A 72,089-nucleotide genomic window follows, 5' to 3' on the forward strand; every position below is an offset into this window, starting at 1 on the left:
GGTCAGGGAGGATTCTTTCTCGTGGCAAATCTGCCATTTTCTGTTCCTCTGTTTTGCCTCTCCTACGTCGACACACGACACACTTTGAGGTTACGCTTCTGGCTGCTGAGTTTCCTTTCACAATCCAGTATCTCCTCCGGAGCTCAGAAAGCATGTGGTTCCTACCACTGTGTCCAGAACGTTCGTGGATGTGTCTGAGCAGGAGAGCTGAAATGTGAGCATCTTTGGGAAGGATACAGGGGTGTTTGGTCTCATATGGCATTGCGGATCTATGTAGCCTGCCGCCTACTCTCAGGATGCCCTCATCTAGCATAGGATCTAGCCTGCTGATCTTACTGCTCCTCCGTACACTAGACGGGGCTGTTTCCAATGTGGCCATTTCAAGAGAGAATGATTGTCTCTGAACATAAATGATGATGGACCTTTCTGCCTGTGAAATGTCTTTCACTGTGAGGCGCTGTCCACCAAGTGTGGTCCTGAAGGTTTTGAGCTCCGCGCTCACCTTTTGGCTGTGTGAGCGGGTAGCAGCGTGACCCAAGGAAAGTTCCTTTTTCCTTTTGGTAAGCAACATCAGAGTGCTCTTTAGCTTAAGGTACCATGCCACTGCTCTAAGGAGCCTTGTCCAGACCGAGAAGTAGGAAAGAAGCTGGTCGGTGGGGGTTTCAGTGTTCTTCACCATTGTGGTGAACACGATAGTGTTTCTTCTGACCTCTGGATCATCCTGTGACACTGACTTAGAGCCCAATACTTCCTCCACGGGCCAACTTTCTTCTGCTTTCCTCAAGAAGTCAGGGGCATGTATCCATCTCCTTTGTTGCATGAACTTGCTAGCACTTAGCCCTCTTGAGGCATCGTCGGCAGGGTTGTCCTTGCTGCCCACATATCTCCACTGAGACAGGTCTGTGTTGTCACGGATGAGTGAGACTCTGTTGGCTACATATGTTTTAAACCTTGTTTGGTCATTCCGGATGTATTTCAAAACTGTTTGGCTGTCTGTCCAGAAGACTGAGGGCTGCAGGTCGAGGTGTAACTCCTTTCTGAGCATTCTGTCCACTTTCACAGAGAGAGCTGCTGCTGCTAGCTCTAGTCGTGGGATTGTGATCTGCTTTATTGGGAGGACTCTGGACTTTCCTACGAGAAAGGTAACATGCACAACTCCCTCAGAGGTGACCTGCCTGATGTAGCTCACTGTCCCATAGCCACCTTCGCTGGCGTCTGCAAAGTGATGCAGTTGGGTACATTTTGTGGCTCCATAGCCCTCAGGCTTCAAGCAACGTGCAACACTGAAATGCTCGAGGCTTGCAAGACTGTTTGTCCAGTCCGTCCACTGGCCCAAGAGACCTTGGGGTAAGGGCTCATCCCACCCGAAACTTCTTTGGCAGAGCTCCTGTAGCAGCTGCTTGGCTGGGAGGATTAGAGGGGCCAGAAAGCCAAGTGGGTCAAAGATCGAGCTCACAACAGCAAGGATGCCTCTGCGGGTGTGTGGCTTCTGCATGAGCTTGATGTTGAACTGGAAGGTGTCAGAGTCGACACACCACTGTAGCCCCAAAGCTCTTTCAATGGGGAGGCTATCCTTGTCAAGATCTAAAGTTTTAACTCCCTTTGCCTTCTGCTCTTGCGGGATGGAGGCTAGAACAGCCCGGCTATTGCTAACCCACTGAGTGAGCTGAAAACCTCCTTTACTGCATAGGGCACGGAGGTCTTTCACTAGCTGGCTAGCTTCTAGTTCTGTGGCCACTGACGTTACACAGTCATCTACATAGAAGTTGTGTCTGATTGTCTGAGCTACGTGAGGGAGGAAACCACATTGATGGTCGTCGGCGGTTTTTCTTAAGGCGTAGCTTGCACAACTTGGGGAGGACACTGCACCAAATATGTGCACTAGCATACGATACTCCCTTGGGCGCTGACTGATATCTCCTTGTGGAGGGTTAGGGTTAGCGAGCCATTCTTTCGGTTTTCAAATACGTGGTCTGTAGCCTCTGTAATATGATCTTTACACTGGCTATGCTCCCTCACATTCTCTGCGCTACGATCGGATTGTTGCTGACGAATGACGACGACAATCTTCTCGGCACCAACTACGATCGTAGCGCAGAGAATGTGAGCCGGAGAATAGCAGGCTGCGCGCTGGCCTGTGCGCATGCGTGCTGGAGCAAGTGGGGGAGAGGCTTGTAAAGATCATATTACAGAGGCTACAGACCACGTATTTGAAAACCGAAAGAATGGCTCGCGTAGAGGAATATCAACTGTCGATTCATGCAATGTGATTGATGAAAACAACCGTTTAGCGGCCGAAAATGGATTTTGAGAAACTGCATTCCCTATGCCCCGTGCGCCGCCATTACATGGATATACTGGCTCGCGCTGGATTTTAAATTTCTTCTACAGGCCTCCGAACAACACAAAAGTGATCTGGGTGAGTCAAACTTCTTATAATATGTCGTAAATAAGGTCCAGGTTGTCAAAAACGAGCATTTTCCTTTAAATGTTCGGCATGAGGCCGTGCCTGCTACTAAGGCTGAGGTCAATGACGGTATCTGCTGTATCCGCCTTCTTCATGCTGCGCGTTGCATGCACCCCTATATGCGGGAGCGCTCACCACCTACAGGGGGGGCACACTGACACACCCAAATAAGCCTCAAGTCTGGACATAAACATAAACCTAAACGCGGCTCCTACAAAAGCCATACCACTGTGTCCAGTGTGGAAAGAACTTCACTAGGTCAGGAGAGTTAAAGACACACCAGTGTGTTCATACAGGAGAGAAGTCATAGCCATAGCCTTAGGACTGGATTACACTACTGAGTTTTTGTGGAGGCAGATCGATACGTCCGGTGCCACGTTTTGGTGCTTGAAATCCGGAGATGCATTCTAGTGTAATAGGCAGATCCGGAGGCCTTTGAGAAAAAAAAACTATAGGAATAGGGTTACATTGTAACTATGTGTTCACTTCACCTTATAACAATCAAACAGATGATTTACGAGTTTGAGCTACATAGTGTCTTACTGTATACTATAGTTAATCAGACAAGCGGATAATATCGTAGGAGTAATTTCACTGTATTCCATGTTTTCATGTTCCCCCCAAAAAGTAGACACTTCAAATCATAACCTACATAAGAATAGACACCTCAAATAATAATATTCTCTTGTTCAAAGAAAAGTAACTAGCAAAAAGTTACAATATTTTTACTGAGCTATAGCTATATAAGATATATATTGAGGTATGCTGCTACACGTGTGGGTAGACTCCCCAGCTCAGCCTTTCCTGTTCCTGACCAAATATCACCTTGATCACACCTGTCTGAACTTCCCAGCACTCATGCCCTTTTCTTTTTCAATAATATCTCTATTCAATACTCAAATACAGTCCAGATGTTCTGATATATAGTCCTTACAATCATTTAGTTTTAAGTCCTTCATCCATTCCCTCACGATATCTCCCGTATTATGATGAGACTTGATAATAATAATTAATATCTATCAGGGTATGTGAATGTTTTTACGAATATGCCAACTGTCTGTCCCGCATGGTGTCGTTCTAAAACATCACCATCAAGAGATGAATAAGCCTACTATTTTAAACCGCACCACAGATATGGGCAAACATGATTTAGGTTACCTATTAGGCCAGTAAAATGAGATGTTTGCTTTTGCAAAAGAACCCCTCAAATATGTTATACAGTTTAATCTGGAATAATATTCTGAAATCAGATCTGTAATCATTCTACAAGCAATTGGTTTATTCAGGTGTGAGCCAATGATCAAAATAGGAATTGGATATGGAGTTTGGATTACTGGAGAAAATGAAAAGAGAAACTTGAGGAAGATCCTTGGTGAACTGAATAATACGGCAGGCCTTATCCTATAGGCCTATGGAATGCTGCGCTCAAGGATGACATTGGGTGAATGGATGGACTTAATTTCGTCCTCTTGGTCAAAGTCGATTGCTTTAAAAACATGAAAGAATAAAACAAAAAATACTGCAACACAAAGTAGATGAAATGGTGATTGCAAAGGGACTGTTTAAATGAATTCCAACATACCTGGTTGAGTTCATGGCTTACAACTGTATCTCTTTGGAAGATTGTAAGTAGCCTAACTTTTTGGATTTTAGGTTGTTTTAAAAGCAGTGGATGCGCACCAGACATGGAACACAAACTGGGATGGAAATGTATTTGTTGTGACTGTTGGCATTGGTTGGATGCCATTTTAAACTCTAACTTTTCAGAATGTTTTTTTTTTTTTCATTAACCTTTTTAATAAACATTGTGTAACCTGAGAGAGGTACTGTAGAGAGTGTGTTCATTTGTGTGCCTGCCTCAGTATCCAAACCTGGACTGACCCCACCTCAGTATCCAACCCTGGACTGACCCCACCTTAGTATCCAACCCTGGACTGACCCCCCCTCAGTATCCAACCCTGGACTGACCCCCCCCTCAGTGTCTCTGCATGCCTCTTCCACTGCTCCCAGGGAGAGTCATGCGGGTATATGGTTGGTGTTCATAAACCTTCCAACTCCAAAGTGTAAATAATTCCTCAATGGGACTGAGGAATGGGGAGTAAGGGGGTAACGGTGTATCCACCTGTGAAGTTATGTATGGTGGTTGGTGAACCAGTCCCAGACCAGAGCAGCCAGGTGGAAACTAACATTATCCCACATGACAACAAACCTGGGCTGCTCTGCTCCATCCTGTACAACTGCATTATATAGAGCACCAGATATGTCATTGTGAGTGGAGTGCACTTCTAAAGCATAGAGCGCTTTACAATATCTTCTCTCATTCACTCACCAATGGTGGCCAGCTGGTGTTAGCCTCCTCATTGGGATAAATTAGTGTTTTACTCAAGAACACGTCAATGAAGCAGAGGAGATAGCTGGAATTGAACTGGAGGCTCCCAGACGGCTACTCTACCTCCTGAGCTGCTGCCACCCCCTCAGAACGTGATCATGTGTGCAGTATTGGATGGACCTAGGGTGGCATGGTGATGGAGAACTCCTTGCAGATGTAGGAACCTCTTGAAAATGTTTTCAGCCCTCAAAGGCCAAATGTAGATTTTTGCAGGGTGATTATCAACAATCTAGTAATTATATTCTGTAAACCAAGGAATGTTTAAATGATTTTATTGTGAGCTCACAAGGTATGTCTGATCTCCAGAGCAGGGATATCAGAGTACAAATGTGTGGTCAGAAAACAATGAGTCTCATACTTCAGCAAAAATGACCTCATCTTAAGACCTCCTCCTCCTTATCTCTCTGGGCTAGTGGAAAGGGCTCTCCCCCTCCCCCAACTTAACATTCTTGAAGCTCACAGACCTGCTTCCACACACCACAAAACACTATTTCTTCTTCCAGGAACACAAGGTGATGTTTCCCCCATGCTGCCCAGGGACATTCACAACAGCTCTTTGTCCTGTAACATCTGGGCCCTGACGCCTGGTTTTAGATAGATTGAATCCAGCTACATCAATGAAAATGAACTAATGACGCTGTGCAGCTGCGCCAAATACCACCAATAGGCCGTTCACACCTCTCATATTGAAATGAATGGAATGCACAAGAACAAGAGCCCTGGATCAGGTCCAAATCCAGCCAGCTTGCTAATAACACCACCAGTTAACATTAACTAGCCAACTTCAGATAGAAATCTAACCAGGTAGATATGAATAGGCTTCAGCAGGATCTAGACTAGTCGTAATGTTAGAAGACCATAAACGCAAATGAAAACGCAAGTGCTCATTTTACCATACTTTGGAAAATAAGTACCCTAACACACCCTATAGAACATGTAATCTATGGGCTGCAGCTATTGAGTCTGAGAGAAATAATAATAGGCACAAATCCTTATTAAATCCATTTTAATTCATTGCTTTTATCTCTAGCAAGATTGAATATGCTCTCCTAAAGCTATAATCAAAGTTTTGATGACTGAGGCCCAATTTAGGGACCCAAATAAGATTGAGTCCACCCAAGAAAAAACAAAACGAATAATTCCCTTTATTTGACAAACCAATCATAGCCTACATACCAGTGATTATACCAATATGAGGTCATTTTAAGATCAATCAACCATTCAGTTCCGAGTCCGGGTCCAGAACCAGGGCTACAGCCAACAGCAGGGGGAGGCGGACTGGACTGGGAAGGTGTTTGCATAGTCCTTGAACTCTGCTCCCTTCTTTTCTCCTCCAGATCCAGGTACCTATAGCCGTCACAACGTGGCTAGCTAATTGTAGGCTATTCTTGACCCACGTTAACATTAGCAAAGCGGTGTACCTGCGCACATGCACAAACAGCAGTGCTACAAAGAAATCTATCATATTTATTTTCTCATACACTGGGCGTTTGGTGTTGCCAAGCAATAGGCTCTTTGCTTTGCACAAGTTCCACTACTTCCTGAAATTCTACAGGCATCCTTATTTCCTGTCCTATACCATTGTGCCGCACACCTGATTAATCACTTCCATCCAATAGTACAGGACAGGAAATAAAAATGCCTGTAGAATTTCAGGAAGTAGTAGAGCTTGTGCAAAGAGCCTATTGTCAGGCAGTACTTCAGGAACAGTGTAAATCACACAAGTCAACTGCTGGCACGTTGCATGTCTGTGACTCAATGACGTGTAAATGGTTGAAATTCATGTTGAAATGAAGCCCCCTCTTTTCCATTGCAACTATAGCAGAGGCCGTTATTCACATAACAGTTGACCGTGTTTGCTTTCCTCACTGACGGAGAGAGAGAGAGAGGGGGAAAGAGAGGGAGAAGATGAAAAGATTTCATCAAACAAAGCTCAGCTTTGGAAAGCGAACTGTTGAGGACAAGATCAAAAAGAAAGAGGTGATGATGGTGGTACACTGCCTACTCTTTATTTAACATGATGGGAAAAGCACATTAACGGGATAAATGGTATGTCTGTATATAGATAAACAAATAGGCAGGTATGTAGGTGTGTATAAATATACACAATATGCATGATTATGTTCGGTTAAAAATATATAATTTGTTGACAGGAAACCAAGAGGTACAAGAGAGTGGAAGAGAGGGGACAGGAGGAGAGGACATAGAGATGAGAGGGGAGATACCTGATGTTAGCCAAAGAGATGCTACATTAAGTTAGATCCTGGCAAGATTAAAAAATAATGTGGATGGATGGATGGATGGATGGATGGATGGGTGGGTGTGTGTGTGTGTGTTTATAGCTTATGTTTATGTTTTGTTAATTTGTGGACAGGAGATGAAAATGGACACCACAGTGGAGGAGAGGTGACGGGAGGAGACCAGCATGGACAAAAGACAGGAGGAGAGGTGACAGGAGGAGACCAGCATGGACATCAGAGTGGAGGAGGCCAGGCTGGGAGAGAGGTGACAGGAGGAGCTAGTCTCATGTTTCTAATAGATGGTGTGTTCTCATCAACATTCACTTAAGTTGTGTCCTCTCTGGATGACCTCCACTGGTCTCAGTTAAAGATGATATTAATCCAATATGATGTGTGTTCTTTATAGATCTAGCCTCTTAATTCTGCTCTCAAAGTGCACCAGATTGAAGCACCACAACTAAATGACCTCGGTATTACAAAAATCCTGCGTACGGCCCTGGTCCTGAATGTTTCAGAGGCCAGATGATAACCTCCTTCTAAGCAAGGAGCAGGTGTTCATAATTCTGTCTGCATCACTACACTGAGGTGACATTTTGGTTGTACCGTCTGATCACAACACTAACTGTTCTAATTTTTAACCTATCTGTCTACATATCTATCTGTCTGTCTGTCTCTCTCTATCTTTCATTGTCTGCCCCTGTTTTATTATTGTATCCGAGGCTTCACGTTTGGTGATGGGACCTTAGTGGGTGAGAACAGACATGCTGAATAGACCTAAAGATCTAGGCATGGGCAGCATCTTTCCATCCATTTAAAAATAAATATGTATTATTTTATGCCAACCTACATTCAGTCTAGCCCTAACCCTAACCTCTTTGAGTGCAGGAAGTGTCCGCCAGCTGTGTCGTGTGTGTGTGTCTCCATTCTCAGCGTCAGTACATCCAGTTTGATGGTTCAACTGGGCCAGCAGACTAAGCAGAGCCTCGACCCAAACAAGGTGTCCTGAATGGTCTCCCAGGTCCGCCTTGTACAACTGAACTGTCAGCCCAGTGTTTCAGTGTGGTCTACAAGCTATTCAATAAAACCTGGGGAAAATGATCTGTATCTTGTCTTTACACTTACAGCACACATGCTGCACAAATGATGACCTTAATTGTATGACACTTGTTTTGTAAAATGCACAAGGGTATCTCTAACTTGGCTAGACTGTGGATGTGGTGACTAGTCCAGGCCAGTCAGCATGGTATAAGCTGCATACAGGTGAGCAGAAGCTGAAACGCTTGTTCCTTGGCTAGGACCAAGGCAGCTTGCCAGCAGGGTCAGGCCTGTGCCGGGAGGTCAGTACATTAGAACCCCCTTAGGCGGGCTGTATGTATCCTAGGTTCTCAAACTTATATTTGTGGTATAGAAAGGTAGAACTTGCTTGGTTGGTTATGTGGGACTATAGTCAAGTTAGGGACATCCTGAGGCACCCCCCATCAACTTGTTTTGTTTTTGCATTGTTTATGTACTGGGATACTGTATTGTTTTATTCACTTGCAATTGAGATATTCATGTGCATTCATCACTTGTGATTTCAATAGATTCATTATGGCTAGAACGAGTTATGCTCCCAAGGGCACAGTAGAGGGCAGCAGTGGGCCTTGGGTACAGGTCAGGACGTCAGTGCGAGCAGACGTTCAGTTCTCCCAGAGGCAGCGTAGAGAATGCGTGACTGCTGCGTGAATGATGTGTGCCACGTTTTGTATTTTGCAGGTGAGATAATGTGACAAAATGTATGCAACGCCACTGTATGATGAATATGTAATGTATGGAGGATCTGCAATGTAGACGTTTGTTATGTTGTAATCCACCGGAGTTTTGCTAGTTGCATAAAAGTACGGAGCTCCGCCTAGCAATACAGATTAGCCATGTAATGTTAGCTAGCTGAGTGGTTAATGTCACGTAAGCCAGTAATGGATCAATGATGAATGTGTGTAGAATGTTATCAGTGTGAGTGTGTGTAGAGAATCCCTTTGATTATTAAGCGGATACTGTGAATTCCGTGCTCTAGATGTAACATTATATTGTTTAGTGAACATTCTAGGTTGGGTATGTTCAGGAATATTTCTGTATCGCGCACGAGCAGACGTTCAGTTCTCCCAGAGGCAGCGTAGAGAATGCGAGACTGCTGCGTGAATGATGTGTGCCACGTTTTGTATTTTGCAGTACTCTGCCGAGATAAAGAAGACATAAAAATCCATGCATGCCTGGAACGCCATTCTTAAATGTCCAAGTGTGCAACAGTTATGCAAGTGTGTGTGTGTGGTACTGTTGATTTTCCTCCACACTCCTCTCTCAGCCATATGTTTCCCCTATGTGGATCTGAAAACAGTGATAGGGATTAAATTAGGTTGCTAAGAGAACTGCTAGTCACCAGAAGCACATAACCCGTGCTGGAATACTAGTGTATGAACAAATAAATACAAGTAGAGCACATCTACTGACAGGCTGGCTGAATGACTGGAAGACTGACTTGGGACCTCCACTGAGGGCATCCCAGTCCTGGCTATGGATCAGTAGGCTAGTGATGCTCCCCTGCCCCTGGGCTAGTGTAGACCATTGCTAGCCTCTACCCACAAGCCATTACATTGATCATAGGCCTACTAAGAGAATACCAAGGGGAGTTTTATCAGGGAGGTTGATGGATAACGTCTTTCAAGCTACATTATTTGCATTAAAAAATATAATCTCTCTCTCACACACAGTCATGTAATCCAGTCAATCTAACTCCAAAACAAAATGCATTAGGCCTACGTAACTAGCAAGCTAGCAAACAAAGTCAATGTAGACAGCTAGCTAACTAGCTAGCGTTATTTCCACCATGCCCCTTCTCCTAAGAGAAAGGCGATTCGCCAAATTAAAAAGTGATTGACAACCGTTTCAGGCGAAATTAGTTTTTGATTGACAAGACGATTGTCAGTCTCTGATTGGCCAAAGTAGAAATTGATTGACAGTTGACCCGCCCCCTGGAAGTCTCTGGGCCTGCAGAGATACACACTTGGAAAATTGAGGGGTCTCTGTATAAAAACGCCTAATGAGAAGCAGGGGGCTTGATACCACAAGGGAACATGCATAATGGGTGGGGGACAACATGTTTACATGTGTACAGTACTTGTTGTTGTTGGCAACCCCGCCCCAATAGCGGACCTAGGACTACAACTGGCTAAATTGGCTCTGATTGAGAGACCTGTGCCACTGATTGTTTGATTTATTTCCATCTGCCTCGTTAGTATGTGTACAGTATTTCTAGCCTACATGTACAGTAGCTCCCATCTTGTTCTTTGTCTGTTCCATTTGCTGTAGCTGTGCATAGTCCCTGGTGTTTCCGGTGCCATCTTGTAAGTCTGTAAGTTTAGAAGCTCTGTCTTTTCTTCTTCACTTGTCGAGTGTATACCGTGGTTTTATTGTTTGGTCTTTGGTTTTGTGAAAACTGCTGAAACCTCAATGCACCTGTGACAGTTACATGCAGCCCTTGTGATTGCTTAAGTCAGTATGAAACCATCTATGGCTTCTCACATGGCAGGTAACTCAACAAGAGTTCAAGCCCAGGGGGGATGCAGAATAAAAATGCTAATACATGTACATACTCAGGCATTATGCTGTGACATGATTTTTTAACTTATTTATGTATTTATTTGTAGATGTTACTGTTTCTTCATTTTGTTTACATCTCTTCATCTGACCAGCCTGTTGTCTGCTTACATCTCAATCAGTCCCACCTGTGTTCAATTCAGTCAATCAGTGAATCCATGCTCAGTCCAGAGTCCCACAACTCATTCCCATCACAGTATGTAGGCCTACTAATATGTTCATCCAGGATTGCTACAGTGTAAATAAGCTGCAACATTTATAATTTTTTACTTAGAGCTATCTGAAGCCAGCCATGCTCTCCTCATATTCACTGCACATTCTTGCTCAATAAATCTCTAATGTTCATGATTTAAAAAATGTCATTTTCATGACATGGTAGATGTAGTGTGAAATGTATTGTGTGCCAGAAACAACCACAAACAACCTCAGATCACAACACCAGATTTAACTTTTCTCCATTTCCATGGTGGCCTGCTATACACTGTCGAACAGTGTCACAATATGGATTAGAGCAGGGGTTCCAACCTTTCTTCCCCAGAGCCCCCCACTTACACCTGATGGAATTCAGTTTTTAATACTGTTATAATAAAGATGATAAGATATGAGTAAATCTACGTATAACAGTTTTCACAGTAACATGATGATCTAAAATACTTTATTATTGAATATGGCAACATTTCAACATAACCTACTGTAATGATGAACGCTACTATGAGTTTAGACAACAGGGAGGAACAAGGTGCTCAAAAAGTGAGATAAACCATTAGTGTTGTTGGTGCTCTTGGATCACTGGGAATGGAGGCAATATCCAAAAACAAAAGTAGATCCAGGCACTCAGAATAAGTATTCGGAAAGGAAGTGGTAATGTTAAAAAACCTTTAAAGTCGCACAGAAACAGACGTTTGAGATCATCTAACTTCCGTAGTTTTACGTATTTCCGAAGCAAACAAGCTGTGAGGGTGGGACATATGTTTAGAGGAATTTTAGACAGATTCGATAGAAGGATAGCGTTGATTGACGGGTGGATGTCGTGAGATTATTGGCCTAAAATCTAAGGTACCTGATGTCGTCATTGCACGCGACCTACCGTTTTGCAGGAAGTAAGAAATTATATACTTTGATATAGGATTACAACAAAAGTAGAATTTTGTAATTTTTTTGGCATACATCGTTGAATAGGTGAACACTATGACCAATTATGTGAACCAAAATGGGACAGAATGCTTTTTTCACTTCAGTGCGACTTTAATGTATCAGGCTTACATAATTTAAAAAAGTCAACATGTTTCGACCTTGTCAGTCTTCATCAGGACATGTTGTGCGCTCAAACAAATTACCCCTTAAATACTCACTCACTACTATGAGTTTGGTTAGATTAACATCTAAGTGTGCTTTCAAACCTAAAACTTGAGCCTGTACCTAAACTGAATGTCTCTAGTTGGCTGCATGGACCCAAAGCCCCAGCGCTTGATGTCAATATGCGGGATCTCCTCATCTGGATTCTTTAACTCAAAGTCAAAGTACGTGAGCATGAGGAAAACAAGCTGCTTCAGCTCATTGGTGGCGAAGAAACGACCAGGGCACATGCTGATTCCAGCCCCCCACGGCATGTTGTAGTACTTCAGCTTCTTCCTGCCCTTGTAGAAATCATTTTTCTTGCCCCCGTCTGGTGTGAGGAAACGGTCATATTTGAACGTGTGCGGATCGGGGTGGATGTCTGGGTCCACCTGAACGGTGGTGTAGGGGAAGAGGGCCACCCTGTCGCCTTCCCCTGAGCTGGTACTCTTGTCCGTCGGCCATCTTGAGGCTCATGTCCTGGAGCACGGCCCTGGTGAGGACGGGGGCGGCGGTCAAACGCAAGATCTCCTCCACGGCGCTGTCCATGAAGGGCGTCTTCTGCAGCATGTCCCGGGTCAGGTCGATGAGCGGCCCACCACGCCTCACTTCCTGCCCGGCCTCCTTCAGCACGTCCTCCACCTCCGCCCGGACCGCCCTCATGGCGTCGGGGTGCTTCATGAGATAGAGGAGCAGCCAGAAGGCTGACGGCCCCGTGTTACCCTGGGACGCCCACAGAAGCAGGAACATGTACCTGTCTTGCATGAACTCCTGCATGCCGTGCTCCTCCCTAATCTCCTGCTGATCGCGCACCCAGCCGCTAACATTGTCTTTGGTGCTGATCTTCTGGACCGACAGCGTGTTCCAGAACAGCCTCTTCAGACGTTCCACCTCCATCTTCTCCGACGGCAGCAGCACCCTGTAGGCCAGCTTGGATCTGTGACGAATGTGAAATAAAAGCCCCCCAGCAGCACTGTGAAAATATCCCCATGTTTCCTTTTCATTCTCTCCAGGAACTTTGCAGTATACCTGCGAAACTCCAGGACATGGCCCAGCCAAGGAATGGGTCCCTTATCTAAGGGGGGTTCCCCGGGACGCCTCTGACGGAAGGTCCCCAGGAGATAGAGTCCTCCAAGGAGGAAGGCTAGCAGAGCAAGCAGGAATGGCAGCAGAAAGCCCATCGTCCTCTCCTGTGCTACTCGCAGAGCTAATCTGTTCTCCAGCTCATATTCCTTTGTATTAGTCAAACACTGTGCTCAGGGCTGAAAATTAACACCCGCCAATGGCGGGTAAAATTTCCATTTGGCGACTAAATTTCGGAGGCTATCTGCCACGCTGGCGGGTAAATGTTTGTACCAATAGAGTCATGTAATAAAGTATGCGTGCAATGTCGCCACTGTGTCATACGTGATGACGTCACGGACGTCAAGGTTGATCGAGGCAGTGATGCGGGAGCCAGCGAGAGTGATGGCCGCCTGTAATGGGAGCTGTGAATAAATGTATAGCCGTATGCACACTGTTGTCCGGTTCCATTATTAAGTGTTAGCAGCCGAACACAACATGGTACCAGGAGTTTTCAGACTCATGAATGGCTCGCGGGCAGACGAGTAAAACGACGGAAAAAAAAAAAGAGAAGAAAAAGTCGGAGGACGAGACGGCAGGTTGCTAGCTAGCAAGTGAAGTGAAAGTTAGCTAGGCGAGCGAGCGGGAGACACGCCGCGCTGTCAAGATGGAGCATCATCTGAAGCCTCCGGGCGAACTTAAGCTGACGGGAAATGTCGAGGCGAACTGGAGAAAGTTCAAACAGAGATTCGAGCTCTATGTGACTGCAATTGCGGGTGCTGACAGGGACGCTGAACAGAAGGTTGCATTGTTCCTGACTGTAGCAGGTGCGGATGCGTTAGATGTATTCAATAGTATGCAGATAACTGAGGCACAGCAGAAAGATATCAAGCTGGTTATGGATAAATTCGCTGAGTTTTGCATTCCGAAAAAGAATGGGACATTTGAAAGATATATTTTCAACAGCCGGTCACAGACCGAGTCAGAGAGTGTTGAGGAATTTATCATGGACGTTAAGCTAAAAAGTCAGTCATGTAATTTTGGCGGGCTTGCTGACTCACTGGTCCGCGACAGGATTGTGATGGGAGTGCGCGATAAGCGACTGAGAGAGAAGTTGCTTGGAGAGACTGACCTGACCCTGGAAAGGGCTGTACAGATTTGTCAGGCAAGAGAAGTGACACAGAATAGAATAAAAAGCATGGACTGTAGTCAGTTGAAAGACACAGTTATGGAAATAGACATGGCTACAAAGCACAAACAAAAGCGGCAAAGCGGCGAAGGACAAGAAAAAAACCAGAGGGAGGAGCTAAGGCAGTGCTCGCGCTGTGGTGGAGAACACAGACCACAGCAGTGTCCTGCATTCGGGAGAGAATGCCGCAAGTGTGGTGGTAGGAACCACTTCGCCAGGGTCTGCAAACAGAAGAAGGTCTGCTGCATCGAACAGCACGACAATGGTGACAGCGTTGACAGTGACGGTACAGGAGAACTCTTCATAGGGATGGTGTCCGGTCCAACAGTGAAGGATGAAGATTGGACTGGCAAGTACAGGGTCAATGGTACAGACATCAGCTTCAAGTTGGATACTGGAGTGCAAGCCAACATACTGTCTGAGATTGATTTGGCCAGGCTGGAGATCCCAGCCATTGTGAACACTAAAGACAGAGTGAAACTAAGAGCATATAGTGGGGAGGCTATTCCCACATGTGGTACATTGTCATGGAATTTAACACACAGTCTCAAAGACTATTCAGATGCATATCCTTTCTATTCATCAAGTCCCCTGAAAACCCCTAGGTTTCAATCTCCTTTTATGATTCTAAACACCCAACCCTCCCTTTTTGTAATTGTAAACAGACTCCTCTGTTTCGCTCTTTTGTCCAAGTCAGACAGGCCACACCTTGTCCTTCCTGCCCTGACTTAGACCTTTGTCTATATTCAAAGTATATTCAAAGTAAGTTTGCATCCCCCGCCCACTGGGTGATATCCGACTCAGCCAATCAAATGACACCTAATACCTCGTTGGTTTTGAAGCAATATAAGGGGCAGTCTGGCGATCTGACTTTCACTTCTTCTCTGATAGAATCACGCTGTGTTTTTACTATTTGAAGTCCGTTTGCAACCGTATTGTTTCTTAATAAACCTGACTGAACATATTTTGAGCGAACCCAAGCTTTGGCAAGTACTCTCATTTTTCAAGCAACTACAATTGGCGACGGGGATGGGATTCGACTGCGGTGAGGTTCGCCTGGAGTGGAACCGAGGGACGCAGACGTGCGGAAGCGGTAGCCGCTTTGGGAAGCTTCTCTCTTTGCGTCTATGCGCATTGCTTTTGGAGACGCCCCGCCGTTGGTTCCACTCGGCTAAAACTCACGGTACGTTGAAAGATCCTTTTATGCTTGTTACTTGCCTTGGTTTCGGTTCAGCTTGTTGGTCTAGATTATTGAAAACAGAAAACCCCAGCGTGGGTATTTTAGTACTATAAATTGTGTAATTATCTAAGGAGGTTGTGAACAGCAATAGATATTTGTCTTTTGACTTCGTCCTTGTTTCGTTACGAGAAAATAAGCTGTTCAAGTGAGGGTTTGGTCTCGTGAATCTTGTTCCCCTGTAGTTGATGTACAATGTTAGGTTGTTTATCGGTTACAGCTTAGAACGGGGTTTTTTGAGTTAAATACGCCAAAGATTTGGCACAGAACAGGCTTTCTTTTTGGCCGGTCGCGGGAGAGTTTAACCGCGAGCACGTTGAGAGAGTTTTTGCTCAACGGAGATAGTAGCTACAGGGAGTGATTGGTGTTTCCAATCCGCGTTTCTTGGAGAAACGTTTTCCCATTTGTTCCTGGGTGACTTGGTAAACCTAACGAGCGTTAGTTTTCACCAAGTGGCTGTACATATTTGGTAGGATCTAGACATCTGGTTTAGCCTGGACCAAATTGCTAGTGCAGCCGAGGTTGTTGTAAACGTGGGCCTTTGTTTCATGTTTGTGTGTTAAGTCGTCGTTTGGTCGTCTGTTGGTCGTTCTTTGTTTTGTGTTAGTCGTATGTACGTCATTTTTGGTCGTCTTTTGGTCGGTCTTTGTGTTTGCGTCCCCGTGCGAGTTTTGCTGTCTTTCTTTATTGTATGTGCACGGGATTGTTAGTCTGCTGTGTTTACTGTTTGAACTTCAGCTCTGTCTTGTATGTGTTGTTTAAGCGCTATATATATATATATATTTTTTTCAGGTAACAGTACTGTTTATTTTTTTTGCCGACACTGGTTTTAAGGGCCGTAAATCGTAACTGCTAGTGAGTAGTGTGAGAGACGTTCATCTCCGTGTTACGAAGGAGTGTAGGAGAGTGTTTTTGGTTTGTTTTTCCGTAAGCGATTTTTGGTGCAAAATGGGTGCTGTTACTAGCGTTACTAGCTCGCCACTTGATATTCTCAAATTGTCTGGGCCAGCTAAGATTGTTGCGCAAAGGCTTTAGGATGATGCTTGTGTACAGTATTTGATCTGGGCGAAGCATTCTGATTTCCCCCTGTCCGGTACACTCAATATTAGTGAGTTAGCAACTGTTAGGGCTCAGTTACAGGCGTTTGAAATGACTAGGTTAGGAAGGAAGCCTGGAAATGCGATAGATTGGAATGCATTCAGGAAGTGGGAAATACTCGCACACGAGTGTTTTTTCAAGTCAGAAAGAAGCGTAGCTGACGAAGTTAATCAGAGAGATGAATATTCAGAGTCCCTCCCCCCTCCTAGTCATTCCGTTTTTAACTCTATCACGCCGACTCGGCACTCAGAGCTCACACATTTTTCCCAAACTATGACTGGTTCACCCGCAGCTGCTGCCCCGCCTCCCAACTCTGTTTTTCCGTCTGCTCCCAACCAACAACGACCACAGGGTCGTCACATGAACAAGAATAGCAGGCATAGGAACAGAATGGACTACAGGAGGAGACCGAGGGAGGGAAACGAAAACGAAGACAAAACTGACGCGTGTTTTCATTGTAAGAAAACTGGTCACTGGATCAGAGACTGTCACAGTTACCGCAAGCGAAATGAGAGAAAGAATCCTGCAACCTGGGGTTCGGCGCCACCTGCTGGAAGTTCCCTTGAACAACCCACAAGGTAGATTTTAACTAGCCAATATAGACTCATTTTTTTAAGGTAAATAAACAGGACGAGACAGATGTAGCTGAGGACGTAAGGTTTGTACATGATAGTGGGGGGGGATAGATAATGTTTGCCAGTTTCTTAACCTGAATACAGCATCTCCTAACCCAATTATATATTTTTAATGTTTATGTTAAATATCTCATGTTTATAGTTTGAGGCACATTCATCGGGCCTGAGTTTTTTTCTGAGTGGGTTTTTACAGACAACTGTCGTTCCGGGAGTGATGGGTGAATGCCGAACCAGGAGACGGGCACAGACCGGAGGTGGAGATGGAGGTTACTGGCCTGTTTTCCCTACAGATAAGCGATCTGGGGTTCGTGAGATGCAACGCCAACGCCATGTCACCTACTCACTGTGAGCGACAGATAAGTATGAAACGGAGAAGAGACCATTTTGTCCGAAGCAGTGCCCAAATACTCTGTCCTCAAATGCAGAAGAGGGAGGTTTTAGATATACAAATTTTAGCTATACAAATGAAGCTTTGATGGAGTTCTTTGATTAGTTAATTGTAAATGAAGCCAGTTCATTTTAGTGTCATTTTCTTTGCCCCATCTCTATTTTTATCCTGACTTCAGGAAATTTTTGCTTTCACCCTTAGGGGGTGTTGTTTTGTTGAGACAAGAATATAGCGTATTTTCTTTTCATAAAATCGCAAGAGAACTGCTAGAGCCAAATCCAATTTGCCTTGATCATGACTGGGGACTGGGCGTGTTGAAGCCATTCTAAACACTGCCCCTGATGTCACTGTAGGCTACTGCAGACTGGCTCTAAATGACACTTAAACAGTCACCCTGTTTAAGTTTTCCTGACAAAATAACAACATTTTTTCCCCAAAGCAGGAGCTTGCGCTTAACCATGTTTCTGAGTATCTCCTACAGACTGTTGAATAACCGTTCCTGACCAAAGAAGGGAACAGGGAGACCAGACCAGAGGACTCTCTTTTGCTCTTCTGTTTTGTCTCTGTTTGTCTCTCTCATCTGTGGATCCACAGACGGAGCACTTCATCAGCCTGTGCTGGAGGCGGGAGCGCCGAGGTGAGCCCTCCAGCAGCACGACCCGGGCCGGTCCTACGTGGAGCAGTACAGAGATGGACCGGGTTCAGTTCAAGAGCCTACATTTCTGACCTACAAGCATCTGCTCCACCTGCGGAGAAAAAGAAATGAAGGACTAAGTGCACATTTCCACCACCAAACTAACCTGTATCAAGGGCCTAATGACAAACCTGTACTACCTCGTTCATGTTTTCATTATGCTTTCAAACTAGCCCACGGGCCAGATCATGTTTCAAAAACAGGGGTGGCGGAGGATGTTAACAGATGTCTCCAACAGAGTGAGGACCGCCATTTCCTGAGGCTAAGGAGGGGTTCCTGCATCACATCTCTCCTGGGAGTTGGGTCCTGATCCGCGACCTGGGGCCGTCCCCACGCAGACGGCCGCCAGAGTAGCTGAGAGAACTTCGACGCCGTTGCGTCCCAAACCAAGGAGCAGATGAGCAGCCTGAGAACAGGCCAGAAAACATGGAAGAGAAGAGATGTAGCGGGGTGAACCTACCCGTCAAAGAGATGTAGCGGGGTGAACCTACCCGTCAAAGAGATGTAGCGGGGTGAACCTACCCGTCAAAGAGATGTAGCGGGGTGAACCTACCCGTCAAAGAGATGTAGCGGGGTGAACCTACCCGTCAAAGATGGAACAATCAGGACCATGGCATTCTGGCCTGTGTGGAATAGCTGTCAAAAGTAGCTGAGAGGACGGTCCATGCAGCCGAAACCAGAGATCTCAAGGGCAAAGCGGTCACCACCACACTGTCCTCTCCTCTGATGAGCAATCGGAGAGTGACCTTGACGGTCACCGCCACACTGCCCTCTCCTCTGATGAGCAATCGGAGAGTGACCTTGACGGTCACCGCCACACTGCCCTCTCCTCTGATGAACAATCGGAGAGTGACCTTGACGGTCACCGCCACACTGCCCTCTCCTCTGATGAGCAATCGGAGACTGACATTGCCGGTCACCTCTTTCTCGGGGTTGTTATGACAACGTGGACAAGCTCAACAGCAATGACTGCACCTCTAACCGCACACACTGGAACCTACATTGAACATTCAGAGACGCAAACATGGAAGCTACGATCCAGAAGAAATTACATGCGATTATTCACAACAAGAGTGAATGAACTTTATAATTATCTTGAAAAAATATCATATTTGTTTACAAGAGTTGCAATGGTTGAAACATGAGTTGATAAATAAGTTTTGGGTTTTTCCTCTAAATTGACCAAGAGGTTTTTTGCCCTCCTTACACTGCTAACCATTTTATCTTTTTGCCTTATTCAAAATTTAAATCAAGGGTTTTTGGTGAATGGTTGTCCACTCTTAGACTATACATGTTTTTATTTTACCTTGTTTCCTGTCAAATTTCTGAAACAAGGAGTTTGGTGTGTGATTTGCATATAGAAAGAAAATAATCTATTTTTGTTCTTGCTCCACCTAGTGGAGAGATTGCTTCCTTTCCACATGTATAGCATAGAGTTTTTGCAATTTTGTGTTTATAATTGATTTTTTTTATTATTTTTTTTATTTTTTTTGATTATGCTTATTTTTATCTGATGTATATCTTTTATGTGGCTGTTCAGCCACAGATGTGGGAGTTGTCATGGAATTTAACACACAGTCTCAAAGACTATTCAGATGCATATCCTTTCTATTCATCAAGTCCCCTGAAAACCCCTAGGTTTCAATCTCCTTTTATGATTCTAAACACCCAACCCTCCCTTTTTGTAATTGTAAACAGACTCCTCTGTTTCGCTCTTTTGTCCAAGTCAGACAGGCCACACCTTGTCCTTCCTGCCCTGACTTAGACCTTTGTCTATATTCAAAGTATATTCAAAGTAAGTTTGCATCCCCCGCCCACTGGGTGATATCCGACTCAGCCAATCAAATGACACCTAATACCTCGTTGGTTTTGAAGCAATATAAGGGGCAGTCTGGCGATCTGACTTTCACTTCTTCTCTGATAGAATCACGCTGTGTTTTTACTATTTGAAGTCCGTTTGCAACCGTATTGTTTCTTAATAAACCTGACTGAACATATTTTGAGCGAACCCAAGCTTTGGCAAGTACTCTCATTTTTCAAGCAACTACAACATGCACTTTGGTACTGTCCAGGAAAGGTGAGCGATATGATGTGCCATTTGTCATTGTGCAAGGTAAAAAGACGCCCATAATTGGGTTCAAAACATGCAATGCTTTAGGTTTAGTGAAACGTGTACATGAGGTGACGGCAAGTGACAAGGGCAACATAGAAGATCAGTATGCAGATGTATACCAGGGCATTGGGAAGCTGGGTGTCACACACAGAATAGAGATTAAAAAGCCATGCAAACCGGTCATACATGCTGCCAGGAAGGTGCCCTTGGCACTGCGAGAAAGTCTTAAAGCTGAGCTAGACAGGCTAGAGTCCCTGGGCATCGTAGAGAAGAGGGAGGAGCCTACAGAGTGGGTACACTCACTCGTTGTGGTGGAAAAAAAGGATGGCTCAATAAGGTTATGTATGGATCCCAAAGAGTTGAACAAAGATCTGAAACGAGAGCACTACCAGCTGCCTATAAGAGGGGACATATTTGGGGATATAGCTGGTGCAAAATACTTTTCTAAACTAGATGCCTCCTCCGGGTTTTGGCAGATAGGTTTAGACCAGGACAGTGTCAAACTCAGCACATTCAATACCCCCTTTGGAAGGTATTCCTTTAAGAGGTTACCTTTTGGATTGGCTTCGGCACCTGAGGTATTTCATAGAACAGTACAACAGATATTTGAGAAGGTTCCGGGTGCAAAGGTATACATAGACGATGTCCTGATTTGGGGAAGCACAATGGAGGAACATAATGAGAGGCTGAAAATGGCCCTAGACGCAGCCAGGTCCAGTGGTTTAAAGCTAAATGCAAGCAAATGCCAGTACAGGCAAACAGAGATCACCTTCCTGGGGGAACGGTTAACACAAGAGGGTGTACTAATAGACCAAGGCAAAGTTTCTGCAATCAGAAACATGCCTGCACCGACAGACAGAGAGGGCGTCCAGAGATTTTTAGGTATGGTAAACTACGTAGGCAAGTTCGTTCCTAACCTAGCCAGTCACACCAGTCTTATGAGAGGACTGCTGGTCAAAACAGCTGACTGGAACTGGGACAGCAACCATCAGCGAGAGTTTGATGAGTTAAAAGGCTTAATAGTGAAAGCCCCTGTCTTGAAATACTATGATGAGAAACGTCAAACCAAAATATCAGCAGATGCATCAAAGTCAGGTTTAGGTGCAGTGCTGCTGCAGAGGTACAACAGCAGATGGCGCCCTGTCGCCTACGCTTCAAGGGTGTTGACAACCTCAGAGTGCAATTATGCACAAATTGAGAAGGAAGCTTTGGCTCTGGCATATGGGTGTGAAAAGTTTCATGTGTTCATATATGGTAAAAAGGTGTGGGCTGAGACAGATCACAAGCCGCTCGTGACCATCTCGGAAAAGGGCTTATCAGACACACCACCTAGGGTTCAAAGGTTGTTTCTAAAAATGCAGAAATATGACATTGACCTTGAGTACCGACCAGGTAAAGAACTGTTAGTAGCAGATACGCTCTCACGTGCGTACGACACAACAGTCCCAGTGCAACAGTATGAGCAAGATGAAACTGTGCATGATAAGGAAGAGCTGCCCAGTCTCAAATGAAATGTGGACTGTCATAGCGAGAGCCACAGCTGAGGACGACACACTTAGAGGGGTAGTGAAAGCAATCACCCTGGGTGAGTCTGTACACAAAGTACCTGCACCCTACCACCAGTACTGGGATGAGCTATCGGCGGTAGATGGCATCCTGTTTAGGGGCTCTAGGATAGTAGTTCCTAAGGTGATGCGACGCAACATGTTAATAACCATACATGAGGGACATCTGGGCATGGAAAAGTCTAAAAGAAGGGCCGAAGCAGCATTATACTGGCCTGGGATGGGCTCAGACATAGAGCAAACTGTACGCTCGTGTAAGACATGTCAAAAACATAGGACAAGGCAGACAAAAGAACCCATGTGGGTTGAGGAACAGGAGGTGTGTAAACCATGGAGCAAAGTGGGTATAGATCTGTTTGAGCTAGAAGGGAAGCACTATGTGCTCCTTGTAGATTACTTTTCAAACTTTCCAGAGATGGCGCTCCTACAAAACACAACAGCATCTCAGGTTATCACACACATCAAGTCGGTATTTGCCCGTCATGGCATACCAGACTATGTAATGACAGACAATGGTCCACAGTTTAGCTGTGAGGAGTTTAGTGCCTTTGCTAAGGCGTACACATTCAAACATGTGACATCAAGCCCCAAATACCCTCAGTCTAACGGTCTCATAGAAAATGGGGTGAAAATCGTAAAGTTGCTGCTTAAGAAAGCTTTTGACTCAAGGACTGACCCTTATCTTGCTCTACTTAACTATAGAGCAACTCCACTGTCTAATGGCAAAGCGCCAGCTGAGCTACTGTACAACAATAGACAGATCAAAACACGGATGCCACAGTTACTGGAGAGTGAAGGGACATCAGCTACAGGACACACAGAAGTAGTGGTGGCAAAACGTAGGAACAAACTGGGGCAGAAAAGAGACTATGACAGGGGGTCTAAAGTCCTGAGTGAGCTGAGGCCAGATGACAGAGTAAAACTGCACAATGGTCAGTACTGGAACTTAGATGCAAGAGTGCTGCAGAATGTGGCCACAAGGTCATATGAGGTGCAGACGCCCGAGGGGGTAACATACAGGCGAAATCGCAGACACTTACTCAAGGTACCTAAAAATGAAGACAGTACTGAAGACACAAATGCAGAGGGCGCTAGTGCAGGGTCACCGGTGTGTGACACGCCCATATGTGAGTGTGGTGAACACATAGACATAGAGAGGAGGTTGGGTAGACAGACCAAAGCGCCAAAGAGACTCATTGAGGAAATTTGATGGGGCAGTAATGAGGTGATGGGAGCTTGGTGATATGAGGTGATGGGACAGTAACAAGAGTTTGTTTTTGTTATTCTTTACAAGTCCTGTTATGTTATTATTTTATTCTCTACAGTTGTAATTGTTACAGGCTCTGAAACTGTTAATTGAGGTTTAAAGCTGAAACACTGTTTGGCGTTTAAGAGAAATTGTTAATGTTTCCAGACACTGTAAACATAGTTCTTGACAGGAGAGATGTGTCATACGTGATGACGTCACGGACGTCAAGGTTGATCGAGGCAGTGATGCGGGAGCCAGCGAGAGTGATGGCCGCCTGTAATGGGAGCTGTGAATAAAAGTATAGCCGTATGCACACTGTTGTCCGGTTCCATTATTAAGTGTTAGCAGCCGAACACAACAGGTACTGGTTCCTGCTTGACTGACTTCACTGGTCATCCAGTCATAGGCGTAGTTTTAGGTATGGACGCTATGGACATGTCCATACCAAAGCCACGGGAACACGAATTGTCCCTACCAAAAATAATACAGAGTACTGAAACTGTAGTTTTTAATTACCATTCACAACTTAAGAAAGCAAAACGGTTGGGAATTAAGGCCTGGTTGACAGCTGCGTTCAGCAAGCTATCCAATCAACAATGTACAGTAGCCTACTTCCCCCCTCCCTCCCTCAACAATGTACAGTAGCCTACTTCCCCCCCTCCCTCCCTCAACAATGTACAGTAGCCTACTTCCCCCCCTCAATGTACAGTAGCCTACTTCCCCCCCCCTCCCTCCCTCTGTGACCCAGCGAGGGCCTCGCGAGCTCAGCAGCTCGCAGCACATCGAGCATCGACTGTCGGCAACAGCGGGAATTTTGATTAAGCAGAAGTAAGATTGAAGTTATTGAACAATAGGGAATACAATATGTTGACCGACAATTATTTTTCTGTACAGAGTTGTATCAATGATAATAGTTTAGTTTGTCCTACTAAATGCCTGTAAACTGTAGCCTAATGTTAGTGCTGGTGGTGCAGCTAGTCAGAGCTGTACGTATAAGCTATAACGTTAGGTCTCGTAAACGTTTGCTGAGGCAGAGATAAGGTGCTGTAATGTTGTCATAACAGTTGTCTTTAGCTACTAATAAATCAGTTTTGGTATAACCGTTGCAAATTCCTAGGTTTGAGCAATGACTAGCTAGGTTCACTCGCCCACTGAATTGCATAACAGGCTAAACAAACGAGACGAGACGCCTGGTTTGTTTATGCAATTCAGTCCAAGTCCAGCGTAATTATGTTCATATTTCATATGCTACACAGAATAGGCTGTAGGCTACACGGAAAATAGTGTTTCATGTCTGCAAGTAGTTTGATATTGTCAATCATTTCCCTTTTATGACCAGAAAAGATAAGACATTAGAATTGTTTTGGTCAAAGCAGCAGAAAGGCAGGACCTGGAGAGGCAGGCTGGAGATGCATCAGGGTTACAGGTGAGATTATAGTCTGACTCAACAGATGTAGGTTTTGTGGATAAACCTTGTCATTCGTTGTCACATTGCCCAATCAGTGGCGACGGAAATTAATCTGATTCGGCCACCACCCAGATTCAATCCAGACTACGTGAAACAACAACAACCTATTGTGTCCCTACCAAAACTCAAATCTAACCTACGCCCCTGCATCCAGCTCAGGTTTAACTTTACATGATGACAGGCTGTGAATATGTTACAGTATATGTATTTTGTTCATAAACACATAAAGACCATGAGGTGAAGGCTTGGATCATTTATATCTCATATTTGTGTAGGGTTAGCTAGTTATGGATAATTCTACACCGTGGAAGTGAATGGAAATGAATATTTGAATTTCTATGAATTGCAATGTTTCTAGGCATCGAATTAAACTACTTTATTTGAAATTTTACTTTGGCCTCTTCCTTAAGCATGTTTTCAACATAAAACTATTATCTGAATGAAAAGTACTGAAACAGATGTATAATGTGACAAAAAAAGGCAATTTATTATTTTGGCCGGTAAAAAATATACTTGGCCGGCGTATTTTTTCATCTACCAGTCCCCTTGGCAGGTGAGCCAAAAAGTTAATTTTCATCCCTGACTGTGCTCCTCCCCCTTGCACAACAGATACCCGAGTACTCCAGACACTACGTTCTTTAACAAGTTGTTGTCTTCAAGACCCTGCCATGGCCCTGTCTCTAAGCACAGCTGATGCCAACTTTTCTGCACTAGAATCGATACATTTCAGTGCGCAACACCATGAACAATGAAAGACTGACTGATATCGGGGTGCTAAGTGCAGTGTTGCCAGCTCCTCTGTAAGGGAAGTAGCTGTTGGTTCTCCCAAAAGTAGCTAGAAGTAGTAATCAATTAATTTGCATAATATGCCATTCTGAAAGATGCAAAATGGATAGAAAAGGCTGATCAGGCAGTTTACAAACTAACCATTTAGTCCAGGGGCCTATCCAGACTCGGTACCACCTAAAGTGACCAAATAATATCGGTATTTTTTCTTCCTACATGTGTGTAGTTTATATTTTGGTATGATAGTTTAATGCTGGATCAAATACATTTTCTCAGCACCCCAGTACCCCACTTACAGTACAATAGGCACTAGCACTAAATGTTAAACATTAACTCCATCCATATGTTAAAAACGTACTTTATGGAACACTCAATGTATTTATTTACGAATATCAATGTTTAATCCAGTGGAATTAGGAGAAATGTGAACAGTACAGTAGCCAAAACACACTAACAGAAGCCCTATGAGGAATGTAACAAACTGGACCCACTGGTCCAAGCAGCAGTGGGAGGAGTTAAGGTTAGATATGATAAGTAATGATCATTAGATAAGCTATAATGTAGAGATAAGCAGTTCCTCATACCTAAAATGTCTTCATATCTAAAATATGTCCTGAGACATTCCTAAACCCAAAGGAATGAAGCAGAAGTCAATTAAGGTCACAACAGGTGATCATCAGATTAAAAAGAACATGGAGAGGCTGGTGTTTCCATCTTCAGAAGTGTTCGTTTGAAAGTGAACCCACAGATAGATACAGTATCTCCAACATAATAAAGAGAACAGGTGAATAGAGTTAAAATGATTAATCAGGCCTCGGTCTGTGTTTCAGAAGAACATCTTCACTCTTCATAGTGTTTATAATCTGATAATCTGCATCCTCTGCTTGCAGTTTGAGGTCTCCTAGCTGAGCTCTGTGCAACACCGCCACTATGTGGTTGACTGCTATCATTGCATGTTGATGAAGGTCTTCGGGTGGCCAGTTAAATAGTGTTACAGAAACATGACAATAACTAGAATAGCGCTCAGAGAGCACAGACCTCTGCCTGTGATGCATTTCGTCAGCATACAGTTCTTTTTTAGTTTAGCAGTTCTATATGGCCAACTTGAAAATGCATGTTGCAGATGAAATATTGATCACCTTGATGAAGCTGAATCTGTTGCAGTGTGAGACCAAGCTGATCAGGGTGCTGTTCTGGGTTTAAAATGACCCGCCATAGGAATTGAATGGGTAAAATGACCCGCTATAGGAAATGAATGGGTAAAACAATATTATGTTAATCCAGCAGATGGAAGACATCCCCATACACACCCACAGCAACAACTCACCTGGGTTACCCGGGTTCTAGGTCTAAAATGAGCCCCCGTTTTATAGTGTTCAAGGCCAAAATTGACTGATCTGTTTAAACTGCTCTTATATGAACACAAAACCCATAAATCCCCAAATTAATGTGAACCACCTGAAGCATTCAGGTCAATACCATTCTCTTAGTGTACACCACATGCTCCCCCACACGTCCATAGTGTGAAACCACTTGGATACTGAAAGTGTAGAGCCATTACCAGTCAATACAAAGTTATTCTAAGTGATCATCTTTATCCTATTAGTGAAACATATCCAGATGAAAATGATTTATTTCAAAACAGCAATACACCCATCCACAAAACACAAAATCAGTGAATGTTTTGATTTGTATGAACATGATGTCAATATGTTGTAGCCTTCCAATTAATCCACTTAAAACCTAGCTAGTGTTGTGTTCGGCTGCTAACACTTAATAATGGAACCGGACAACAGTGTGCATACGGCTATACTTTTATTCACAGCTCCCATTACAGGCGGCCATCACTCTCGCTGGCTCCCGCATCACTGCCTCGATCAACCTAGACATCCGTGACGTCATCACGTATGACACATCTCTCCTGTCAAGAACTATGTTTACAGTGTCTGGAAACATAAACAATTTCTCTTAAACGCCAAACAGTGTTTCAGCTTTAACCCTCAATTAACAGTTTCAGAGCCTGTAACAATTACAACTGTAGAAAATAAAATAATAACATAACATGACAAACAAAAACAAACTCTTGTTACTGTCCCATCACCTCATATCACCAAGCTCCCATCACCTCATTACTGCCCCATCACATTTCCTCAATGAGTCTCTTTGGCGCTTTGGTCTGTCTACCCAACCTCCTCTCTATGTCTATGTGTTCACCACACTCACGTATGGGCGTGTCACACACCGGTGACCCTGCACTAGCGCCCTCTGCATTTGTCAGTACTGTCTTCATTTTTAGGTACCTTGAGTAAGTGTCTGCGATTTCACCTGTATGTTACCCCCTCGCGCGTGTGATTAGGTAGTCCACTGCTATGGACGGTTCTACATCTCAGACTGTCCTCTCCAGGGTTCTACTGTTCTCTACAGGGCTGTAGACTGTTCTCCAGGGTTCTACTGTTCTCTACAGGGCTGTAGACTGTTCTCCAGGGTTGTAGACTGTCCTCTCCAGGGTTCTAGACTCTTAAGCTATTTGATTAATGTCAGATTTTCTGTTGCAATATGTGAGATTCACCCCTTTTCTCTTCACCAAATGCCAATAGAATTAAAAATATATTTCTGTATATGCACTGTGATGCATCCTATATAGTTTCTGGTTGATTGGGGACAGTGTTGTGTGGATATCAGACAAGAAAACATGCATCAACCTTTTTTTTTTACATAGGCGAAAATTGGAAATTGGTATATTTGTCACATACCTTCCATCTGCATTTTTCATTACTTTCCACCACTGGGATTTTGGGGGACTAACTGATATGTTATAAAGAACATATGTATGACACTTAAACAGTTGAAATAATTTCTGTTGCAATTTGTTCAAGGTTATGTCATAAAATGCCTGGACTACAGGGGCAGGGGAGCATCACTACTGATCCATAGCCAGGACTGGGATGTCCTCAGTGGAGGTCCCAAGTCAGTCTTCCAGTCATTCAGCCAGCCTGTCAGTAGATGTGCTCTACTTGTATTGATTTGTTCATACACTAGTATTCCAGCACGGGTTATGTTCTTGAATGCTTCTGGTGACTAGCAGTTCTCTTAGCAACCTAATTGAATCCCTATCACTGTTTTCAGATCCACATAGAGGAAACATATGGCTGAGAGATGTGTGGAGGAAAATCAACAGCACCCCATACACACACACTTACATAATCAACCAAGCAAGTTCTACCTTTCTATACCACAAATATAAGTTTGAGAACCTAGGATACATACAGCCCGCCTAAGGGGGTTCTAATGTACTGACCTCCCGGCACAGGCCTGACCCTGCTGGCAAGCTGCCTTGGTCCTAGCCAAGGAACAAGCGTTTCAGCTTCCGCTCACCTGTATGCAGCTTATACCATGCTGACTGGCCTGGACTAGTTACCACATCCACAGTCTAGCCAAGTCAGAGATACCCTTGTGCATTTGACAAAACAAGCATCATACAATTAAGGTTATCATTTGTGCAGCATGTGTGCTGTAAGTGTAAAGACAAGATACAGATCATTTTCTCCAGGTTTTATTGAATAGCTTGTAGACCACACTGAAACACTGGGCTGACAGTTCAGTTGTACAAGGCGGACCTGGGAGACCATTCAGGACACCTTGTTTGGGTCGAGGCTCTGCTTAGTCTACTGGCCCAGGTGAACCATCAAACTGGATGTACTGACGCTGAGAATGGAGACACACACACACGACACAGCTGGCCGACACTTCCTGCACTCTAAGAGGTTAGGGTTAGGGCTAGACTGAATGTAGGTTGGAATAAAATAATACATATTTATTTTTAAATGGATGGAAAGATGCTGCCCATGCCTAGATCTTTATGTCTATTCAGCATGTCTGTTCTCACCCACTGAGGTCCCATCACCAAACGTGAAGCCTCGGATACAATAATAAAACAGGGGCAGACAATTAAAGATAGAGATGGACAGACAGACATGTAGACAGATAGGTTAAAAAATTAGATTAGAACTCTTAGTGTTGTGATCAGACGGTACAACCAAAATGTCACCTCAGTGTAGTGATGCAGACAGAATTATGAACACCTGCTCCTTGATTAGAAGGAGGTCATCATCTGCCCTCTGAAACATTCAGGACCAGGGCCGTACGCAGGATTTTTGTAATACCGAGGTCATTTAGTTGTGGTGCTTCAATCTGGTGCACTTTGAGAGCAGAATTAAGAGGCTAGATCTATAAAGAACAACACGCATCATATTGGATTAATATCATCTTTAACTGAGAGCAGTGGAGGTCATCCAGAGAGGACACAACTTAAGTGAATGTTGATGAGAACACACCATCTATTAGAAACATGAGACTAGCTCCTCCTGTCACCTCTCTCCCAGCCTGGCCTCCTCCACACTGATGTCCATGTTGGTCTCCTCCTGTCACCTCTCTTCCACTGTGTTGTCCATGTTGGTCTCCTCCTGTCACCTCTCTTCCACTCTTGTCCATGTTGGTCTCCTCCTGTCACCTCTCTTCCACTGTGGTGTCCATGTTGGTCTCCTCCTGTCACCTCTCTTCCACTGTGGTGTCCATGTTGGTCTCCTCCTGTCACCTCTCTTCCACTGTGGTGTCCATGTTGGTCTCCTCCTGTCACCTCTCCTCCTGTCTTTTGTCCATGCTGGTCTCCTCCTGTCACCTCTCCTCCACTGTGGTGTCCATTTTCATCTCCTGTCCACAAAACATAAACATAAGCTATAAACACCCCCCCCCCCCCCCCCCACCCACCCACCCACCCATCCACATTATTTTTTAAACTGGCCAGGATCTAATTAATGTAGCATCTCTTTGGCTAACATCAGGTATCTCACCTCTCATCTCTATGTCCTCTCCTCCTGTCCCCTCTCTTCCACTCTCTTGTACCTCTTGGTTTCCTGTCAACAAATTATATATTTTTAACAGAACATAATCATGCATACTGTGTATATGTATACACACCTACCTGTCTATTTGTTTATCTATATAAGCGGCACACCTGATTAATAACTTCCATCCAATGGTAAAGGACAGGAAATAAGGATGCCTGTAGAATTTCAGGAAGTAGTGGAGCTTGTGCAAAGAGCCTAATTGCTTGGCAACACCAAACGCCCAGTGTTTACATGAGAAAATAAATATGATAGATTTCTTTGTAGAAGCACTGCTCTGTTTGTGCATGTGCGCAGGTACACCGCCTTGCTAATGTTAACTTGGGTCAAGAATAGCCTACACCTAGCTAGCCACGTTGTGACGGCTAGGATCATGGATGTATTCACTAACTAGCTATTTATCTAACGTCAGGCATCTCAGCATCTTCGTCTACGTTCTTAAATGTGAGCATTTAGGCGCTGTCAATGTTATAACTAATTGAAAATTGTTAAAATAACTGCTTATTGTTATGTTACTTGTGTCAATCTCCCTTACCTCGAAAGACGTCCAATATGTTCGCTTGATCGTCCGCAGCTGACACTTATTAATGACAAATTAGCTTTGCGTCTCACACCCCTTCTCCTAAGAGAAAGAAGATTCGCCAAATAAAAAGTGATTCAACCGTTTCAGGCAAAATGAGTTTTTGATTGACAAGACGATTGTCAGCCTCTGATTGGCCAAAGTAGAAATTGATTGACAGTTGACCCGCCCCCTCGAAGTCTCCGGGCCTGCAGAGTCTGAACAGTGAAACGCGTCATTGTTCCCGGCTTTCACCGATTGGTTAAGAGCATTGAAAAGACTAGCAGTCACCAAAAGTGTATATAAATTGTGTTCGTAATTTGTGTCTCTCTCTACCTTGGAAACTTTTCACAGCCGAACATTGTTTGTAAAGCCTGTTAAGATTCCGTCACAACCTACTCACTAGCCTTTCACTGTAGGCTACGACAATCCTCAATTCGGTAAGTTGTATGTTGTTTTTTATTTTTGAAAGATTAGAGCGAAGCCGTTTGGGGCTTCGGTTTAGGAAGTGAACTTCGAATGAACAAGGGAGGGTTAGACGACTGTTTTTGAATTTGAGTCCAGGAGAGGGTTACTGTTCTTTTGAATTTGAGTCCAGGAGAGTGTTACTGTTCTTTTTAATTTGAGTCCAGGGGAGGGTCATATAGCTACACATTTGAATCGAAAACAGAATAGTTTATTCATCTTTTCGGAATTCAGCAAGCTGTTTTGTATGACCATGTTGAGAGGGAAGCGCGTGAAGCGAACATACCGACATGCGGTCTGTTTTCAGTGAATTTCTCTGTTGCTGGTCGTTGCTGCGTGCGTTCACTTCTTTTATTCGCTGGTGATATTAAGTGGAGAGCATGGCCGTATAACGTAATTCATAAGCAAATCTAGAGGCCACCACCTGTGCTGACTCAAAAAAAATTGCTGATGTGACGGTCTTGTACGCATGTGTTTCTGCATTGTGTATTAAATAGCTGGACCACTTCTTGCTGCTGAAGGCTGATTTATTCTGGATAGAATAAACACACACATAGTTATACATTTGCACTGAGGCTGGTCAGGCATCAGATGGACCGCCAGCAACTGAGGTTTACATGTTGCTATACAATTACTGTAATAAAGTCAAGGATGATACACTCTCAAAGTTATTTACTCTTTATTGCATTCTGCACTTCAGACTCCATTACTACGCATTCTGGTGGTTATCTTCTTGCTGAACGTTACTTCCGGTCCCCCTCTACATTAAGCCCCTCTCCTTATATCACCTGACTGCCTGACTGAATATAACATACAACATGAATCAGAACATTACAACATTCCTCCCCCCATAGTCTACAAAAATCCTTCTTTTATGTGCTGAACAAATTCACTTAAACCTAGTCTGATTCTACGAGGGGATTATTCAGCCCCTGCTACCACTTGGTCCTTGAGATACGTGGGTGCCTGTCTAGTTCTCACTGGGTAACAATTTCCCAAAACCCCAATGTCTGGAGGCCCCGGTGCCACTGCATCTGGTGCTGGATTCTCTAGTTCTGCTGGCGGCACCAGTATGCCTGGATCCTCTGCTTCTTGTGGCGGTGCCCATACTACCTCGTGTGCCTGATTTTCTAGTTCTTGCTCTGTTGTGTCCACAGGAACACTCTCCTCTTAGAGACAGGGGTCAGCCAGGTTGTGATCATAACATGGCCGTATCTGATCCTGATGTCGTCTCACCAGTTTCCCATCCAGTGTTTTCACTCTCCAAGAGACTGGACCGGTCCTCTCTATAAGTTGCCGGAATCCACTTCGGGCCTGAGGTCCTCCTCCGAGACTCTTTTAATAGTCCCTAGATCGAGACTTAAGACCAAGGGTGACCGAGCTTTTGCGGTGGCTGGCCCAAAGCTCTGGAACAGCCTCCCTCCACACATTAGACACGCACAGAACCTAGGGCTCTTTAAGTCTCAGCTTAAAACGCACTTGTTTTCACTGGCTTTTGAGGCCTGATAGCCTACATCCCCTGTCCTGTTTGTGTCCTGTCCTTTTATTGTTCTGTGATTATGTGCACTTTATTCTGTTTTTTGTTTTAGTTTATTTTATATATTGTACAGCACTTTGGTGCAACTTCGGTTGATTTTAAACGTGCTTTATAAATAAAGTTGACCTTGACCTTGACCTGAGTATCCCCTCACTTAGACTCAATCAGACACTTGTAAATAGCGAGGGACGCACCTGATCTAGCCGAGACCTGATCCTGCGGTTCATGAGCAGCTCAGCTGGCGTGGCTCCCGTGGTGGTCTGGGGGGTTGATCTGTACTTGAACAGGAACCTGGATAGCTTTGTCTCCAGACTAACTTCCCCCACCTTCTTGAGTCCCTCCTTGACCGCCCGCTCTGCACAGCCATTTGAGGACGGGTGGTATGGTGCTGTTGTGACATGCTGTATGCCATTCTTTTGTAGGAAGTTCTTGAACTCTGCACTGACCAGACTTGTCCCATTATCACTGACAATCACTGCAGGGGTGGCAAAAATGCTTCTCGGTCTCTCGATAGTCATGGATGAAGTAATAGACGACATTGGGTGAGCCTCGATCCATTTTGAATAGGCATTTACGACGATGAGGAGCATCTTCCCCAATACTGGCCCACAGAAGTCCAGAGGCAGCCTCATCCATGGTTGGTCTGGCCACTCCCACAGGTGTAGCGGTGCTGTTGCAGGGGGGGCTTGGTAGGACTGACATGCATGACATTCCCGCACAGCGGACTCTAAATCAGCGTCCATGTTTGTCCACCATACGTAGCTGCGGGCCAAAGACTTCATTGGTGAGTCCCCCGCACCCCCGGATGAGCTTCATGAAGCTCCTCAATCATGATTCGTCTTCCTTGAGGTGGGATTATCACTCTACTTCCCCACAGTATGCACCCCTCCTCCACGCTCACTTCCTTTTTTCTTCTTATGTATGGCTGCATTTCTGGGTTGTTGCAGTACTCTGAGGGCCAGGAGTCCTGCAGCAGCGCCTGATGTACTCTGGACAGAATGGGGTCTCGCCGGGTCCCCTCCCATATCTGCGTTACCTGTAGTGGTGTGCCATTCATGTGCTCCATGAGCATTACCACCTCTTCTTCCCGTGGTGTGGCAGCGGACGTGATCGGCAGGGCGTTCCTGTGTTTTGAGCCCTCCTTATACTCCAAGGTGTACTCATAAGCTGCCAAAATCAGTGCCCATCTTTGCATTCTGGCTGCGGCGAGGTGTGGGATGCCTTTACTCTCCCAGGAGGTCCAGCAGTGGTTTGTGGTCTGTCACAATGGTGCAGTGTTTCCCAAACAGATACTGGTGGAATTTCTTAAAGGAGTAGTAAAGGGAAAAATCATGTTTAGCCCTGTTTTAAGGTTACTTATGATCATATACAATGGTTCAGATCAAAAAGTTGACAAAACTAGCACTTTTGAGAAAGTGTGATAATTGCTCTACCACCGTTTTGGTCACAGTAGGATACAGTACATGTTTACTATGACAGATTTAAGTACAGTACTGTAATGAAAATCCCACCAGTAAGCAGATAGCAGGCTAAAAAAAAGTTTTTTAAGCCTGTCCGGTAGACTGGGAGGTTGGGATCTCTGAAGTTGGGATTAGTGGGGTCCTACTGTAGTTAAGCATGAAGCCCAAGAAGTACTTCAACTGTGTCTGGTCAGTTGGCTGTGGAGCGCTTGCAATGGCCTGTACCTTGTGTTGACTTTCGTTGTCTTTTATCATTGTCCTTATTAAGCTCTGCGTTGCGTTATGTTTTGATTACAATAAAAGACGGCCCCCAATCTCACACAATACCACACAGTCCAGTGTCTCCTTGTTCTGATGTATTCCAAATTAATCTCTCCAACACAGGATTTGAGCGACATCAAAAGCTGTTTATTCCAGAAGGGTTAACATACAAAAGACGATGGCATAAAGTCTAATGTACACTTGACCTCTCTGTATGCTGTCTGAACTCAAATTAAAGCATTGGTCTCGTTGCAACGTTCTTATGGTTCGGGTGTCACCCCCCCTCGTCTCTTCTCCGATAAGACTGTCTTTCTCGTCTCTTCTGTGGCCTTGTTTGGTCAAGATAAGCTACGCCGCCTCGGCGCTAACCACAACAATTGCTGTTTAGCACAGAATGTACCAGCCCTAAGAATGTCATCTTTATCTCATAAGTCTATGGAAGAGGGACACCGTTTTCTTACAGAACACACCAGCTACAGCCATACTTAGAGGTCGATCATAATAATTTAGAAATAGCTAACAGGATCAGATTAAATCAATATTTCTTTGAAAATCAGCCAGATTCAACACTAATCTGCTACGGAATGAATTCCTTTTTCGTTGATCCTGTATCCCAGGTACACCACCTCTGGTGCCATGAAGACACATGTCTCTCTCCTATGCCTGGGGCTGATGACACCCCATAGGGTAGCCTGGTGTACTGGTATAAACCGCGGTGGGTGTTAATTGTTGTGAACGTCTTAGATTCTTCATCCCGTGGGAGTTTCTGGTATGCCTGAGACATGTCTAGTTTGGTGAATTTCTGTCCTCCCCCAGTACTGCCAACAAGTCCTCAGTTTTTGGAATTGGGTAGTTATCTATCTTAGACACTGGATTCACGGTAACTTTATAGTCCCCACATATTCTAGTTGTTTTGTCTGGTTTAAGTATAGGAACTATGGGAGCGGCCCACTCGGAAACTCACAGGCTCTATGATGCCTTCCTTCTCTAATCTAACCAACTCTGTCTCAACTTTGTCCTTGAGGGCATATGGCAGAGGCCTGGCTTTGAAATACCTTGGCTTGGCCTCGGGGTCAACAGAGATCTTTGCTGTAGCTCCCACTAAACTGCCCAGCTCACCTTAAACACCTCTCCGTGTTGTGAGAGTAGCTCACTCAACTCCTGCTGCTGACCTGTATGTAGTCTGAAAATGGCCCTCCAGTCTAGCCTAATGGCCTCTAGCCAATTTATCCCCAAGATATTTGGCCCCTCCCCTCTTACCACTATCAATGGCAACTGTCTGGTCTGCCCCTTGTAACTGACTTGTGTGTACATCTTGCCTAGCACCCCTACACTATCTCTGGTGTACATATACAGCTTTGTTCTTGTATGGTGGAGTTTCCCCCCTCCCATCTTCCTGTATGTTTTCTCATTCACTATAGTCAGGCTTGCCCCAGTGTCTACTTCAAACTCAATGTTGCATCCATTCACTGCCATCTGCTCTCTGTATGGCTCTACTCTTTTTTCATCATGGATATTGTACATCATGTGGGCATACTCCTCTTCCTCTTCTTCCAGTCTGTGGCGCACTATGGCTTCTACCATACGGACTTGTGGTCACGATTGATCAGATAGCTGGTTGGCTTGGTTCCACGATTGAAAATCTTCTATCAGTGTCCCTGCACACCGCACTGATCACTATACATATACACACTGTACATACAAACTTTAAAGTTACCATTTAAATACATTTGTAAATATTAGTTACTTTTTCATTCAATTCAACCATAACATTTCTGTGACCTTTTGGGATGTTTGCTTTGGCATTGTAAATGTATGTTTCCCATGCCAATAAAGCCCTTTGAATTGAAGTAAAATATAGAAGACATACAGATAGTTATCCATGCATACTTGGATGGATGGATGGATAGATGGATAGGGATTTGTGTTAGTGAAAATGTGCTTTACTGAGACGGGAAGCACAGGGTGTAATCTTACCAGTCTCAATATGCTCTCCTGTGAAATGTATCGCAATCCCAATATTTGTACATGTTTGGCATGGCTTGGACTTGAGCATTCCCCTGGCACTTGTTTTCACTGCTCCCACGGAGGACCGTGTGCAAGTCATGCCAGATGCCTACAAATAGATGGACTCTGCGTGTGTAAACTGTAGAATAATTAGGCATTACAATCAGGTGAAGAAATATGAACACATGCTCATTTCTCAGATTTCCAGAATCTATTTGGCTGCGCTCACGCTATATTGTTAGAAGTAGGCCTAGGCTATATTGTTAGAAGTAGGCCTAGGCTATATTGATAGAAGTAGGCCTAGGCTATATTGATAGAAGTAGGCCTAGGCTATATTGATAGAAGTAGGCCTAGGCTATATTGATAGAAGTAGGCCTAATCTATATTGTTAGAAGTAGGCTGGGACTGACTTCCCCCCTGATCAAAAAGTCAAACTGCGCATATGAACATCATGTCACTAGAGAGACAGAAACAGCAGGATCCAGAGATGGTAAGGGACTGTGATAGAACTAACAGAAGGAAGTTCATAGAGAAGCAACTAGAAATGAATCCAGAGGCCTATAAACAATGAGATGCAAATAAAAAGGCTATGTTAAGGGAAAGACTTCATGAACAATTAAACAGGACAACAATAGGCAGGCTTTTTAGAGATCGTGTCATCTTTGATGATCTTTGCATGTGTAAACTGTAGAATAATTAGGCATTACAATCAGGTGAAGAAATATGAACACATGCTCATTTCTCATATTTCCAGAATCTATTCTGCTGCTCTCACTCAAAATAAACCATCTCTCCAGTCTTGAAAGTTTCCCTCCCTCCCTTCCTCCCTCCATACAGTCAGTCCCTACATCTCACCCACTTTTTCTCCCTCCCTCTCTTCCTTCATCCTTCCTTCCTCCTGTCTCTCCCTCCCTCACCTGTTTGTTCTTATGAAACCACCCCCTCTCTCCCCCAGGTATGTGAACTGTGCCCGTACTGAGGAAGAGCAGAACCTGGTAGCGTTTCAGTACCGTGGAGGGATCCTGTTTCGCGGCTGCTGGCTGTCGGGAAGGAGCTGCTGGTCTGGTACGGACAGGAGTACAGATACAAGAGCATCTCCTTCAACTACGTCTGGGAAGAAAAGAGCACCGCTAGAGGTATCTGTCCTCAACTCTTCTTCCCTCTGTCTTCTCCATCTCTCTCTCATCCACCTCTTTCCTTAAAGCTGAAAGAACCAGAGGTCTGCTGGTCATAATAATAACCGCTGTCCAAGTAGCTCTCCTCTACCATCCTTCCTCTCCTCTGTCTTTTTCCCATGGTGCCAGCCAGCAGGCAAGACATGGGCATACAGCGTGAAATTCAGGACACTCATGGATGCAACGATACAGATGGCACTATGTCATGAACTGCAATGGTGGCTGTGCAAATCGCTGTTGTGAGGCACGCAAATTGCCAATATTAGGCAGGCACACTTGTTCAGAACAAAATGGAATGCTGTTAGTTGCCATGGAACATGGTAGCTTGACTTATCTTTAGGAGTGCTAGCTTACTCTAGCTATTTAAGGTAGCTATTGCCGTGGGCTTCAATGTATTCATGCTTGTTTTCTCTCCTTTCTCCTCTTTTTTCTTTTTCTCACTCCTCTCTCTCCTCTGTCGCTCTCCTTCACTCGAGCTCAGCCAGAGGAACCTCTTGCATATCTTTCTCTCTCCTGTCCTCAATCTGAAGTTGTGGTGTCGTCGTGTTTCGCCCCCCACTAGTTACATACATATAAACCCTCTATACAGTATTTGCACTTGTAATACAGGTGTGAGAATCCTTTTTAATGTTTTTCTCTTTGTCTTTCACTCTCCCAGGAGTGATGTCAGACTTGTCCCAGACTCGGGTGTTCTCCTGCTCTGTGTGCCCATTCACCTACACCTCCCAGATCTATCTCAACAAGCACCTCAAGAGGAGCCATGACAACCTCTACGTCTCTCTCTCTCGTCTCTCAAGCAGACAGATCAGACCAGAGATTCTCTCCTCCTCCTCCTCTCAATCACTCCCTATCCCCACCTCCAACACCCCCCTCACCCCAGCTACTGCCCAGAGACAGAGAGACACAGACAAGCCAAGACCGTACCACTGTGAACAGTGTGGGAAGAACTTCACGACGTCAGGAGAGTTAAAGATACACCAGCGTGTTCATACAGGAGAGAAGCCATACCACTGTGAACAGTGTGGGAAGAACTTCACTAGGTCAGAACATTTAAAGAAACACCAGCGTGTTCATACAGGAGAGAAGCCATACCACTGTGACCAGTGTGAAAAGAACTTCACTATGTCAGGAGAGTTAAAGATACACCAGCGTGTTCATACAGGAGAGAAGCCATACCACTGTGAACAGTGTGGGAAGAACTTCACTACGTCAGGAAAATTAAAGATACACCAGCGTGTTCATACAGGAGAAAAGCCATACCACTGTGACCAGTGTGAAAAGAACTTCACTACGTCAGGAGATTTAAAGACACACCAGCGCGTTCATACAGGAGAGAAGCCATACCACTGTGACCAGTGTGGAAATAATTTCACTACGTCAGGAAAATTAAAGATACACCAGCGTGTTCATACAGGAGAGAAGCCATACCACTGTGACCAGTGTGGAAAGAACTTCACTACATCAGAAAATGTAAAGACACACCAGCGTGTTCATACAGGAGAGAAGCCATACCACTGTGACCAGTGTGGGAAGAACTTCACTTACTCAGGAAAGTTAAAGATACACCAGCGTGTTCATACAGGAGAAAAGCCATACCACTGTGACCAGTGTGGAAAGAACTTCACTAGGTCAGAACATTTAAAGATACACCAGCGTGTTCATACAGGAGAGAAGCCATACCACTGTGACCAGTGTGAAAAGAACTTCACTAGGTCAGGATATTTAAAGATACACCAGCGTGTTCATACAGGAGAGAAGCCAAACCACTGTGACCAGTGTGGAAAGAACTTCACTGCGTCAGGAGATTTAAAGATACACCAGCGTGTTCATACAGGAGAGAAGCCATACCACTGTGTCCAGTGTGGAAAGAACTTCATTACGTCAGAACATTTAAAGATACACCAGCGTGTTCATACAGGAGAGAAGCCATACCACTGTGACCAGTGTGGAAAGAACTTCACTACGTCAGGAAAATTAAAGATACACCAGCGTGTTCATACAGGAGAGAAGCCATACCACTGTGACCAGTGTGGAAAAAACTTCACTACGTCAGGAGAGTTAAAGATACACCAGCGTGTTCATACAGGAGAGAAGCCATACCACTGTGACCAGTGTGGAAAGAACTTCACTACGTCAGAACATTTAAAGATACACCAGCGTGTTCATACAGGACAGAAGCCATACCACTGTGACCAATGTGGAAAGAACTTCACTAGATCAGATCATTTAAAGACACACCAGCGGGTTCATACAGGAGAGAAGCCATACCACTGTGACCAGTGTGGGAAGAACTTCACTACGTCAGGATATTTAAAGACACACCAGCGTGTTCATACAGGAGAGAAGCCATACCACTGTGTCCAGTGTAGAAAGAACTTCACTACGTCAGGAGAGTTAAAGAAACACCAGCGTGTTCATACAGGAGAAAAGCCATACCACTGTGACCAGTGTGAAAAGAACTTCACTACGTCAGGACATTTAAAGAAACACAAGCGTGTTCATACAGGAGAGAAGCCATACCACTGTGACCAGTGTGGAAAGAACTTCACTACATCAGAACATTTAAAGACACACCAGCGTGTTCATACAGGAGAGAAGCCATACCACTGTGTCCAGTGTAGAAAGAACTTCACTAGGTCAGAACATTTAAAGATACACCAGCGTGTTCATACAGGAGAGAAGCCATACCACTGTGACCAGTGTGGAAAGAACTTCACGACGTCAGGAGATTTAAAGACACACCAGCGTGTTCATACAGGAGAAAAGCCATACCACTGTGACCAGTGTGGAAAGAACTTCACTACGTCAGGTGACTTAAAGATACACCAGCGTGTTCATACAGGAGAGAAGCCATACCACTGTGACCAGTGTGGAAAGAACTTCACTAGTTCAGGAGATTTAAAGAAACACCAGCGTGTTCATACAGGAGAAAAGCCATACCACTGTGTCCAGTGTGGAAAGAACTTCACTAGGTCAGGAGAGTTAAAGACACACCAGTGTGTTCATACAGGAGAGAAGTCATAGCCATAGCCTTAGGACTGGATTACACTACTGAGTTTTTGTGGAGGCAGATCGATACGTCCGGTGCCACGTTTTGGTGCTTGAAATCCGGAGATGCATTCTAGTGTAATAGGCAGATCCGGAGGCCTTTGAGAAAAAAAAACTGGCAAAAGATTGGTTTTTCCTATAACCCCAATGTTCAATTGTTTGTACTACGTTCGGAGTGCGGGTTCAGTTGTCAGACTCACAGCCTTTCTCCTTATGTCAACATTGTCTCCATTCCTCAATAAATCCATCCATTAATCCATTGAGCCAGAGATGAGTCGACTGTTGATCTTTGGTGACGTTTATTCACAAAATAAATATAACAAACAAATAGAAACTCTTAAATGTTCGGCATGAGGCCGTGCCTGCTACTAAGGCTGAGGTCAATGACGGTATCTGCTGTATCCGCCTTCTTCATGCTGCGCGTTGCATGCACCCCTATATGCGGGAGCGCTCACCACCTACAGGGGGGGCACACTGACACACCCAAATAAGCCTCAAGTCTGGACATAAACATAAACCTAAACGCGGCTCCTACACACCGGCCCCTAATTGTTCTCTACGGAATCAATTACATAAATATCTACATGAAAAGGAGCCATGGAATTAAACAGAGGGTTAATATGTTTAGGCAAATAAAGTATATACATTACATCCCTTATAGATGTCTTTCGGTCTGGCCTCTGAATAGCCAGTCAATCTTCAGCCTCCAGGATGTGGCACAGCTTGGTTATGGGCCTTTCAATGACTGAAGTTTTAGTCTGGAGCTTGACTGAACGGACCAGACCTCCTCCATCAGGCTTGGTCTCCAGTACCCTGCCTAATGGCCGTGAGCCCCGTGGGGCAGTTGGGTCAACCACCAGGACCACATCTCCTGTCTTCAAGTTGTCCTTCACTTGAGTCCATTTCTGCCTTTCCTGGAGCAGTACAAGGTATTCCTTTGTCCATCTGTGCCAGAAGAGGTCAGCCATGTACTGGACCTGTTTCCAGCGGCGCCTGGCATAAAGGTCCGATTTCTGAAAGGTGCCAGGGGGAAGGATGGGTTGGGTTTTTAGCAGGAGGATGTGGTTTGGGGTCAGTGGCTCTAGATCGTGTGGATCTGAGGAGACCGTGGAGAGGGGGCGGTTGTTAAGTATTGCCTCTGCCTCACAGAAGATTGTGTGCAGGCCCTCATCGTCGATGGTTTGCTGATGGAGAGTGGAGTTTAGGACTTGCCGGACAGACCTAATGAGTCTTTCCCAGACTCCACCGTGGTGGGAGGCCGCTGGCGGATTGAAAGACCACTGGATTCCATCGGAAAGAAGTGCACCTTGAATTCTCCCCTCGTCCAGCGACCTCAGGGCTTTCTTGAGCTCGGCCTGAGCACCCACCATGTTGGTACCGTTGTCTGATCTGAGGGTCTTAACCTGCCCTCTCCTGCAGATAAACCTCCTCAAGGCATGAATGCATGAGTCAGTATCTAACGAGTAGGCTACTTCTAAGTGCACAGCTCTACTGCTCATACAGGTAAACAGGGCTCCATACCTTTTGACCATACTCCTTCCTCTTTTCACTGTAATCGTGCCAAAATAGTCCAATCCAACATTGGTGAAGGGAGGGAGGTCAGGGAGGATTCTTTCTCGTGGCAAATCTGCCATTTTCTGTTCCTCTGTTTTGCCTCTCCTACGTCGACACACGACACACTTTGAGGTTACGCTTCTGGCTGCTGAGTTTCCTTTCACAATCCAGTATCTCCTCCGGAGCTCAGAAAGCATGTGGTTCCTACCACTGTGTCCAGAACGTTCGTGGATGTGTCTGAGCAGGAGAGCTGAAATGTGAGCATCTTTGGGAAGGATACAGGGGTGTTTGGTCTCATATGGCATTGCGGATCTATGTAGCCTGCCGCCTACTCTCAGGATGCCCTCATCTAGCATAGGATCTAGCCTGCTGATCTTACTGCTCCTCCGTACACTAGACGGGGCTGTTTCCAATGTGGCCATTTCAAGAGAGAATGATTGTCTCTGAACATAAATGATGATGGACCTTTCTGCCTGTGAAATGTCTTTCACTGTGAGGCGCTGTCCACCAAGTGTGGTCCTGAAGGTTTTGAGCTCCGCGCTCACCTTTTGGCTGTGTGAGCGGGTAGCAGCGTGACCCAAGGAAAGTTCCTTTTTCCTTTTGGTAAGCAACATCAGAGTGCTCTTTAGCTTAAGGTACCATGCCACTGCTCTAAGGAGCCTTGTCCAGACCGAGAAGTAGGAAAGAAGCTGGTCGGTGGGGGTTTCAGTGTTCTTCACCATTGTGGTGAACACGATAGTGTTTCTTCTGACCTCTGGATCATCCTGTGACACTGACTTAGAGCCCAATACTTCCTCCACGGGCCAACTTTCTTCTGCTTTCCTCAAAAAGTCAGGGGCATGTATCCATCTCCTTTGTTGCATGAACTTGCTAGCACTTAGCCCTCTTGAGGCATCGTCGGCAGGGTTGTCCTTGCTGCCCACATATCTCCACTGAGACAGGTCTGTGTTGTCACGGATGAGTGAGACTCTGTTGGCTACATATGTTTTAAACCTTGTTTGGTCATTCCGGATGTATTTCAAAACTGTTTGGCTGTCTGTCCAGAAGACTGAGGGCTGCAGGTCGAGGTGTAACTCCTTTCTGAGCATTCTGTCCACTTTCACAGAGAGAGCTGCTGCTGCTAGGTCTAGTCGTGGGATTGTGATCTGCTTTATTGGGAGGACTCTGGACTTTCCTACGAGAAAGGTAACATGCACAACTCCCTCAGAGGTGACCTGCCTGATGTAGCTCACTGTCCCATAGCCACCTTCGCTGGCGTCTGCAAAGTGATGCAGTTGGGTACATTTTGTGGCTCCATAGCCCTCAGGCTTCAAGCAACGTGCAACACTGAAATGCTCGAGGCTTGCAAGACTGTTTGTCCAGTCCGTCCACTGGCCCAAGAGACCTTGGGGTAAGGGCTCATCCCACCCGAAACTTCTTTGGCAGAGCTCCTGTAGCAGCTGCTTGGCTGGGAGGATTAGAGGGGCCAGAAAGCCAAGTGGGTCAAAGATCGAGCTCACAACAGCAAGGATGCCTCTGCGGGTGTGTGGCTTCTGCATGAGCTTGATGTTGAACTGGAAGGTGTCAGAGTCGACACACCACTGTAGCCCCAAAGCTCTTTCAATGGGGAGGCTATCCTTGTCAAGATCTAAAGTTTTAACTCCCTTTGCCTTCTGCTCTTGCGGGATGGAGGCTAGAACAGCCCGGCTATTGCTAACCCACTGAGTGAGCTGAAAACCTCCTTTACTGCATAGGGCACGGAGGTCTTTCACTAGCTGGCTAGCTTCTAGTTCTGTGGCCACTGACGTTACACAGTCATCTACATAGAAGTTGTGTCTGATTGTCTGAGCTACGTGAGGGAGGAAACCACATTGATGGTCGTCGGCGGTTTTTCTTAAGGCGTAGCTTGCACAACTTGGGGAGGACACTGCACCAAATATGTGCACTAGCATACGATACTCCCTTGGGCGCTGACTGATATCTCCTTGTGGAGGGTTAGGGTTAGCGAGCCATTCTTTCGGTTTTCAAATACGTGGTCTGTAGCCTCTGTAATATGATCTTTACACTGGCTATGCTCCCTCACATTCTCTGCGCTACGATCGGATTGTTGCTGACGAATGACGACGACAATCTTCTCGGCACCAACTACGATCGTAGCGCAGAGAATGTGAGCCGGAGAATAGCAGGCTGCGCGCTGGCCTGTGCGCATGCGTGCTGGAGCAAGTGGGGGAGAGGCTTGTAAAGATCATATTACAGAGGCTACAGACCACGTATTTGAAAACCGAAAGAATGGCTCGCGTAGAGGAATATCAACTGTCGATTCATGCAATGTGATTGATGAAAACAACCGTTTAGCGGCCGAAAATGGATTTTGAGAAACTGCATTCCCTATGCCCCGTGCGCCGCCATTACATGGATATACTGGCTCGCGCTGGATTTTAAATTTCTTCTACAGGCCTCCGAACAACACAAAAGTGATCTGGGTGAGTCAAACTTCTTATAATATGTCGTAAATAAGGTCCAGGTTGTCAAAAACGAGCATTTTCCTTTAAATGTTCGGCATGAGGCCGTGCCTGCTACTAAGGCTGAGGTCAATGACGGTATCTGCTGTATCCGCCTTCTTCATGCTGCGCGTTGCATGCACCCCTATATGCGGGAGCGCTCACCACCTACAGGGGGGGCACACTGACACACCCAAATAAGCCTCAAGTCTGGACATAAACATAAACCTAAACGCGGCTCCTACAAAAGCCATACCACTGTGTCCAGTGTGGAAAGAACTTCACTAGGTCAGGAGAGTTAAAGACACACCAGTGTGTTCATACAGGAGAGAAGTCATAGCCATAGCCTTAGGACTGGATTACACTACTGAGTTTTTGTGGAGGCAGATCGATACGTCCGGTGCCACGTTTTGGTGCTTGAAATCCGGAGATGCATTCTAGTGTAATAGGCAGATCCGGAGGCCTTTGAGAAAAAAAAACTATAGGAATAGGGTTACATTGTAACTATGTGTTCACTTCACCTTATAACAATCAAACAGATGATTTACGAGTTTGAGCTACATAGTGTCTTACTGTATACTATAGTTAATCAGACAAGCGGATAATATCGTAGGAGTAATTTCACTGTATTCCATGTTTTCATGTTCCCCCCAAAAAGTAGACACTTCAAATCATAACCTACATAAGAATAGACACCTCAAATAATAATATTCTCTTGTTCAAAGAAAAGTAACTAGCAAAAAGTTACAATATTTTTACTGAGCTATAGCTATATAAGATATATATTGAGGTATGCTGCTACACGTGTGGGTAGACTCCCCAGCTCAGCCTTTCCTGTTCCTGACCAAATATCACCTTGATCACACCTGTCTGAACTTCCCAGCACTCATGCCCTTTTCTTTTTCAATAATATCTCTATTCAATACTCAAATACAGTCCAGATGTTCTGATATATAGTCCTTACAATCATTTAGTTTTAAGTCCTTCATCCATTCCCTCACGATATCTCCCGTATTATGATGAGACTTGATAATAATAATTAATATCTATCAGGGTATGTGAATGTTTTTACGAATATGCCAACTGTCTGTCCCGCATGGTGTCGTTCTAAAACATCACCATCAAGAGATGAATAAGCCTACTATTTTAAACCGCACCACAGATATGGGCAAACATGATTTAGGTTACCTATTAGGCCAGTAAAATGAGATGTTTGCTTTTGCAAAAGAACCCCTCAAATATGTTATACAGTTTAATCTGGAATAATATTCTGAAATCAGATCTGTAATCATTCTACAAGCAATTGGTTTATTCAGGTGTGAGCCAATGATCAAAATAGGAATTGGATATGGAGTTTGGATTACTGGAGAAAATGAAAAGAGAAACTTGAGGAAGATCCTTGGTGAACTGAATAATACGGCAGGCCTTATCCTATAGGCCTATGGAATGCTGCGCTCAAGGATGACATTGGGTGAATGGATGGACTTAATTTCGTCCTCTTGGTCAAAGTCGATTGCTTTAAAAACATGAAAGAATAAAACAAAAAATACTGCAACACAAAGTAGATGAAATGGTGATTGCAAAGGGACTGTTTAAATGAATTCCAACATACCTGGTTGAGTTCATGGCTTACAACTGTATCTCTTTGGAAGATTGTAAGTAGCCTAACTTTTTGGATTTTAGGTTGTTTTAAAAGCAGTGGATGCGCACCAGACATGGAACACAAACTGGGATGGAAATGTATTTGTTGTGACTGTTGGCATTGGTTGGATGCCATTTTAAACTCTAACTTTTCAGAATGTTTTTTTTTTTTTCATTAACCTTTTTAATAAACATTGTGTAACCTCAGAGAGGTACTGTAGAGAGTGTGTTCATTTGTGTGCCTGCCTCAGTATCCAAACCTGGACTGACCCCACCTCAGTATCCAACCCTGGACTGACCCCACCTTAGTATCCAACCCTGGACTGACCCCCCCTCAGTATCCAACCCTGGACTGACCCCCCCCTCAGTGTCTCTGCATGCCTCTTCCACTGCTCCCAGGGAGAGTCATGCGGGTATATGGTTGGTGTTCATAAACCTTCCAACTCCAAAGTGTAAATAATTCCTCAATGGGACTGAGGAATGGGGAGTAAGGGGGTAACGGTGTATCCACCTGTGAAGTTATGTATGGTGGTTGGTGAACCAGTCCCAGACCAGAGCAGCCAGGTGGAAACTAACATTATCCCACATGACAACAAACCTGGGCTGCTCTGCTCCATCCTGTACAACTGCATTATATAGAGCACCAGATATGTCATTGTGAGTGGAGTGCACTTCTAAAGCATAGAGCGCTTTACAATATCTTCTCTCATTCACTCACCAATGGTGGCCAGCTGGTGTTAGCCTCCTCATTGGGATAAATTAGTGTTTTACTCAAGAACACGTCAATGAAGCAGAGGAGATAGCTGGAATTGAACTGGAGGCTCCCAGACGGCTACTCTACCTCCTGAGCTGCTGCCACCCCCTCAGAACGTGATCATGTGTGCAGTATTGGATGGACCTAGGGTGGCATGGTGATGGAGAACTCCTTGCAGATGTAGGAACCTCTTGAAAATGTTTTCAGCCCTCAAAGGCCAAATGTAGATTTTTGCAGGGTGATTATCAACAATCTAGTAATTATATTCTGTAAACCAAGGAATGTTTAAATGATTTTATTGTGAGCTCACAAGGTATGTCTGATCTCCAGAGCAGGGATATCAGAGTACAAATGTGTGGTCAGAAAACAATGAGTCTCATACTTCAGCAAAAATGACCTCATCTTAAGACCTCCTCCTCCTTATCTCTCTGGGCTAGTGGAAAGGGCTCTCCCCCTCCCCCAACTTAACATTCTTGAAGCTCACAGACCTGCTTCCACACACCACAAAACACTATTTCTTCTTCCAGGAACACAAGGTGATGTTTCCCCCATGCTGCCCAGGGACATTCACAACAGCTCTTTGTCCTGTAACATCTGGGCCCTGACGCCTGGTTTTAGATAGATTGAATCCAGCTACATCAATGAAAATGAACTAATGACGCTGTGCAGCTGCGCCAAATACCACCAATAGGCCGTTCACACCTCTCATATTGAAATGAATGGAATGCACAAGAACAAGAGCCCTGGATCAGGTCCAAATCCAGCCAGCTTGCTAATAACACCACCAGTTAACATTAACTAGCCAACTTCAGATAGAAATCTAACCAGGTAGATATGAATAGGCTACAGCAGGATCTAGACTAGTCGTAATGTTAGAAGACCATAAACGCAAATGAAAACGCAAGTGCTCATTTTACCATACTTTGGAAAATAAGTACCCTAACACACCCTATAGAACATGTAATCTATGGGCTGCAGCTATTGAGTCTGAGAGAAATAATAATAGGCACAAATCCTTATTAAATCCATTTTAATTCATTGCTTTTATCTCTAGCAAGATTGAATATGCTCTCCTAAAGCTATAATCAAAGTTTTGATGACTGAGGCCCAATTTAGGGACCCAAATAAGATTGAGTCCACCCAAGAAAAAACAAAACGAATAATTCCCTTTATTTGACAAACCAATCATAGCCTACATACCAGTGATTATACCAATATGAGGTCATTTTAAGATCAATCAACCATTCAGTTCCGAGTCCGGGTCCAGAACCAGGGCTACAGCCAACAGCAGGGGGAGGCGGACTGGACTGGGAAGGTGTTTGCATAGTCCTTGAACTCTGCTCCCTTCTTTTCTCCTCCAGATCCAGGTACCTATAGCCGTCACAACGTGGCTAGCTAATTGTAGGCTATTCTTGACCCACGTTAACATTAGCAAAGCGGTGTACCTGCGCACATGCACAAACAGCAGTGCTACAAAGAAATCTATCATATTTATTTTCTCATACACTGGGCGTTTGGTGTTGCCAAGCAATAGGCTCTTTGCTTTGCACAAGTTCCACTACTTCCTGAAATTCTACAGGCATCCTTATTTCCTGTCCTATACCATTGTGCCGCACACCTGATTAATCACTTCCATCCAATAGTACAGGACAGGAAATAAAAATGCCTGTAGAATTTCAGGAAGTAGTAGAGCTTGTGCAAAGAGCCTATTGTCAGACAGTACTTCAGGAACAGTGTAAATCACACAAGTCAACTGCTGGCACGTTGCATGTCTGTGACTGATAAATCGTCAATGACGTGTAAATGGTTGAAATTCATGTTGAAATGAAGCCCCCTCTTTTCCATTGCAACTATAGCAGAGGCCGTTATTCACATAACAGTTGACCGTGTTTGCTTTCTTCACTGACGGAGAGAGAGAGAGAGGGGGAAAGAGAGGGAGAAGATGAAAAGATTTCATCAAACAAAGCTCAGCTTTGGAAAGCGAACTGTTGAGGACAAGATCAAAAAGAAAGAGGTGATGATGGTGGTACACTGCCTACTCTTTACTTAATATGATGGGAAAAGCACATTAACGGGATAAATTGTATGTCTGTATATAGATAAACAAATAGACAGGTATGTAGGTGTGTATAAATATACACAGTATGCATGATTATGTTCGGTTAAAAATATATAATTTGTTGACAGGAAACCAAGAGGTACAAGAGAGTGGAAGAGAGGGGACAGGAGGAGAGGACATAGAGATGAGAGGTGAGATACCTGATGTTAGCCAAAGAGACGCTACATTAAGTTAGATCCTGGCAAGATTAAAAAATAATGTGGATGGATGGATGGATGGATGGATGGATGGGTGGGTGTGTGTGTGTGTGTTTATAGCTTATGTTTATGTTTTGTTAATTTGTGGACAGGAGATGAAAATGGACACCACAGTGGAGGAGAGGTGACGGGAGGAGACCAGCATGGATAAAAGACAGGAGGAGAGGTGACGGGAGGAGACCAACATGGACAAAAGACAGGAGGAGAGGTGACAGGAGGAGACCAACATGGACACCACAGTGGAAGAGAGGTGACAGGAGGAGACCAACATGGACAAGAGTGGAAGAGAGGTGACAGGAGGAGACCAACATGGACAACACAGTGGAAGAGAGGTGACAGGAGGAGACCAGCATGGACATCAGTGTGGAGGAGGCCAGGCTGGGAGAGAGGTGACAGGAGGAGCTAGTCTCATGTTTCTAATAGATGGTGTGTTCTCATCAACATTCACTTAAGTTGTGTCCTCTCTGGATGACCTCCACTGCTCTCAGTTAAAGATGATATGAATCCAATATGATGCGTGTTGTTCTTTATAGATCTAGCCTCTTAATTCTGCTCTCAAAGTGCATCAGATTGAAGCACCACAACTAAATGACCTCGCTATTACAAAAATCCTGCGTACGGCCCTGGTCCTGAATGTTTCAGAGGGCAGATGATAACCTCCTTCTAAGCAAAGAGCAGGTGTTCATAATTCTGTCTGCATCACTACACTGAGGTGACATTTTGGTTGTACCGTCTGATCACAACACTAACTGTTCTAATTTTTAACCTATCTGTCCACATATCTGTCTGTCTGTCTGTCTGTCTGTCTCTCTCTATCTTTCATTGTCTGCCCCTGTTTTATTATTGTATCCGAGGCTTCACGTTTGGTGATGGGACCTCAGTGGGTGAGAACAGACATGCTGAATAGACCTAAAGATCTAGGCATGGGCAGCATCTTTCCATCCATTTAAAAATAAATAATATTATGTATTATTTTATGCCAACCTACATTCAGTCTAGCCCTAACCCTAACCTCTTAGAGTGCAGGAAGTGTCGGCCAGCTGTGTCATGTGTGTGTGTCTCCATTCTCAGCGTCAGTACATCCAGTTTGATAGTTCACCTGGGCCAGCAGACTAAGCAGAGCCTCGACCCAAACAAGGTGTCCTGAATGGTCTCCCAGGTCCGCCTTGTACAACTGAACTGTCAGCCCAGTGTTTTAGTGTGGTCTACAAGCTATTCAATAACACCTGGAGAAAATGATCTGTATCTTGTCTTTACACTTACAGCACACATGCTGCACAAATGATGACCTTAATTGTATGACACTTGTTTTGTAAAATGCACAAGGGTATCTCTAACTTGGCTAGACTGTGGATGTGGTGACTAGTCCAGGCCAGTCAGCATGGTATAAGCTGCATACAGGTGAGCAGAAGCTAAAACGCTTGTTCCTTGGCTAGGACCAAGGCAGCTTGCCAGCAGGGTCAGGCCTGTGCCGGGAGGTCAGTACATTAGAACCCCCTTTGGCCGTCTGTATGTATACTAGGTTCTCAAACTTATATTTGTGGTATAGAAAGGTAGAACTTGCTTGGTTGGTTATGCAAGTGTGTGTGTGTGTGGTACTGTTGATTTTCCTCCACACTCCTCTCTCAGCCATATGTTTCCCCTATGTGGATCTGAAAACAGTAATAGGGATTATTAAATTAGGTTGCTAAGAGAACTGCTAGTCACCAGAAGCATTCAAGAACAAAACCCGTGCTGGAATACTAGTGTATGAACAAATCAATACAAGTAGAGCACATCTACTGACAGGCTGGCTGAATGACTGGAAGACTGACTTGGGACCTCCACTGAGGGCATCCCAGTCCTGGCTATGCATCAGTAGGCTAGTGATGCTCCCCTGCCCCTGGGCTAGTGTAGACCATTGCTAGCCTCTACCCACAAGCCATTACATTGATCATAGGCCTACTAAGAGAATACCAAGGGGAGTCTTGGTAAGGCTTTTATCAGGGAGGTTGATGTGATTACGTCTTTCAAGCTACATGATTTGCATTAAAAATATAATCTCTCTCTCACACACAGTCATGTAATCCAGTCAATCTAACTCCATAACAAATTGCATTAGGCCTACGTAACTAGCAAGCCAGCAAACAAAGTCAATGTAGACAGCTGGCTAATTAGCTAGCGTCATTTCCACCATGCCCCTCTCCTAAGAGAAAGGCGATTCGCCAAATTAAAAAGTGATTGACAACCGTTTCAGGCGAAATTAGTTTTTGATTGACAAGACGATTGTCAGTCTCTGATTGGCCAAAGTAGAAATTGATTGACAGTTGACCCGCCCCCTGGAAGTCTCTGGGCATGCAGAGATACACACTTGGAAAATTGAGGGGTCTTCTACAGGGCAATAAAGTGGGATCTCTGTATAAAAACGGCTAATGAGAAGCAGGGGGCTTGATACCACAAGGGAACATGCATAATGGGTGGGGGACAACATGTTTACATGTGTACAGTACTTGTTGTTGTTGGCAACCCCGCCCCAATAGCGGACCTAGGACTACAACTGGCTAAATTGTCTCTGATTGAGAGACCTGTGCCACTGATTGTTTGATTGGTTTCCATCTGCCTCGTTAGTATGTGTACAGTATTTCTAGTCTACATGTACAGTAGCTCCCATCTTGTTCTTTGTCTGTTCCATTTGCTGTAGCTGTGCATAGTCCCTGGTGTTTCCGGTGCCATCTTGTAAGTCTGTAAGTTTAGAAGCTCTGTCTTTTCTTCTTCACTTGTCGAGTGTATACCTTGGTTTTATTGTTTAGTCTTTGGTTTTGTGAAAACTGCTGAAACCTCAATGCACCTGTGACAGTTACATGCAGCCCTTGTGATTGCTTAAGTCAGTATGAAACCATCTATGGCTTCTCACATGGCAGGTAACTCAACAAGAGTTCAAGCCCAGGGGGGATGCAGAATAAAAATGCTAATACATGTACAGTACATACTCAGGCATTGTGCTGTGACATGATTTTTTAAAACTTATTTATGTATTTATTTGTAGCTGTTACCGTTTCTTCATTTTGTTTACATCTCTTCATCTGACCAGCCTGTTGTCTGCTTACATCTCAATCAGTCCCACCTGTGTTCAATTCCGTCAATCAGTGAATCCATGCTCAGTCCAGAGTCCCACAACTCATTCCCATCACAGTATGTAGGCCTACTAATATGTTCATCCAGGATTGCTACAGTGTAAATAAGCTGCGACATTTATCTTTTTTTACTTAGAGCTATCTGAAGCCAGCCATGCTCTCCTCATATTCACTGCACATTCTTGCTCAATAAATCTCTAATGTTCATGATTTAAAAAATGACATTTTCATGACATAGTAGATGTAGTGTGAAATGTATTGTGTGCCAGAAACAACCACAAACAACCTCAGATCACAACACCAGATTTAACTTTTCTCCATTTCCATGGTGGCCTGCTATACACTGTCGAACAGTGTCACAATATGGATTAGAGCAGGGGTTCCCAACCTTTCTTCCCCAGAGCCCCCCACTTACACCTGATGGAATTTCCCCCCCCCCCCCTCCAAATCAGTGTGAACGTCCAGTCTGTGTATGTTTGTGTGTGCAAATTACATCAGGCGTAAGTGGGGTACAATTAAGTGCTTCGCCAATGTAGCAGGAATATTAATGTTGACACGATTCATAGTCTCTGATTAATTTGTTGAATTTATATGATATTGTAGTGCCGTACATACAAGGCTTTTTGGCCCTTCATCAGATATAATCATGTATTTTGCTGTGTGACATGTCAATAACATGATTCTTTGACAAATATTTGTCTAGCTAATATTAGGGCCTCAAATTATCTGAGGTCTGGCGCACCAAACAGAACAATAACAAGACCAGACTGGCTCACTAGTCACCAGACACCAGTCGTCTAACAGGGTTCTTATCACAAACATGCATCAGCAGATATGTGTGTTCTGATTGGCTGTGTGACAAGCCGCTGTGTGTGTGTGCCTTGTTTTCTCTTCCACAGTTCAAGTTCTGCAGCCTGTTCAGCTATGAGGACTGGGGGAATCATCCCAAACTCCTGCTTCTGCCCGGAAAGGCCAAGCAGCAGGGACGCTGTCAGGGGATGAGCTTCACAGTGAGCCATCTATCAACACACACACACACACACACACACACACACACACACACACAAACACTCACATAGACACCAACAGACACACACACACACACACACACACACACACACAGACTGACACACACACACACAGACAGACACACACACATGCACACACACACATAGACTGATACACACTCACACACACATGGACACACACAAACACACACATACTTTAGGAGCAGCAACCTTAGCTGGCAGCATCATCTCTGTCTCTCTCTCTGTCTGTCTCTTTCTCTCTCTTAATAAACAGTATAGAGGAGAGTTCCCTATGGTGACAAAGAAAGGGGCACCATCATTTTTTTTCTTCCGTTGATTAAACCCACCCCCCTCATTTCTCTTCTATCTCAGTACATGCTCAGTTATGGGGTTGGCAAGGAGGTCTACAAACAGGTGAACACTAGACTTCTGTACAGACTTATTAAGGAAATTATCAATCAATCAATGATGTGTGTGTATGTGTGTTTGTTTGTGTGTGTGTGTGTGTTTGTTTGTGTGTGTGTGTGTTTGTTTGTGTCTGTGTGTGTGATTGAAACATCTAGTATGTCCCTAGCACGTCTGTAACGTCTCTCTCTCTGTCTCTCTCTTCCTCTCTCTCTCTCTCTCTCTCTCTCTGTCTCACAGACATGCTCCTCCATCCTCATGGCTTCCTCTCCATGGCCGATGACATCATAGTGGGGATCTTGTTGGGGTTTGCGTCCCTGTCTGAGTAGCCAGTTCTTCACTGGCCTGCCGTCCTAACGGTCACCTGGCTACATAGTTCTGAAGCTGTGCTGGCGCACCCCCTGAAATTGTTGGCGCCCCCCTAAGGGGGGCCTGGACCCCAGGTTGGGAAACCCTGGATTAGAGCATACTTAAAGGTGACAAAGGTCATTTGGATACATTCATTAAAGGTTTATAGGCTGTTTCCCTCTCGGGAAGGCTCACACAAAACATTCATATGTTCAGTTTTAATGTTTATTGCAATGGTGATCTAATTTATCGAAATTCAGTTTTTAATACTGTTATAATAAAGATGATAAGATATGAGTGAATCTACGTATAACAGTTTTCACAGTAACATGATGATCTAAAATACTTTATAATTGAATATGGCAACATTTCAAGCATAACCTACTGTAATGATGAACGCTACTATGAGTTTAGACAACAGGGAGGAACAAGGTGCTCAAAAAGTGAAATAAACCATTAGTGTTGTTGGTGCTCTTGGATCACTGGGAATGGAGGCAATATCCAAAAACAAAAGTAGATCCAGGCACTCAGAATAAGTATTCGGAAAGAAAGTGGTAATGTTAAAAAACCTTTAAAGTCGCACAGAAACAGACGTTTGAGATCATCTAACTTCCGTAGTTTTACGTATTTCCGATGCAAACAAGCTGTGAGGGTGGGACATATGTTTAGAGGAATTTTAGACAGATTCGATAGCAGGATAGCGTTGATTGACAGGTGGATGTTGTGAGATTATTGGCCTAAAATCTAAGGTAACTGTTGTCGTCATTGCACGTGACCTACCGTTTTCCAGGAAGTAAGAAATGATATACTTTGATATACGATTACAACAAAAGTAGAATTTTGTAATTTTTTTGGCATACATCGTTGAATAGGTGAACACTATGACCAATTATGTGAACCAAAATGGGACAGAATGCTTTCTTCACTTCAGTGCGACTTTAATGTATCAGGCTTACATAATTTTAAAAAGTCAACATGTTTCGACCTTGTCAGTCTTCATCAGGACATGTTGTGCGCTCAAACAAATTACCCCTTAAATATTCACTCACTACTGTGAGTTTGGTTAGATTAACAACTAAGTGTGCTTTCAAACCTAAAACTTGAGCCTGTACCTAAACTGATGACTGAAGCATGTTGTATTTCTCAGCTTCTTCCCGCCCTTGTAGAAATAATTTTTCTTGCCCCCGTCTGGTGTGAGGAAACAGTCATATTTGAACGTGAGCGGATCGGGGTGGATGTCTGGGTCCACCTGAACGGCGGTGTAGGGGAAGAGGGCCACCCTGTTGCCCCCCCTGAGGTGGTACTCTTGTCCGTCGGCCATCTTGAGGCTCATGTCCTGGAGCACAGCCCTGGTGAGGACGGGGGCGGCGGTCAAACGCAAGGTCTCCTCCACGGCGCTGTCCATGACGGGCATCTTCTGCAGCATGTCCCGGGTCAGGTCGATGAGCGGCCCACCACGCCTCACTTCCTGCCCGGCCTCCTTCAGCACGTCCTCCAGCTCCGCCCGGACCGCCCTCATGGCGTAGGGGTGCTTCATGAGATAGAGGAGCAGCCAGAAGGCTGACGGCCCCGTGTTACCCTGGGACGCCCACAGAAGCAGGAACATGTACCTGTCTTGCATGAACTCCTGCATGCCGTGCTCCTCCCTAATCTCCTGCTGATCGCGCACCCAGCCGCTGACGTCGTCTTTGGTGCTGATCTTATGGACCGACAGCGTGTTCCAGAACAGCCTCTTCAGACGTTCCACCTCCATCTTCTCCGACGGCAGCAGCACCCCGTAGGCCAGCTTGGGGAACAGCTGGTCGTACTTCCGGAACTCAGAGAAGAGCTCCCCGAGGACTTGGGGGTCTCATTGCCGAACAGAGCTAAGAAGCCCGCCCTGAAGACGATGTTGTAGCTGTAGTTGAAAAGCCCGTCCTCCATCCAGATTTGATGGTCCTCGCCTGCCCCCACACTGTGCAACATCAGATTCTGAAGGTTATTCATCATGGCATGTGTCATGACCACCAGACCATCCCCCATCAGGTGCTTGTTGCTGGATATCTGCAACATCTTGTGCTCATCTTCGATGTTGGATTGGTAACCAAACACTTTCAAAACTAGATACTTCGCAAACTCGAAAAAGTCCAGCTTTGTGCGGGCTTCTTTCACAATAGTCCCAAAGGAAAATGACTCTGTGACGAATGTGAAATAAAAGCCCCCCAGCAGCACTGTGAAAATATCCCCATGTTTCCTTTTCATTCTCTCCAGGAACTTTGCAGTATCCCTGCGAAACTCCAGGACATGGCCCAGCCAAGGAATGGGTCCCTTATCTAAGGGGGGTTCCCCGGGACGCCTCTGACGGAAGGTCCCCAGGAGATAGAGTCCTCCAAGGAGGAAGGCTAGCAGAGCAAGCAGGAATGGCAGCAGAAAGCCCATCGTCCTCTCCTGTGCTACTCGCAGAGCTAATCTGTTCTCCAGCTCATATTCCTCTGTATTAGTCAAACACTGTGCTCAGGGCTGAAAATTAACACCCGCCAATGGCGGGTAAAATTTCCATTTGGCGACTACATTTCAGAGGCTATCCGCCACGCTGGCGGGTAAATGTTTGTACCAATAGAGTCATGTAATAAAGTATGCGTGCGATGTCGCCACATCCATGCCATAGACCGGCGTTCTGTTTGTTGTGTGTTGCTCCACCGCTGCACCAACTAAAGTTTTCAGTCACATGACTGTTGCGGAGCCTCGCGCACTAGGAGAGACTGGTGACGCGAGGCTACTCGCGCACAGAAAATCGTTCACATTTACCTCAGAGGACGCGCGCTTCTACAGTCAACACCTACAGTAGATGTGTACATCCTGTCTCTGGGCTTCCATAGCATACCAAGCCACTGTTTCTCAGAAGGGATGTCTTTGATCGCTTGTCATGTAACTTATAAACTCTGAAGACGGTACTGGTTCCTCCTTGACTGACTTCACTGGTCATCCAGCCATAGGCCTAGTTTTAGGTATGGACGCTATGGACATGTCCATACCAAAGCCACGGGAACACGAATTGTCCCTACCAAAAATAATACAGAGTGAAAACTGTAGTTTTTAATTACCATTCACAACTTGCGAAGCAAAACGGTTGGGAATTAAGGCCTGGTTGACAGCTGCGTTCAGCAAGCTATCCAATCAACAATGTACAGTAGCCTACTTCCCCCCCTCCCTCCCTCCCTCTGTGACCCAGCGAGGGCCTCGCGAGCTCAGCAGCTCGCAGCACATCGAGCATCGACTGTCGGCAACAGCGGGAATTTTGATTAAGCAGAAGTAAGATTGAAGTTATTGAACAATAGGGAATACAATATGTTGACCGACAATTATTTTTCTGTACAGAGTTGTATCAATGATAATAGTTTAGTTTGCGTCCTACTAAATGCCTATGTAAACTGTAATGTTAGTGCTGGTGTTGCAGCTCAGAGCTGTACGTATTAGCTATAACGTTAGGTCTCGTAAACGTTTGCTGAGGCAGAGATAAGGTGCTGTAATGTTGTCATAACAGTTGTCTTTAGCTAGTAATAAATCAGTTTTGGTATAACCGTTGCAAACTCCTAGGTTTGAGCAACTACCTGGGTTCACTCGCCCACTGAATTGCATAACAGGCTAAACAAACGAGACGTGTTAGGGTTTGAGGCTGGTGGAGGTAGGACCCAAAAGCAGACGGCAGGCAAGCAGCTCAGGTTCAAAAATATGGGTTTTAATATCCAAAATAATACCGGGAGGAAACGCAGGGGAAACACGCACTAACATTGACAATGAACCGACAGAGAACAAAGGAAACAGGAGGGCATATATACTCAGGGAGAACAATCAAGGAACAATGTACAGGTGTGCAACAAGACATAACGAGACACAGGTGCAGACAATCACCCAGACAAGGACATGGAGGGATTCCAACAAGACACCAACACAAGGACACAGGAACAAGGACACAATGGAAGGGAACGGGGAACGAGGCTGGGACAGGGAAAGGGACCGGGCAGAAGCAGAGGGGGGAACTAAAGGGCCAGGAGAGGAGGGACTTGAGTGACGTGAGACTAGTGAGGGGACAGGTGTCTAGAGCTGGGGCTGGGAGGACACAAACCAACATAGAAGACAAGACAACGAACACAAGACCAAACACACAAGGAGGTAGAACAAAACCAAGTGACAAAGTGTACAATAGTCTCTGGGGGCAGTGCAGGGGCAGTCACCGGGAGAGGTGCTCAGGGTCCAGGAAGGTCCAGGGGGCACAGGAGCTCAAGGCCAGGATCAGGGGGTGAGCAGGGCGAACCAGGGGCCCGGGCAGGGGCGAGGGTCCGGACCAGGAGCGAGCAGAGTGGACCAGGGGTCCGGGGCGAACCAGGGGTCCGGGGCAAATCGGGGGTCCAGGGCAGGAACGCGGGTCCAGACCGGGAGCAGGGGCCGAGCCGACTTTACATAATGACAGGCTGTGAATATGTTACAGTATATGTATTTTGTTCATAAACACATAAAGACCATGAGGTGAAGGCTTGGATCATTTATATCTCATATTTGTGTAGGGTTAGCTAGTGGAAGTGGAAGGAAGTGAATGGAAATGAATATTTGAATTTCTATGAATTGCAATGTTTCTAGGTATCGAATTAAACTACTTTATTTGAAATTTTACTTTGGCCTCTTCCTTAAGCATGTATTCAACATAATACTATTATCTGAATGAAAAGTACTGAAACAGATGTATAATGTGACAAAAAAGGCAATTTATTATTTTGGCCGGTAAAAAATATACTTGGCCGGCGGATTTTTTCATCTACCAGTCCCCTTGGCAGGTGAGCCAAAAAGTTCATTTTCATCCCTGACTGTGCTCCTCCCCCTTGCACAACAGATACCCGAGTACTCCAGACACTACGTTCTTTAACAAGTTGTCTTCAAGACCCTGCCATGGCCCTATCTCTAAGCACAGCTGATGCCAACTTTTCTGCACTGAAATCGATACATTTCAGTGCGCAACACCATGAACAATGAAAGACTGACTGATATCGGGGTGCTAAGTGCAGTGTTGCCAGCTCCTCTGTAAGGGAAGTAGCTGTTGGTTAATTAATTTGCATAATATGCCATTCTGAAAGATGCAAAATGAATAGAAAAGGCTGATCAGGCAGTTTACAAACTAACCATTTAGTCCAGGGGCCTATCCAGATTCGGTACCACCTAAAGTGACCAAATAATATCGGTATTTTGTCTTCCTACATGTGTGTAGTTTATATTTTGCTATGATACACGGCCTATCTACTGTAGTAGCTTAATGCTGGACCAAATACATTTTCTCAGCACCCCAGTATCCCACTTACAGTACAATAGGCACTAGCACTAAATGTTAAACATTAACTCCATCCATATGTTAAAAACATACTTTATCGAACACTCAATGTATTGATTTACAAATATCAATGTTTAATCAAGTGGAATTAGGAGAAATGTGAACAGTACAGTAGCCAAAACACACTAACAGAAGCCCTATGAGGAATGTAACAAACTGGACCCACTGGTCCAAGCAGCAGTGGGAGGAGTTAAGGTTAGATATGATAAGTAATGATCATTAGATAAGCTATAATGTAGAGATAAGCAGTTCCTCATACCTAAAATGTCTTCATATCTAAAATATGTCATGAGACATTCCTAAACCCAAAGGAATGAAGCAGAAGTCAATTAAGGTCACAACAGGTGATCATCAGATTAAAAAGGACATGGAGAGGCTGGTGTTTCCATCTTCAGAAGTGTTCGTTTGAAAGTGAACCCACAGATAGATACAGTATCTCCAACATAATAAAGAGAACAGGTGAATAGAGTTAAAATGATTAATCAGTCCTAGGTCTGTGTTTCAGAAGAACATCTTCACTCTTCATAGTGTTTATAATCTGATAATCTGCATCCTCTGCTTGCAGTTTGAGGTCTCCTAGCTGAGCTCTGTGCAACACCGCCACTATGTGGTTGACTGCTATCATTGCATGTTGATGAAGGTCTTCGGGTGGCCAGTTAAATAGTGTTACAGAAACATGACAATAACTAGAATAGCGCTCAAGAGAGCACAGACCTCTGCCTGTGATGCATTTCGTCAGCATGGACAATTGTTGAATGTGTGCTTTTTTAGTTTAGCAGTTCTATATGGCCAACTTGAAAATGCTTGTTGCAGATGAAATATTGATCACCTTGATGAAGCTGAATCTGTTGTAGTGTGAGACCAAGCTGATCAGGGTGCTGTTCTGGGTTTAAAATGACCCGCCATAGGAATTGAATGGGTAAAATGACCCGCTATAGGAAATGAATGGGTAAGACAATATTATGTTCATCCAGCAGATGGAAAACATCCCCATACACACCCACAGCCACAACTCACCTGGGTTACCCGGGTTCTAGGTCTAAAATGAGCCCCCGTTTTATAGTGTTCAAGGCCAAATTTGACTGATCTGTTTTAACTGCTCTTATATGAACACAAAACCCATAAATCCCCAAATGAATGTGAACCACCTGAAGCATTCAGGTCAATACCATTCTCTTAGTGTACACCACATGCTCCCCCACACGTCCATAGTGTGAAACCACTTGGATACTGAAAGTGTAGAGCCATTACCAGTCAATACAAAGTTATTCTAAGTGATCATCTTTATCCTATTAGTGAAACATATCCAGATGAAAATGATTTATTTCAAAACAGCAATACACCCATCCACAAAACACAAAATCAGTGAATGTTTTGATTTGTATGAACATGATGTCAATATGTTGTAGCCTTCCAATTAATCCACTTAAAACCTAGCTAGTGTTGTGTTCGGCTGCTAACACTTAATAATGGAACCGGACAACAGTGTGCATACGGCTATACTTTTATTCACAGCTCCCATTACAGGCGGCCATCACTCTCGCTGGCTCCCGCATCACTGCCTCGATCAACCTTGACGTCCGTGACGTCATCACGTATGACACATCTCTCCTGTCAAGAACTATGTTTACAGTGTCTGGAAACATAAACAATTTCTCTTAAACGCCAAACAGTGTTTCAGCTTTAACCCTCAATTAACAGTTTCAGAGCCTGTAACAATTACAACTGTAGAGAATAAAATAATAACATAACATGACAAACAAAAACAAACTCTTGTTACTGTCCCATCACCTCATATCACCAAGCTCCCATCACCTCATTACTGCCCCATCACATTTCCTCAATGAGTCTCTTTGGCGCTTTGGTCTGTCTACCCAACCTCCTCTCTATGTCTATGTGTTCACCACACTCACGTATGGGCGTGTCACACACCGGTGACCCTGCACTAGCGCCCTCTGCATTTGTCAGTACTGTCTTCATTTTTAGGTACCTTGAGTAAGTGTCTGCGATTTCACCTGTATGTTACCCCCTCGCGCGTGTGATTAGGTAGTCCACTGCTATGGACGGTTCTACGTCTCAGACTGTCCTCTCCAGGGTTCTACTGTTCTCTACAGGGCTGTAGACTGTTCTCCAGGGTTCTACTGTTCTCTACAGGGCTGTAGACTGTTCTCCAGGGTTGTAGACTGTCCTCTCCAGGGTTCTAGACTCTTAAGCTATTTGATTAATGTCAGATTTTCTGTTGCAATATGTGAGATTCACCCCTTTTCTCTTCACCAAATGCCAATAGAATTAAAAATATATTTCTGTATATGCACTGTGATGCATCCTATATAGTTTCTGGTTGATTGGGGACAGTGTTGTGTGGACATCAGACAAGAAAACATGCATCAACCTTTTTTTTTTACATACAGATGTGGGAACATAAGAATGTAACTTGACCCGCGGTATTCTAACAGGCGCTTTACGTCATTCCGCACCACCGCTCGCCTGCCCATAGGGGCGCAGTAATACCACTCATTGACCCATTGCTGGCTCGCACATTAGATTAGCCTACCGTTCTCAAACTCCTTGTTGTCTGTCTGGTTGTAATTTAATTATTACGAACAAAGCCTATCTATTTATAGTTTCTATCTCTGTAACTGTCGCCGGGTCTATATCTGTTAACTGTCGGGACAAGTAGAAGTTTAATACATTAGGCTGAGTGTTCTCATATGGAACATGGCATCAGGACGAGTAAGATGGCTAACGGAGATGACCAGAGATGTGTTTGAAATGGTTCACTCACTCCCTCCCTATTACCATGGATGTATTGAGTGCGACTCATAGTGAACTACATGGGGAATGATTTAACAGTTTTGGGACACATGGAATGTAACTGCGTAAGATATTCATGACTCAAACAAGCAGACGCGCCGATCACTGATGGCAGCAGGTTGAAATATCAGGTAGTATTCAGGTTCCATGTTTAGTTGAATGATAAATCCCATATAAATGGTTGGAATTCTAATGATGTGCAAGTGTGATTTTGTCAACTTAATGCTGTCTGCTAATAGCAGGCTGTGAAGCTGCACGATAAGACCGTGATAGCACGTTAGCTCACGACAGCAGCTTCCATAATATTAACGGTAGCTGTCGGTGGCTAAAAAGCAGATAGATAACTTTACAACGTTGATTCCTGTAGCTATTTTGATGCTATAAGTTCAACTTCTGTTTCTCGGGCAGGAACGGAGACGAACTCGCATTAGCAGCAAAGCAGCTAGAGGAATGATCGCGCGGTCTCTTTAGCCCTGAGACCATCAGGCAGGCAGCAGGAGGTCGTTGAAGGCTTTATATATTATTATGATATTATGTCTAATAATACATTCGTTGAAAGTAGGCTACACAGGCTGATCTACTATACGGAATTGGACCGAGGAGTGTTCTCTTATGGAACTATGCTGCACACGCCCGCCCGCGACAAGAGCTGAATTGTAGTCAGCTTGCCCCGCTGCGCGCAGGACGCGTGCCTCCCCCGCTCCGAGCAGAACGCAGGCGGAATGTCGCTCCCCGTCTGAAACGGCCTTGACTCCTGGAATCCCAAGGTCTTTCATATTGAAATTATCTTGATGGCCTGGGAAGAGACGTGTTAAGGGAGTGCATCAGTCGTGAGCCTTGACAGTAGGCTACCAGCCTGCGCTGCGCTCAGAACAAAGTTGGATGAATGGATGGACTTTTTGGAATCCTGCAAAAATGTTTATTGCGCTCTAAAATCATGAAAGTATAAATGTAAAAATGCAGCAACAGAAGTAGTCTAGATGAGATGGTGGTTTAAATGAATGGCAACACATAAATTCAATGGCCGGTCATGGCAAAGCACCCGCTAACGCAGGCTACCCCCCTCCCACGATCCAGGCTAGGAAACCGGTTCCTCCAGTTTATTTGAATATAAAAGAATTTGGGGGGGTGGGGGGTTACAATAGTCTAGTCCAGGTTCGCTGGAGGACCTGTATTTTCAGTGTTTGCTGGTAGCGGACTGCATCGATCAATGCAATGACTCTTCAGTTTTACCCTTTTCATCAATAAAACATCATTTTTACAACCATGTCTCATTGATTGGGAAGGCATTTAGAGCTGCCGGTCTATTAGCCTACATTCGGACTCAGAGGATGACATAACTGTTTATTGAGAAACAATTGGCTATATAAAGAAATACCACAATGCATGTAGTCTAGATATATTACATTATGGTTATACACTTTATGGTAGACTGCCCGCTCGCTAAGCAGGCTACATTGTGGCTGTTTTGTTCATCGCCTATAGGCTACACATTAGAAAAATGTTTTTTTTTATATAGACCTAGAAGGAATCATTTCCTATTTTAATACAATTCAAATTCTGCTTAGAGGGAATTATTTTCAACGGACATTATGACCTGAGCATAATTAATAATTATCTAAGTTAATATAGGCCTATGAGAACGCAACGCTTTTTACGATAGGCTAGGCCTATACGTCTTGTGATTGTACTGTAGCCTAGGCTACAACTTAAGGCTTGCCCTATTGAATTCATTTTATAGGCTACTCATTATTATCGAATTATCTAGTTGATATATGAATAAAACAATAAGCCGTTTTAATGGCTATGGGCTACTAGTTGTAGCTATATGATGCGCTCTGCTCTTACGCACGGTTGAGGCGGCAGCTCAAATACACAGCCAACTGGAGATGTCGCGTCTGGGGAGGCTCTGCGTCTCTCCACCAGTCCCCAGCGAGTCGAAGCTATTCCCAATGAATAATACTTAGGCCTATTTATAATAGCCTACATAGCGCAAAACTGTTCATATAATAGGCTGTAGCCAGCGCGAAACTGCGCATTCCCTATAGCCGTTCATTGAACAGCTGGCGGCCGGTAGGCTATAAATAAATAAAAACATACACGATATTTTGTTATTTGAATGATCTTGAATATATATATTCAAGATCATTCAAATAACAACATATTGTGTATGTTTTTTTCATTTATAATTTAACAATAGGGGGTGCAACAGAACACAATTTTAGGGAAAGTCATTGACAGGCGGACTTCAATGTTTTATTAAAATATAGTTATGTGCAAATGAAAACCCACAATCGTCCTATGGACCTTACCCCGATTTTGGAAATCAGATAAAGGCGTTCACAAGACCATTTCAATAATCGCATTATTACAATTATCGGTTGATGTCTCACTGTCAAACCTGCCGCTATGCACAAGATAGTTAATGTCCGGATATGATTGGCAATGAGTGATCTTTACTCATGGCGACTATTTCAATTTTGTATGGATCCACAAGTCGATCAAGCTTATTTTTTCTTTGTATCGTGCTGAAGCCATATAGCCTACTGCGCTCAGACTTGGCTACATTATGCCCTGTCTTCAAATTTACTTCCGGGGTTTACGAGTAGCCTAACAGTTGAATGCGTTCCAGAAACAAAACGCAAAACCCTCACGTTCACCACATCTTTACTAACAAATATATTTACAATACTGTTATTTTGCGCATTTGACCAAACAGCCACCACGTCTTGACCCGACGTCAGTTGCCGAGATAGATAGGCTACTGTAGGCCTAGATATATTATAGGTGTTCGTAATAATTAAATTACATCGAGGTGGATAAAACATGTGTTTGAGAACAAGGTAATAATAACAATTAAACGTTATTTGTATAGCCCCTTTCATACAGATACCTTCAGCTCAAAGTGCTTTACAACAGAGCATTTAAATTAAAGAATGTGAAATTTAATGATGCTTCATTCGTAGACTATAGGAGAAAAACAGAGCCCAGCCTGCTAAATCTACTCAAAGACGCCACCTGGCGGTAGTGCATCACTAAAACGAAATAACACCCGTCTGAAATCCCACGAGATTTCCAACGGGATTTCCCTGCCAAATACCGCGACGTGAAATGCTGCAGCAAGTTACATTCTTATGTTCCCACATCTGTAGGCGAAAATTGGAAATTGGTATATTTGTCACATACCTTCCATCTGCATTTTTCATTACTTTCCACCACTGGGATTTTGGGGGACTAACTGATATGTTATAAAGAACATATGTATGACACTTAAACAGTTGAAATAATTTCTGTTGCAATTTGTTCAAGGTTATGTCATAAAATGCCTGGACTACAGGGGCAGGGGAGCATCACTACTGATCCATAGCCAGGACTGGGATGTCCTCAGTGGAGGTCCCAAGTCAGTCTTCCAGTCATTCAGCCAGCCTGTCAGTAGATGTGCTCTACTTGTATTGATTTGTTCATACACTAGTATTCCAGCACGGGTTATGTTCTTGAATGCTTCTGGTGACTAGCAGTTCTCTTAGCAACCTAATTGAATCCCTATCACTGTTTTCAGATCCACATAGAGGAAACATATGGCTGAGAGATGTGTGGAGGAAAATCAACAGCACCCCACACACACACACTTACATAATCAACCAAGCAAGTTCTACCTTTCTATACCACAAATATAAGTTTGAGAACCTAGGATACATACAGCCCGCCTAAGGGGGTTCTAATGTACTGACCTCCCGGCACAGGCCTGACCCTGCTGGCAAGCTGCCTTGGTCCTAGCCAAGGAACAAGCGTTTCAGCTTCCGCTCACCTGTATGCAGCTTATACCATGCTGACTGGCCTGGACTAGTTACCACATCCACAGTCTAGCCAAGTCAGAGATACCCTTGTGCATTTGACAAAACAAGCATCATACAATTAAGGTTATCATTTGTGCAGCATGTGTGCTGTAAGTGTAAAGACAAGATACAGATCATTTTCTCCAGGTTTTATTGAATAGCTTGTAGACCACACTGAAACACTGGGCTGACAGTTCAGTTGTACAAGGCGGACCTGGGAGACCATTCAGGACACCTTGTTTGGGTCGAGGCTCTGCTTAGTCTACTGGCCCAGGTGAACCATCAAACTGGATGTACTGACGCTGAGAATGGAGACACACACACACGACACAGCTGGCCGACACTTCCTGCACTCTAAGAGGTTAGGGTTAGGGCTAGACTGAATGTAGGTTGGAATAAAATAATACATATTTATTTTTAAATGGATGGAAAGATGCTGCCCATGCCTAGATCTTTATGTCTATTCAGCATGTCTGTTCTCACCCACTGAGGTCCCATCACCAAACGTGAAGCCTCGGATACAATAATAAAACAGGGGCAGACAATTAAAGATAGAGATGGACAGACAGACATGTAGACAGATAGGTTAAAAAATTAGATTAGAACTCTTAGTGTTGTGATCAGACGGTACAACCAAAATGTCACCTCAGTGTAGTGATGCAGACAGAATTATGAACACCTGCTCCTTGATTAGAAGGAGGTCATCATCTGCCCTCTGAAACATTCAGGACCAGGGCCGTACGCAGGATTTTTGTAATACCGAGGTCATTTAGTTGTGGTGTTTCAATCTGGTGCACTTTGAGAGCAGAATTAAGAGGCTAGATCTATAAAGAACAACACGCATCATATTGGATTAATATCATCTTTAACTGAGAGCAGTGGAGGTCATCCAGAGAGGACACAACTTAAGTGAATGTTGATGAGAACACACCATCTATTAGAAACATGAGACTAGCTCCTCCTGTCACCTCTCTCCCAGCCTGGCCTCCTCCACACTGATGTCCATGTTGGTCTCCTCCTGTCACCTCTCTTCCACTGTGTTGTCCATGTTGGTCTCCTCCTGTCACCTCTCTTCCACTCTTGTCCATGTTGGTCTCCTCCTGTCACCTCTCTTCCACTGTGGTGTCCATGTTGGTCTCCTCCTGTCACCTCTCTTCCACTGTGGTGTCCATGTTGGTCTCCTCCTGTCACCTCTCCTCCTGTCTTTTGTCCATGCTGGTCTCCTCCTGTCACCTCTCCTCCACTGTGGTGTCCATTTTCATCTCCTGTCCACAAAACATAAACATAAGCTATAAACACCCCCCCCCCCCCCCACCCACCCACCCACCCATCCACATTATTTTTTAAACTGGCCAGGATCTAACTTAATGTAGTGTCTCTTTGGCTAACATCAGGTATCTCCCCTCTCATCTCTATGTCCTCTCCTCCTGTCCCCTCTCTTCCACTCTCTTGTACCTCTTGGTTTCCTGTCAACAAATTATATATTTTTAACAGAACATAATCATGCATACTGTGTATATGTATACACACCTACCTGTCTATTTGTTTATCTATATAAGCGGCACACCTGATTAATAACTTCCATCCAATGGTAAAGGACAGGAAATAAGGATGCCTGTAGAATTTCAGGAAGTAGTGGAGCTTGTGCAAAGAGCCTAATTGCTTGGCAACACCAAACGCCCAGTGTTTACATGAGAAAATAAATATGATAGATTTCTTTGTAGAAGCACTGCTCTGTTTGTGCATGTGCGCAGGTACACCGCCTTGCTAATGTTAACTTGGGTCAAGAATAGCCTACACCTAGCTAGCCACGTTGTGACGGCTAGGATCATGGATGTATTCACTAACTAGCTATTTATCTAACGTCAGGCATCTCAGCATCTTCGTCTACGTTCTTAAATGTGAGCATTTAGGCGCTGTCAATGTTAAAACTAATTGAAAATTGTTAAAATAACTGCTTATTGTTATGTTACTTGTGTCAATCTCCCTTACCTCGAAAGACGTCCAATATGTTCGCTTGATCGTCCGCAGCTGACACTTATTAATGACAAATTAGCTTTGCGTCTCACACCCCTTCTCCTAAGAGAAAGAAGATTCGCCAAATAAAAAGTGATTCAACCGTTTCAGGCGAAATGAGTTTTTGATTGACAAGACGATTGTCAGCCTCTGATTGGCCAAAGTAGAAATTGATTGACAGTTGACCCGCCCCCTCGAAGTCTCCGGGCCTGCAGAGTCTGAACAGTGAAACGCGTCATTGTTCCCGGCTTTCACCGATTGGTTAAGAGCATTGAAAAGACTAGCAGTCACCAAAAGTGTATATAAATTGTGTTCGTAATTTGTGTCTCTCTCTACCTTGGAAACTTTTCACAGCCGAACATTGTTTGTAAAGCCTGTTAAGATTCCGTCACAACCTACTCACTAGCCTTTCACTGTAGGCTACGACAATCCTCAATTCGGTAAGTTGTATGTTGTTTTTTATTTTTGAAAGATTAGAGCGAAGCCGTTTGGGGCTTCGGTTTAGGAAGTGAACTTCGAATGAACAAGGGAGGGTTAGACGACTGTTTTTGAATTTGAGTCCAGGAGAGGGTTACTGTTCTTTTGAATTTGAGTCCAGGAGAGTGTTACTGTTCTTTTTAATTTGAGTCCAGGGGAGGGTCATATAGCTACACATTTGAATCGAAAACAGAATAGTTTATTCATCTTTTCGGAATTCAGCAAGCTGTTTTGTATGACCATGTTGAGAGGGAAGCGCGTGAAGCGAACATACCGACATGCGGTCTGTTTTCAGTGAATTTCTCTGTTGCTGGTCGTTGCTGCGTGCGTTCACTTCTTTTATTCGCTGGTGATATTAAGTGGAGAGCATGGCCGTATAACGTAATTCATAAGCAAATCTAGAGGCCACCACCTGTGCTGACTCAAAAAAAATTGCTGATGTGACGGTCTTGTACGCATGTGTTTCTGCATTGTGTATTAAATAGCTGGACCACTTCTTGCTGCTGAAGGCTGATTTATTCTGGATAGAATAAACACACACATAGTTATACATTTGCACTGAGGCTGGTCAGGCATCAGATGGACCGCCAGCAACTGAGGTTTACATGTTGCTATACAATTACTGTAATAAAGTCAAGGATGATACACTCTCAAAGTTATTTACTCTTTATTGCATTCTGCACTTCAGACTCCATTACTACGCATTCTGGTGGTTATCTTCTTGCTGAACGTTACTTCCGGTCCCCCTCTACATTAAGCCCCTCTCCTTATATCACCTGACTGCCTGACTGAATATAACATACAACATGAATCAGAACATTACAACATTCCTCCCCCCATAGTCTACAAAAATCCTTCTTTTATGTGCTGAACAAATTCACTTAAACCTAGTCTGATTCTACGAGGGGATTATTCAGCCCCTGCTACCACTTGGTCCTTGAGATACGTGGGTGCCTGTCTAGTTCTCACTGGGTAACAATTTCCCAAAACCCCAATGTCTGGAGGCCCCGGTGCCACTGCATCTGGTGCTGGATTCTCTAGTTCTGCTGGCGGCACCAGTATGCCTGGATCCTCTGCTTCTTGTGGCGGTGCCCATACTACCTCGTGTGCCTGATTTTCTAGTTCTTGCTCTGTTGTGTCCACAGGAACACTCTCCTCTTAGAGACAGGGGTCAGCCAGGTTGTGATCATAACATGGCCGTATCTGATCCTGATGTCGTCTCACCAGTTTCCCATCCAGTGTTTTCACTCTCCAAGAGACTGGACCGGTCCTCTCTATAAGTTGCCGGAATCCACTTCGGGCCTGAGGTCCTCCTCCGAGACTCTTTTAATAGTCCCTAGATCGAGACTTAAGACCAAGGGTGACCGAGCTTTTGCGGTGGCTGGCCCAAAGCTCTGGAACAGCCTCCCTCCACACATTAGACACGCACAGAACCTAGGGCTCTTTAAGTCTCAGCTTAAAACGCACTTGTTTTCACTGGCTTTTGAGGCCTGATAGCCTACATCCCCTGTCCTGTTTGTGTCCTGTCCTTTTATTGTTCTGTGATTATGTGCACTTTATTCTGTTTTTTGTTTTAGTTTATTTTATATATTGTACAGCACTTTGGTGCAACTTCGGTTGATTTTAAACGTGCTTTATAAATAAAGTTGACCTTGACCTTGACCTGAGTATCCCCTCACATAGACTCAATCAGACACTTGTAAATAGCGAGGGACGCACCTGATCTAGCCGAGACCTGATCCTGCGGTTCATGAGCAGCTCAGCTGGCGTGGCTCCCGTGGTGGTCTGGGGGGTTGATCTGTACTTGAACAGGAACCTGGATAGCTTTGTCTCCAGACTAACTTCCCCCACCTTCTTGAGTCCCTCCTTGACCGCCCGCTCTGCACAGCCATACTCATACTCCCGCCCAGAGACAGAGACACACAGACAAGCCAAGACCGTACCACTGTGAACAGTGTGGGAAGAACTTCACTACGTCACACCAGCGTGTTCATACAGGAGAGAAGCCATACCACTGTGACCAGTGTGGAAAGAACTTCACTACATCAGAAAATTTAAAGACACACCAGCGTGTTCATACAGGAGAGAAGCCATACCACTGTGACCAGTGTGGGAAGAACTTCACTACGTCAGGAGAGTTAAAGACACACCAGTGTGTTCATACAGGAGATAAGCCATACCACTGTGACCAGTGTGGAAAGAACTTTACTGTGTCAGGAAATTTAAAAAGACACCAGCGTGTTCATACAGGAGAGAAGCCATACCACTGTGACCAGTGTGGAAGGAACTTCACTACGTCAGGAGAGTTAAAGATACACCAGCGTGTTCATACAGGAGAGAAGCCATACCACTGTGACCAGTGTGGAAGGAACTTCACTACGTCAGGAGAGTTAAAGATACACCAGCGTGTTCATACAGGAGAGAAGCCATACCACTGTGACCAGTGTGGAAAGAACTTTACTGAGCCAGGAAATTTAAAGAAACACCAGCGTGTTCATACAGGAGAGAAGCCATACCACTGTGACCAGTGTGGAAAGAACTTCACTACATCAGAACAATTAAAGATACACCAGCGTGTTCATACAGGAGAGAAGCCATACTACTGTGACCAGTGTGGAAAGAACTTCACTGCGTCAGGAGATTTAAAGACACACCAGCGTGGAGTGAAGCCATACCACTGTGACCAGTGTGGAAAGAACTTCACTACGTCAGAACATTTAAAGATACACCAGCGTGTTCATACAGGAGAGAAGCCATACCACTGTGACCAGTGTGGAAAGAACTTCACTACGTCAGAACATTTAAAGATACACCAGCGTGTTCATACAGGAGAGAAGCCATACTACTGTGACCAGTGTGGAAAGAACGTCACCGTATGGCTTCTCTCCAGCCGTCACCGTAGCCCCACAGCTGCAGGCACTGTTGTTGGTGTGTGAGGCACATGCCGCTGTAGCAGTAGGCCAGGCCGCGCTGACACGCCGTGC

At 44.6% G+C, this 72,089-nt stretch overlaps 1 pseudogene across 1 annotated transcript; it reads right to left on the minus strand.

The window, feature by feature from the left end:
* Positions 1 to 12,129: 12,129 nt before the first annotated feature.
* Positions 12,130 to 57,021, minus strand: LOC311328989 (7-alpha-hydroxycholest-4-en-3-one 12-alpha-hydroxylase-like; annotated as a pseudogene). The gene is made up of 2 exons: positions 56,351 to 57,021; positions 12,130 to 12,955 (listed from the first exon to the last, which is right to left on the minus strand). The product of its transcript is annotated as a 7-alpha-hydroxycholest-4-en-3-one 12-alpha-hydroxylase-like (transcript).
* Between the last annotated feature and the right edge of the window lie 15,068 nt (positions 57,022 to 72,089).

The sequence above is a fragment of the Borostomias antarcticus genome (assembly GCF_949987555.1).
Source record: "Borostomias antarcticus genome assembly, contig: scaffold_126, whole genome shotgun sequence".
Classification (NCBI taxonomy): Eukaryota; Metazoa; Chordata; class Actinopteri; order Stomiiformes; family Stomiidae; genus Borostomias; species Borostomias antarcticus.